The sequence below is a fragment of the Glycine soja genome, chromosome 7 (genome assembly GCF_004193775.1).
Source record: "Glycine soja cultivar W05 chromosome 7, ASM419377v2, whole genome shotgun sequence".
Lineage (NCBI taxonomy): Eukaryota > Viridiplantae > Streptophyta > Magnoliopsida > Fabales > Fabaceae > Glycine > Glycine soja.
The window spans coordinates 14,464,844-14,536,932 of NC_041008.1; the positions used below are offsets into that span (position 1 = coordinate 14,464,844).

The following is a 72,089-nucleotide window of genomic DNA, read 5'->3' on the forward strand; positions in this document are numbered from 1 at the left end:
ACTTATGCAATGTTCTTCTTAAGGTGGTCTCTAAGGTTATAGTGAATAGAGTAGGGCCTTTCTTGGACAATATTATTGGGTCCCTTCAAAGTAGTTTTATCCCAGGCAGGAGTACAAGTGTTAGTGCTATTATAGCCTAGGAGATTGTTCACCATCTTTACAAGAAGAAAGGTAAACTTGGCCACTTTGTTTTCAAAATTGATTTCGAGAAGACTTATGATATGGTTCATTGGAGATTCTTAGAGCTTACTCCATATGATTTTGGCTTCAAAACGTGAAAGCGAACACCATGGCTACAAACTTTAGATTATGTGTACGACAAATTCTTTCATGAGTCGTGAGTTGTCAAGAAAACATAGGCCGCTACTTGGCCTCTTGCATAAGCATTCCTCTAAACTGAAAGCCTACTCTAGGTACTTCACTACCCCAACATGGACCTGCTCTTCTAAGATAACACTGGTGACTAACTTCTCTATGAACTTAGGGTTTACTTCGTACAGGGATCTCACCGGAAGCTTAAACTTACTTGAGTCATCTCTAACAAGGGTTAAGGTTAATTCAAGGAATCCTAGAATAACTTCCTAGTTCGACCACTAATTAATGGTGTCTCATCTTAATCTTAGGTTTCCTCTCATCTCATAACAACTTTTGCCTGATAAGGATTTATATTTATCTCTCACCTAGACGTAGCATACTCTAAGGGTCATCCTCATCTAACTTAAATTCATAACAAAATGCTTAACACGAAAGGTGATTCCCAAGGGTCTATAACAACCTTAAGATACTTCACATACTCCAACCTAACTCGAAACACACTAAAGCGTCAATAATCGAAATCACTACAAGAGCTAACTCAGGGTAGGGAGATACTGTCCATGCATCCCATGAACACACAATCCATGCATCCCATGAACACACAGGGGCATCAATCATATCAATACATGATCATGTACACATAGAGACCACGATGAGCCCTAGGTAGTCCTTGGAGCATCCTCAGACTTTGCTTGGGTCAAAAGGTAAAGAGAAGTAAAATCTATCTCACTAATCATACAACTATCATCAGTAATCCTTTAGGTCATCTACCTTGCGCAAGAACACATTCTTGAATCCCTCTATGTTCAACAAAACACTGCCATACTAACGATATTACATTCTCTTAAGGTTTCACATTAAGCATTCTAACTACTTCTTGTAACTTTCCTAACTACTCTATACTCTTAAACAACTATATACCAAACATCTCCTAGGAACTACGATTACAGGTTTCTATAAGTACTACACCTACAAGATTCTTAATCTCACACTTAGGTGGTAAACTAAGCACATGCTTAAGGAACACAAGTACGACGCTCACTAAGGTTGACTTCCATCTATGGTTAACCAGGATCATGCATACTCGGGTGTTTCCTCTCAAAACACCTTACTGCAATTCGCAAGGGCAAAAGTCTCTATTTGTATCGAAAATAGAAACATGACAGATTATCAAGCAGTTTAACAAGGCATGATCAGAAGATTATCAACCCATAACAAGATTAATAGCCGATTGACTAGGAGACAATAATTTTAAATCCAAAATGATCATTTATTCAGAATCAACAACAAATATTCCAAACAAATTCTAAAAACAAAACATGAACACAGTGTACACACATATGAAGACGTCAACAATCGCTTGATTGTGACAAAAACATCAATAATCCAACTATTTGGAATATGCTCATAACACAGAATGAATTATACTCGAGCTTGCAAGCGTAATCGAGTTACTTGACTTCAACATGCAACACAAGGAAATGGGTTATAGTAGAATTGGAAGGTGTGGTCAAAATAGTATTCCTTATGAAATATATCTTGATACATGTCATCAAACTATAAGGCATTATCAATCAATATCAAGTCTACTTGTATCACCTAACAGCTTGCCATAATGTCCAACTGCACTTCACAAATTATAGAGATGGCTAGTCTCATAACCCATAATTCAATAATGGATTTATGGTATAAAGACATTAAGGATGCAACACACATCACAAGCATCATTCAATCTCATTTAATCATGCAAAGGAAAATACAAATACTAATTCAAGCATGCTCAACAAAACCACTCATAAGTAATCACACAGAGCGCACACCAGAATATGGTAAGCACATAACACACTGGCCGAAAGGTTTGACCTGCTCTGATACCACTAAATGTGACACCCTCTACCCCACACATATATGTACTAATAATAAAAGGAATAAGAAATCAGAATTAATTAAAAATTTTTAGAACACATTTAAATAAAAGCATTTCAAAAGGATAAAAGGTTCACATTCATTTTTCTAACATCATAATATAACTTGCCCAATAAATAATAAAATCATCTCTGCTCAAAACAAGGCCATTGAAGACTTCATGCAATTAATATAGAAACCTATGCCCTAATGTCACACCCTATCAGAGCATTGTGTTTCGACGTCCTTTAGCACAAGGTTCCTTAAAACATTTCACCTAGTCATCTGCTACCACGAACACAAAGTTTGAGATAATCACAGATCCAAACACAAACAACATACGAGGAGTGAGTTATCACATTCCTAACTAATAGAGAGAAACAAGACAACATGTAGATATACATATCATATAAATGAAATACTACTTACTTAAACATAGCTCACGTCATTCCACCACTTTGTCACATAACATCACATCAAAACAGTACATGTCTCATTCATTTTCACATCATTCATGAACTCAAGGATCAAGACACAATATTACTAAATCAATCGATATCGATCAATATACAAGCGTTATGCAATAGATACACAAAGACTCAATCCTATATGCAATGTGGTATCATGTCAGTGAATAACCTCGTCAGGCACCTAGGAGTACTTGACAAGACAAACCATGCACTAGTAAGTCAGGTCACTCTCACTAGGTAAAATTATAGGGAGACCAGTCAGGGTCACATTGTTTTGCGAGAATGCTCCAACCATGTGGGATGGGCACAGACTTAAAGGAGCACTCAAACTGGGTGTATTTACCCCCAAGGCCTAGACTCTGAAGAGCCCGTCAGGGCCTCTCCCTCCTGATTCAAGTCCAACCCAAAAAACATTTTAGCACACAGACTCTATCTATGAACTGTACAAAACACACGACTCCTCAATTGTTCTCAAAATAATTTTATCTCATCGCGCTTGTGATTAAACTCGTCAGGTTCCCACAATGGTTCCATCACAATACTCATCGCGTATTAACTCGTCACCCTTAAAGGGTCTTATAGTCGTGTGATTGTATGATTCATAGCTCACAACTCAATGCACACAAAATCTCAATGCACATATATATTACAAGTCAATACATACTCAATTTATCACATACACTCGGTCTCAATTACAATGGTATAATCCCAAATAAGCATGTTATCACACCTCATGAATCATATATATTTTACCTATGAACTATGCAATACACACAACTACTCAATTATTTTCAAAATCATTTTAACTCGTTGCGCCTCAAAGTGATTCAACTCGTTGGGTTCCCACAATGGAACCCATCAAAATACTCATCGTGCAAAAACTTGTCGCCTTTAAAGGGTCTTACAATTGTGTGATTGCACAGTTCATAACTCACAACTTAATACATACATCTCAATACACATGTATCTCACCATTCATCACAGGTTCAATTTGTCACTTACTCACAATTTGAATTACCATTTCATAATATCAATATAAAAATTTATACAAAATTCTTCTCACAACATGGGAAGTAAAACCCCTCAAACAATTCCACACAATGATATTGAAATCAATGAATCAAAATCATAGGTGAAAAACACGAAAATCACAGGTTTTGAGTCTCTGCGGGAAAAGGAAAAGCTCAGTGTGAGGGATATTTCTTCCACCAAAGACATTATCTTTAAAATCCCAATGGTGGGTCTGTGCAAAAATAAGTTCCAAACCTCGGATTCAAATCCCAACGGTTAACGAGTCTGGGATCGTTATTTTATTGAGACAGGTTTTTAGTGTATGCAGGAAAAGAGAGGGCTTTGGGAGGGGGAGAAGGGAAAACAAAATTGAAAGGAAGAGAAAGTGTAGAGATGTATCGTCAGTCCAAAAACTGGCCTAATATGTCTCTATTTATAGTTAGGATACTCTCAGCCTATTATTTACTCTATTTATTTATTTTTTTATAAAAAAGAACTCTATTTTATTTCCTATCAAATGAATAAATAAAATATCTTTTTTTTTTCTTTCAAACCATTATAATTAAATAATAAATCTATTTCTCCTTATTTATTTAATTATAAAAACCTCATCATTTTTCTAAAACTTTATTTATTTTTAAATAAAAATCCTTTCTATTTTATTTTACGAAAAATGGGTTGTTACACAAACTAGTGATTGAATGGTGCCAAAATGGTGCTTCCATTGCAGGGGGGTTTGTCCTAGTGAGAATTTGTTTGGTTGGGTCAAAAAGTGACAAAATGGAGTATATAGCTCCAAATGAGTTGTGGATTGGTGTGAGAATGGAAGAAGGCCATTTCTTGATGCTAGGCCATAATACTAAGTGTTTTATAGTTATTAAGCTAATTATATTATTTAAATGACTATGGTATTAATGAAAAACAAAGATTTATCTTTATATGGATTAACTTACTTACATGATACTTATCATCATATTAATTTAATATGATGATAAGTAAGTATCATGTGAGTGTGAATTGATGTTGGAATATTTTGATTAGTCTATGACTTTTCTTTTTATTGTTAAGAACATTATATTATAATGACGTTGAGATGATTATATTTTCAAGTGTGGTGAATATACTATTGATAGGATGATGATTTTGATGATGTGTGTGATATGATTTTGGTATTGGAAAGGATTTTGTTGAATGTGGCGTTGAGAACTTAATGAAATATGGATAAGTTTATGATGATTTGTGAATTGAAATGGAATATCGATGATAATGGATGTCTTGTATAAGAACCACCCCTATATGTGGAAATGAGTTAGTTATATCCTTTGGGAAGATTTTGTTGTTGAAAATGGTATACTTAGAAGGGTATGTTTCACACTAGAAGCTCCCCTTCACTAAGGTGACCCATGGGTCTCACCTAGTGGGGTATCTCCCTAAGTACCACCCCTATGTTTTGACTTTGAATGACATGTCAGAGTGACATAAACTATTTCCCAAGTGGTTTAGCTGACTTGTTTGGTGCATAAGGAATTCATTGTTGTTGTTGTTGTTGTTGTTGTTATCTTTGGTACAAGTGTGTGCATAAAAATGTATTGTTGTCATTGGTACACAATGGGCACACAATTGGTGCACACAAATGATTGTTGTTGTTAGTGTAGTGCACAATTGGTGCACAATCATATTAGTAGGCATGTAAGTTAATGGTGCTTGGTGGACTCTCAACCTAGTGTTGGGGGTTTCGTAATGGTTAACGCTGAATGAGCCTATAAAATAGATAAGTGGGTGAATCCCTATAAATGTAAGGTCTTGTAAACCTACAGAGGTAAGTCATTGTCACACTTGTCTATATTCGATAAAATCACACTTCTCCCATAGGATCAACCAAAGAGATACCCTGAATGGTCAATGAGGAGACTTGTTAGGGGATGAGGCTCATGGGGACTAGTCATATTGTGTTGATACTCCATGGAGTAGAGTCGGTCTTGATGTTTGAGTTGGATGGGGCCTAGTTCGCTGTTGGTGTATGTCGTTTGTGATGATCATGGCGTAGTTGGCTACTGGTGTATGTCAGTTGTAATGATGGTAGGTCTTCCTCTTGGAGATGGATAATTCTTTATGAAGCATCATAGTTAGACGCATTTGGAAGCAAAGAATATGTTTTCTTTTGTGTTTTTTTATAGTAATTCATATATGTATAGTGGGACCAACTTAGGGTTTTATGCATTACCTTGAAAAGAGATATAAACACATGTTTGCATATGAATGGTCTATCTTGGGGTTTTGTTTTATAACTGCTAATTTTAGATCTTTGAAAAATTTGTTAGCATTTTCATATATACACAAATTCAAGTGCTTTCCAGTTAAATAAGAAATAGAATTTTGGATTTTGTTAGATATGTAATGAAGGCCGGTTGTTACCAGAAGAATGACTTCTCTTATATTACTGATCGTTTGAAAAATAAACTGTCAGGGTGGAAGATGAATCTTCTGAGTAGGGTGGGCAAAACTACCCTTGCTACTCTGTCCTCAACTCGATACTAGTGTACCTCATGCACAATTTATGGCTTCCTATTGGGGTTTGTGATGACATTGATAGAATCACCAAAACTTTTGTTTGGGGATGCCTTTATAATCACTGGGTTAATTGGAATATAATAACTCAACATAGAAATAGAGGTGGCCTTGGGATGAGTACAATGAAGGAGATGAATGTTTCCATTCTAGGCAAACAAGTTTGGTCTTTTCTTCATGATCCTAAAAAACTTTGGGTGGAATTGCTGGCTAACAAGTAATTGAAAGGAAGGTCCATCTTCCATTACAATTTTTAATATGGTTCCTTCTACTGTTGGGCTTATATTGCTACAATAGTTGCTATCATCCAACCTGGTTTTAGAATTTATATTGGTGAAGGTTCCTCATCGGTGTGGTTTGATAGATGGTGCTCTAATGGTCCTCTTTGTAAGCTAGTGGATGAATTGCATATTTTTTATGTCAATCTCCATCTTTGTGGTGTCTTTACAAATGGAATGTGGCAATGAAACCTCATCTTCACAAATATAACTCCAACTATCAAAGCCCTTATCAACAATGTTTTTCTTAACAATAATAGCCAAGACCTAATCATTTGGGATGCCTTGATGGATGGCGTTTATTCCTCTAAATCTGCTTATAGATGGATCAGTCGAGCTTGTTTTGCCCATAACAACTTGTTGGATGTTGGCTCCTAAGTGTGGCAATTGTTGGATAAGTGGCCTCAATTACTTAAGAGAGGGGGTGAATTAAGTTTCAAAATTTTTCCCACTAACAAACTTTAACCCCCTTTTGAAGATAGGCTCGGAATGCAAAAGAAGAAGAAGCAACAATATATTTAACAATATTCTTTAAACGTACAAGACAAAATTGATTGCAACAAAATAAATAAGATAAGGGAAGAGAGAATTGCAAACTCGATTTATACTGGTTCGGCCACTTCCCGTGCCTACGTCCAGTCCTCAAGCAACCCACTTGAGATTTTCACTATCTCTGTAAATCCTTTAAAAACATTGAACACACCTTGGGATCCTCACCCATGTGTTCAAGATTTTCCAAGAGACAACCCGTCTCTTGATTACAATTCTCACAATCCAAGAGACAATCAGTCTCTTGATTACAACTGACTTTCTGAGATGTATAGAAAGATTTCTCTCCTTTAGAGTGGATGATACAAATTGAAGTTCCTAGAGGAACTTCTCTCTTTTAGAGATGATAATACAATTTGAAGTTCCTGGATGAATTCTCAATAGATTTGCAAGTGTTTGCTCAAGAGTTGTTGAGAGAGCATTTGACAATTAAGTTCTCTTAGAATATCTCTCTCTTGCTTTTCGAAATCAGACACACATATATATAGGCCCTTCGTGCCTTTTCATAATGGTTTGAAGAGATGTGTCTTTTCAAAAAGATTTTTTTGAAATTCTTTACTGATAATCGATTATAAGTTTCTGGTAATCGGTTACACAGTTATATTTTGAAGGGTCATGTCTTTTTAAAATGTTTTCTGAAGTGCCTTTGCTGGTAATCAATTACAAACATCTGGTAATCGATTACATGATTCAAAATTCAAATTCAAATCCCTTTTTAAAAGTTGTTTTTCAAAATTGTCTTCTAGTAATCGATTACACTGCCTGGTAATCGATTACTAGAGCCTTGGGTGTTGGAAACAATATGTTTTGAGGTAAAAGCTTGATAAACCAATGAGATTGTTTGAGGCCTTATCTTTTCTTGATCTTGTTTGCTTGACCTTGAATTAATCTTGAAGCAATGCTTATTTGAATTTTTGTTGAAGCAACCTTGTATTAATCTTGAAGCAATGATTAACCTTTGAATGTTTGTTGAAGCAACCTTGTTTGATTCTACTTTGACATCATCAAAACCTGCATGATTCACATTCTCCCCCTTTTTGATGATGACAATCATTATCAAGCAAATTCTTTTTAACATCATCAAAACTTGCATGATTCACATTCTCCCCCTTTTTGATGATGACAACCATTTGTAGGTTAGGAGTAAAAAGAATATCTATTTGGGTTGTTTACTCTCCCTTGATTTTGCAATGATTGCTTATATAAAACAGTTGAAGATTTCATAGATTTCATATATAAAAAGTTGTCTCATAAAGAATAGATAATTTCCCTTACTATCTTATCTTTTATCAATCTCTCCCCCTTTGTCAACATCAAAAACAAATTATGAGTAGAGAGGAGAAAAATATTCAGCAATTTATAATGAATTAATAGAGTAGAGAATGTCATACTGTTCAAATATCATTTCATGACCTAAAAGAAAATGTTACCTCTTGTTGGAATATATGAGAATCAACTGATACAAAAAGGCCTTTTTCACATAATTGGTAAATACTTAATAAACTATGTTTAAGATCATCAATAAGTAAAACATTTTCTGTGGAGGTAGAGGGATTCATACCTATTTTTTCAAATCCAACAATTTTACCTTTGTTGTTGTCTCCATAGATCACAGGTTCACTATTTTGGGAAAAAATATGAATAAACTTTGATGTATCTCCCGCTATGTGTTTGGAGCAACCGCTATCAATATGCTAACTTTGCTTCAAGGAGTCCACATTCATATAATCTTATTTTGATTTTGGTACCCAAATTTTCTTGGGTCCTTGAATGTTAGTTTTGGGTAAGGATCCTTTTGGAACCATACCATTTTTCCAATGCTACTACCATTCTTTCTAATATAACATGTTGATGCGCTATGATCTTTCTTACCACACAGTAAAAGCATGTTAACAAAGTAGAACTAGTAACAAGAGTAAATTTGGCAATAACAATTTTTAAATCTTCAAATTTCAAATTTCAAATTTCAATTTCAAAATTTCCTTTTCTAAACTTGAAATAGTTTTCTTAGAATATGAAAATAATTTGGCAAGTTTAACTAATTCTTTATGCAAATCATTGAATGCATCTTGGAGTTCATCAAAAGAAATAAATAAGTCATAGTTAGAAGACATTACCTTTTCTTCGCTTTCATAGTCTTTGGCCATGAGACCCAGATTAATGACTTCATTTTCTGAATCACTTGAAGAATTCATGTCATTATCTTCCCAAATGATGTATGCTTTCTTTTCTTTGAAATTTCTCTTGTCAAATTTTTCCATTCTTCTTTTAAAAACAGGACAATCGAATCTCAAGTTCTCAGGTTGATCGCATTCATAGCATTTTGGGGCTAAGGAGGAATTTTCTCCTTTCTTCTTTGGATTGATATTTGATATCCTTTGATTTCCTTTGTTTCTAAGAAATTTATTGAATCTCTTCACAAAAAATATGAAATCATGATCTTCTTCTATTTCATTCAAGTACTCTTTGTCACTTTCTTCTTGAATAGAAGATGATGAGGCTCTAAGTGTAATTCCTTTATTCTTTTTGTCATTCTCTTCATGTTGATGGAGTCTCATAAGTTCTATTTCATGTTCCTGAATCTTTCCAAAAAGAGTTGCAAGTGACATGTTAGTAAGATCTCTTGATTTTGCAATTGTTGTTACTTTTTGGTTGTCATTGCTTGCTTAAACATCTCAACACTTTGTTAATGAGATCTTCATTAGAAAATATTTTTCCCAATGATGCTAGATGATTAACTATATGTGTAAATCTCTTTTGCATATCTTGTATGGTCTCATTTTGATTCATTCTAAACAGTTCATATTCATGTGTGAGAGTGTTTATTCTATATCTCTTGACATCAGTTGTGCCTTCATGGATTACTAGTAATGTATCTCACATTTCTTTTGCATTTTTACAATTTGAGACTCTAAAATACTCATTCATGTCCAATGCAGAAGTAATTATACTCTTGGCTTTTAAATTATATTGAACATTTCTTCTTTCGTCATCATCCCATTCTTCTCCAGGTTTTTCCATAGTTGCATTTCTCACTATCATTGTAAGAATAAAGGAACCAATTTCAATGGTCTCCCATATATTTAAATCTATGGCTTCTATAAAGATCTGCATTCGGGTTTTCCAATAGTGATAACCCTCGCCATTGAAAACAAGAGGCCTATTAATAAAATTTTCCTCAGGAAATCGAAAGTTAGATGAAGCCATAATTATTCTTGAAGTTTTTAAACTTTAAACAAGAATCCTGCTCTAATACCACTTGTTGGACAAGTGGCCTCAATAACTTAAGAGAGGGGGTGAATTAAGTTTCAAAATTTTTCCCACTAACAAACTTTAACCCCCTTTTGAAGATAGGCTCAGAATGCAGAAGAAGAAGAAACAACAATCAATTTAATAATATCTTTTAAACGTGCAAGACAAAATTGATTGCAATAAAATAAATAAGATAAAGAAAGAGAGAATTACAAACTTGATTTATACTGATTCGGCCACTTCCCATGCCTACATTCAATCCTCAAGCAACTCACTTGAGATTTTCACTATCTCTATAAATCCTTTACAGATTTTGAACACACCTTGGGATCCTCACCCTTGTGTTCAAGATTCTCCAAGAAACAATCCGTCTCTTAATTACAATTCTCACAATCCAAGAGACAACCAATCTATTGATTACAACTAACTTTTTGAGATGAACAAAAAGATTTCTCTCTTTTAGAGTGGATGATACGAATTGAAGTTCTTAGATGAATTTCTCTCTTTTAGAGATGATAATACAATTTGAAGTTCCTGGATGAATTCTCAATAGATTTGCAAGTGTTTGCCCAAGAGTTGTTGAGAAAGCATTTGACAATTAAGTTCTCTTAGAATATCTCTCTCTTGCTTTTCGAAGTCAGACACACATATATATAGGTCCTTGATGCCTTCTCAAAATGGTTTGAAGAGATGTGTCTTTTCAAAAAGTTTTTTCTGAAATTCTTTACTGGTAATCGATTACACAGTTATATTTTGAAGGGTCATGTCTTTTCAAACTATTTTCTGAAGTGCCGTTGCTAGTAATCGATTACAAACATCTGGTAATCGATTACAGTATTCAAAATTCAAATTCAAAACCCTTTTTAAAAGCTTGTTTTCAAAATTATCTTCTGGTAATCAATTACATTGTCTGGTAATTGATTACTAGAGCCTTGGATGTTGGAAACAATATGTTTTGAGGCAAAAGCTTGATGAACCAATGAGATTGTTTAAGGTCTTATCTTTTTCTTGATCTTGTTTATTTGACCTTGAATTAACCTTGAAGCAATGCTTATTTGAATGCTTGTTGAAGCAACCTTGTATTAATCTCGAAGCAATACTTAACCTTTGAATGTTTGTTGAAGCAACCTTGTTTGATTCTACTTTGACATCATCAAAACCTGCATGATTCACAGCAACTACCTCTTGTGAAAAATGTTAAACACTTTTTGTGGCTCACTAGCCATAATAGCCACCCTACTAACCAGTTTTTGTGTTGTAGGTTTGTTTATTTTGATGACTCATTTCACAAATGTGTAGTTGGAGTTGAATCAATCTTCCATTTGCTTCGTGATTATGCTAAATCAAGAGCCATTAAGTAACTCGCTTAACTCTTCCTTCCTCATGGACGAATTCTTGTCTCTACAAGCATGTAACTGGATAGTCAGACACTCTCTTTGCTGCAACAACTTGGATCATTTGGAAGTCTAGGAACATGAAGATCTTCCGTAACACCGTGTAGCATCACTAATTCATCATCTCTCAAATTCAGAATCTTGTTTGTGAAAATCAATTCTTGCTTGGCAAGACAGTTTCTCCTCATCATTAACGACTTGCATGTCGGTTTCCTCCTAAACCTTCTATCATTAAAATTAATACTGATGATAGTTGTTTTGGGAACCTAGAGATTTCAGGCTTTGGCGGATCATTCGTAATCATCATGGCAATTGGATTCAAGGTTTCTTAGGTTGCTATGGTTTTATGTCTAATATCATTGGAGAGCTTATTGTAATTCACCAAAGTCTCTATATTGCCAAGTCTAATGGCTTTCAATTCATTGTATGCGAATCAGACTCAACCTTCGCATTTCATCTTTTCCAGGAAGATGTTCCTTTCGCTCTCTTCTCGCACCCTTCGTTGTCAATATCAAAAGCTTAATTACTTCTCAGTGGTCCATCTCCTTTAGCCATACATTGAGAAAAGGAAACAAGGTCGCAAATTGGCTTACCAAGGTGGGAGCCTCTTAATCATATGCAATCATATTAGCTAGTTTATTTTGTCTTCGTCTTTTTATTCCCAATGATATTTTTTTTTTTATAATTTCAATACTTATTATAGTACAATCAATGTGTACATATCTAATGTATTTATGTGAGGAATTAAATGGTGAAATTCATTATTGAAACATATAATAACTAAATATAGGAAATTACTCTCCAAATGTAGGTTATTTTTAGGCTAATGAATTATTGAAGAGCTTAAAAAATTTCGATTAACATAATATCAAGAAAGTAAGTATTAATTTAATTTTAGTGTTTTTTTAGCTCAAAAGAAATAACTAGATTAAAATTAAAATCTTCAAAATGAATATAATTTGGCAATTAGTTTTTTAAAATCGACAAAAAATAGAATATATTATGATAGGTACCAGGGATATCGAGACCAAATAATAAGGGTACATTTAAAAGTAATCTACCAAGTTAGATTGTATTTATGTCATATTGATGTGATAAATATATGCTAATCCTGATATGCTCACCTTTTTACCCCTAATACAATTGCAATACCAAATAGGAATCAAATCAAGACCATTTTTTTTGTCAGCAAAAGTACTTTTATATAACCAAAAAGGGTACAGGAGATACCCATTTACATATTACATGTCAAATGTTCCCTAGAAACAATGACCCCTCTAATGGTTATATCATATTTAGAAAACTACATGAAAATAATAAATAACCATTATGCCCAATAAAAACAATTGTGATCCCAATAACTAATGCTTAATTAAAACATAATAACTTCTTTCCCTAAATGTTAGCAAAACTTCACAACGACTTCATCAATAACGCATTAATTCTTTGACTCACCCAGTTAGACATTAATTATCGCCGGTTGTCATTGGTTCGCCCTGTTTTTCTACTCCCATGCATTAAATATCCACCATTTACATGCACTACATGCCAAAACAAAAAGGAGATTCGCATTTTCTTCCCTTCCTTATCTCTTATATCGGCCATGGAACCTCATAAGAATCTTAACTAAATGCCATTATCCTGCAAAACACACAAAAGGACTCGATATCCACTGATTGAATGAATATTCGAACAAAGTCCCATACCCTTTTAGCCAAGTCCAGCAGTGAAACAATACATCTTGTATGACCTCCTCTGTAGGTGTAACCTTGCTCTGAAAAATTCTTTTATTTCTATTCCTCCACATAACATACACAATTGAGCATCACAAATACTTCTATCTTTCATTTGCTAGTGTCTTACCCATAATCAAAAAATGTTGTGAGAAGTGTTCCTTTATATTTTTTGGTAACACAGACTGATAATTCATTCCTCCAGTAACAAAGTTCCACACTCTCACAGCCTCTTTACATGAGAGAAGAATATGATTTGTTGTTTCATCTCCTTCTCTACACAAAAGGCACGAATAATTTCAATTTTGTACCTGTATATTTCTTTTCCTCATATTTTGTCCTGTTGGAAGTTTATTTGACATTTCTCTCCATAAGAATATACTTACTTTTGGTGGCAATTTAATCTTCCACATTTGTACATGTGTATCTGATAGAATATATGATAAGATATTCTATCAATATTCTTAGCCTAACTAATCAATTTGTATTTGATAGAATATATTATCAGAATATAAGATAAGATATTCTATCATTATTCTTAGTTTATCTTTAAACTTGTAATCATTTATATAAGCTAATGATGCTTAACGAAAGGGGAGAGAAAAATATTCTTTCCCTCATCCCTTGAGTTAGTTTTTGGGGTTGAGTTAGGTCTCTCACATTATACACTCTAAGATGGTATCAGAGCTAGTTCTGATCCTGGGACCACGCTTCCGCTAGCCCTCGCTTTGTGGTGACAAGCACCCACCATTTGTTGTTCACGCATCAAACTCAATAAGTGCTTGGCGTGAGGGGGTGTGTTGAAAATAATCCAAGTCTCACATCGGCTAAAAGTAATCTCACATTAGAATATATAAGTAAGAGACATAACTCAACACCAAAAGCTAGCTCAAGGGATAAGGGAAAGAATATGTTTCTCCCCCCTTTCGTTAAGCATCATTAGCTTATATAAAGGATATCAGTATCCTCCAGCAACCACTTCCATGAGTCTCCCTCCCCTACGTTTAAAACTGCATATACGCCACTCAAATTCCCACCCTCCCATGTTTGCAACGATATAAATTTTTTTATTAGAGTTTAGAAACAACCTAGGAAAAGATATTCCCAATGGTTGATCCCCAACCCAATTATCAAACCAAAACTTTGTCTTTTCACCATCTCCCACCTTCCACTCAATAAACTTCTCAAACCATCTTGACTCACTTTTCGCACCACTCACCTCTCTTAGGTCCCTCCACCACATAGATGAAGATGAAAGACACTCCTCACATAAAAGACCTTTCCACCCTCCATATTTTGATTTCGACACTTCACTCCACAGCAAACCCTTGAAAAAATTCACACCTCCATTTTGCTAGTAAGGTCTCATTAAACAAACAAGAACACATTTTTAACACCCAACCCATCACACTCCTTTGCCTTACAAATATTATCCCAACTATCTCAAGCTACTTTTCTCTTATCTTTCGCTCCCCCCCATAAAAATTTTCTTTGAAGGCTAATAATCTTTTTTCCCACTATATTTGGTAATTTAAAAAAGAATAAAGGAAAGGAGGAATAAATAGAGTTTATGAGGCACACTCTTTCTGCTAAAGATAAAACTTTATTTTTCCAAAGGGACAACTTTTGTGAGAATTTATCTACCATTGGTTTCCAAGAGGACTTTAACCTAGGGTTTGTTCTTATATGAATTTTTAAAAGTTTGCAATTTAGAAATTTTGCATACCTTTCCACCACCTTTCCCCAACACCAATTGCCCTAAAGTTGCTCTTGAAAATATTAACTTTTAGACCAAAGATAAGTTCGAAGCACCTTAAGATACTTTTAATGACCACCACATTATCGAACGTCGATTCTCCTAAATAAATGGTGTCATCTGCATATTGGAGAAGATTTACTTGCATCTCATTATCCCCTACCTTGTTGCTTTGATAGAGATTCTTCTTAACTGCTTCCCTCATCATACCACATAACCCTTCCGCCATAATACTGAAAAGAAAAGGGGTCAATGGATCTCCTTTCCTCAATCCCTTTTATACCAAGAACTCATTTGTAGGGCTACCATTCACTAAAACCGACACACTACTACTAACCAAGCACCCTTTAATCCACCAATCCACTTGTCTTGGAAGCCTAATCTTTGTAAGATGTACAGAAGAAATTCCCAATTTCCCGAATCATACGCTTTTCGTAGTCCACCTTCAACACCAAACACTTTTTCTTTTTCTTTTTAGCTTCCTCAATCACCTCATTTACCACAAGTGCACTATGCAATAAGTGTCTTCCTCCAAAAAATTCACTTTGCCTTTGATCCATGACACCACCCAACACCTTTTTAAGCATAGTTGAAAGTATTTTAGCCAATATCTTGTACATGCAACCAACCAATGATATTGGCCTAAAATCTCCCAAGTTGATTGGCCACTCAAACTTTGGAATAATGGAAATAAATGATGCATTGCTTCCCCTAGGCAAGATTCCATGCTCATGATACTCCACTAAAAATCTCATCACATCATCCTTTAACAAGCTTCAAAAGGCTTTAATAAAATTGAAATTAAAGCCTTCCGAACCCGGGCTCTTAGTACTTCCACACTCCTAAACTGCCTCCTTAACTTCCCCTTCCTCAAATTTAGCCAAGAGAAAAACATTGTCTTCAAGAGAGATAAATTTGAAATGGACACCATCTAGCTTTGGTCTACAACCCCCTTGTTCTTTGAATCTAGTTTCAAAAAACTACTTCACTTCCTCCTTTACACAATGTGGCTCTTCCACCCCCCCCTCCACCCTCAAGCCTCTCAACATATTTTTCTTCCTTCTCCAATGACCACATGAATTAAAATATTTTGAATTTCTATCACCTTCCACGACCCACCTTGCTCTAACTTTTTGTCTAGCTAGAGATTCATTATGCCTCACAATCTTCCAAAGCTCCTCTTGTAGTGATAACTTTCTATTTCTTTCCTCCTCACCAAGCTCCCCATGATTTACCTTTCTTTCTAGCTCATTCATCTCTCTTCCCGCCTCTTTTTCCTTCCTATCCAAGAGACCAAAGTGCTCCAAATTCCACTCCTTTAGTCTTTTTTTCAACCCTTTCAATTTTTCTTTCAACACATAAGCCCCTCATCCATCCACCCTCAATTGTGACCAAGGTTCTTTCACATATTGCTTGAAGTTACTATCCAAAAGCCAAAAGTCAAGGACTCTAAAAGGTTTAGGTCCCCAATCAACACAATGATTCTTGATGACAAATGGACAGTGGTCCGAGATGTTTCTATCAAAAATACATTGTATAGAATTCGGCCATAAGTTTAACCAGTCCCTTGTTACCATAACTTTATCAATTTGGCTTCTTGCTTTTCCATTAGGCCAAAACCATGTGAATCTTCTACCTGTCATAGGTTGAAATCCCTCATATCCCCACTACCTCTGTCAATACTACCTACACCTTCCTTCTCTAAACCACATTTGACACTATTAAAGTCACCAAGCAAGCATCATTCCTTTATAACACATGTTTCTTTTAACCCTCTTAAGTTCGCCCCCAAAGGCTCTATTTTGCTTCCTTATCACAAGGTGCATACACGTTTACCACAACCACCCCCTTTTCATTTTCCTTCCACACACCTACCAAACAAATGAAATTTCTTCCAACAAATTGTTTTGTAATGAGAACACATTCGTGTCCCAAATGCACAAAAGCCCTTTTGATGCACCCAATGTTGGTGATGCCACCATTTCCATGCCTCCATCTCCCCACAATGACATACAAAGACTTTTATCTATAACTTCTTTTTGTCTTTTGGATACATAAGAGTTGTATATCTTCTTTTTGTACCAATCTCCTCACATACTTCCCCTTCACAGCACCCCCCAATCTCATAACATTATATGATAACATCTTCACCAGCAACCATTCCACAAACCCTCAATTGCCTCATTTTTAATCTTCACCAACCCTTGTTGATCCCTTACTTCCATTTTTTTTATCTCATCTTCCATTTGTCCCTCCTCTCCTTTGAAAGTGACTTCGCATAACCTTCCTACTTTCGATAAATTTGTTTCATTTTTAGAACCATTCTTGCACCACACAAATCTATAACAATTAAGAATAACATTGTTACTTACATCGTTATGTAGGACCCATTCAATCGAAGTTAATTCCTTCATACTTGGTTTGTTTCGGCCATATAGCCTCCCACTATAGAGCCATATCCTCCGGAATATTCTTGAATAATTGAAGCTCTTATTATTTTTCCATGCACCACTCTTTCGCTTTTTGCACTATTCTCTTTATAACTTCCTGAGCCTAATGTGTTTCCTCTCCTAAGTAGCATGAATCTGTTGTTTCCATATGTTTCAATCCGTTGTTGTGCAGAACACTCTTACTCTTCCTTGTTAATGTTTATCCCATCATCATACATTTTTTTCTTCCATTTACTTTTTTTTTTGTTTTTAGGATAAGGACCATTGTGACAAGGAAGGCTCGTTGCATACTCCTCATTGCCAACTTGTGTCTTTTAGGCTGAATTGTTATCAAGTGATGGGCCTAAATGATTTTCTCTAATTTTCTAATCTCTTCAACCCGCATTTTCACCTCTTAGTTGACCTTCCACACTCACCACGTGCTTCTCCCCCTTTTGCGTGTCTACTTTTTCTTCCTTTGCCACAAGTTTCCCTTTTGCATAATTTGTGCTTTCAATGTCTCTTTCCTCCTCTGAAGATATCTCCTCCTTGTCCTTTAGTGAATCACCTTTACACAATTATCCCTTTGACTTCCACGGAAAACAAATACTTGTTGGTCTTTGTCCAATGGGTCGACGTTAGAAGCCCCCACAGATCCTTATTTGCTTCATTCATGGCACCCTACCAAGGAATCACTGGCAATTACTCCTTCTCCCCCGAAAACATCACCTCTTCACCATCATACTCTAATGTAAATGATTCAACTTCCATCCACATCTCACTACACTTTGATTCTTCCCTTTCACGACCCTATTCCCATCTCCAACAATTGCACCTATTTGCTTGTTGTCTAGTCTCCTATACCAATCTTACATTACATATTAACCCCTTGCTATGTCCAATTTCTCTTTGTTTGCAATGATTTTATACATAGAAATGAACATCCCAAAGTCGCTTACCATCTTCGAAAATCATTCTTCATTTCACGCTTGCAAAGGAATTCCAGAGCATTGAATCCAAGCCAACCGATTTCCTGAGTATACTTCATTATTCCACTTGTACACACTGTGGAAAATAGACATTAGTCCATCTTCCTCATTCTTCATCTCTTTCACCAGGCTTTCCTCTGAGACCCCTCCCATAGGCACTATATCATCCACCACATGTTTAAGTTTAATGTTCCCTACTACATTTGATATGAAGACATCTTGTAGCTTCTCGAACATTGTTAAATCCCAAAGTCTTCCAATCCAACACTTCTCCAACCATTCAAAATTTGTCTCTGTTACAATAATAGATTTCCTTTTCTAGTTATCATTTTGTCAAAGTGGTTGTTTCTTGGCTTAAATTACCATCTCCTAGCACCCACACTTCCAGTCCCGATCATCACTTGCGCAAATGTTTCTTGCCCTTTTCTATTTTGTATCTATTTTCGAATTTCCTATGGCTCACACCTTTCCCCTTGCCCACCATTTTCTATGAGAATTTGTTCTTTTCCACCCTCTTGTCCTCCACCTTGTTGTCTTTGTGAACCAATTTGATGCAATCCTACCCCCCAAGGGCATTGGATAGAAGACTCTAAGAAGATTGAGCCAAATTGAGATGCAGGAGAAGGCCATAGGATTCTCATGAACCTTAGGGTATATTTTGAGCTCATGGGCTAAGTATGAGTCCACTTTTCTTTGTAAATATTATAATAGGTTTTCCTTCTTTTGGGCCTTGTATTTTGGCCTATGAATTAGGGCACCTTACCCTACAAGTTAAGGGTATCCTAGTAGTATAGGATTTTAGCCTTGTATTTCAGGGCATTTTGAGTAGTTTTTGTAGTAGGGAATTTTTTGTATTTTTATGTATTTTGATATGGGGTGAGCTTAGCTATTGGAGGGGTGTGAGTTGCCCCCCTCTAGCTTCTCAAGGAAGCTTTCTTCCTTGCTTCCCAAGGAAGCTACCTTCCTTGCTTCTCAAGGAAGCTTCCCATTGTATTTTCATGTATTTTGGCATGGAGGTAAGCTTAGCTATTGGAGAGGTGCGAGTAGCCCCCCTCTAGCTTCTCAAGGAAGCTACCTTCCTTGCTTCTGAAGGAAGCTTCCTATATGTTAGGTTACAAATAGAAACATGTGTAACAGTTGTCATAACTTTGATGAATGAGAAACTTGTGAGACACTTCAAAGTTCAACCTCTCTCCCTAATCTCTTTCAATTCCCACGCCCCCCCCCCCCCCCCCTCTCTCTCATTCTCTTCCTCCATTGAAGCTTCCTCTCTAACCTTCTTATCCAAAGCACTCTCTTGGTGGTGAAGCTTCTTCTTCCATGGCTTATTCTCTAGTGGATGGTACCTCCTCTCACCTCTTCTCTTTTATCTTCCACTGCAATTTCATGGCTAAAAATCACCATTGAATGACCTTATTGAAACTCAAAGATCCAACCTCCATAGAAGCTTCTCAAGCAAGCTTCCATCACAATTTTAGAAAACTTTGGTATGTTAACATTTATTTTATTACCATCGATCCTTATCCCATCCAGCTGTTTTTCCAATCCTCCCTCATTCTGAACCCCATGAAACCTTACAAACCCATACCTATTTCCCCATTTATCCCTTCTCTTTGGTAGGAGTATTTCCCACACTTTGAGAAGAAGTAAGTTGTAAGATTCACATGTCCATACCCATGTTTCCCCCTCCTCTCTTTCTCTTTCTCACTCTAGCCACTCTCATAATACGCTTATGAACTTCTTGGCAATGTAAGGAGGAAGAAATTCTTAACAATGATACTATGCAAGAAAAGCATTAAAATACTTGATTTTTTTCATTGACGGATTTGAAAGGTAAAGAGGAATGGAGCTGCATGATTTTTTTAAGCCAAAAATGACCATCAAGTTGTTGGTTTAAATCATGACCACTTAATTTGATCCCACTAAATCCCCTGCCAATATGTTAACAGACCTAAAAACCGAGCCATTAATGCGAACCAACAACAATTCCATAATTTTTGAACCAATAAAAAATGTACTCTCCAACATTAAGCATTCATTCATGTACTGACCACACCATGAAACAAATGTTTGCAAGCAGCACCAAAGCACACCATGAATCAAACTTGGCTTCCTAGGATACAATTCCCTGGAGATACTACTGACACGTTGCATTTAGTCTTTAATTAGGAAGCATTTTAATTAGGATTACTTATATTATTGGTTGTTTAGGTCATTGTTTCTGTTCATTTCACTGAATTTTATTCTTTTCGTTGAACCTGTTACACCGTGTGTGCTTTCATGTGTATATGAGCCATGTTGATTTGACCTTTAGTGCTAAATGGATCTTTTTTGTGCATAATGGACTTTCAAGATTAGACTTGGCCGTTAGGGACCTTTTTGGAAGGAAAAAAGAGTAATTTTGGGTTAGCGCCAATTGGCACGACATCCAAACCCCCTTATTCCACAACCAAGTTGTTGCCGCATTTGGCACGGGCATGTCAACTAGCTTGCATTTTTATTTTCATTTTTTTACAATTTTACGGTATTTGGGTCTAAACAGATTTGAGCCCATGTCTTTAAATAGCTAAGAAAAATTGTATAATGGTTTCGACTTTCAAACCTTGAGTACCGACGACTTAACAAAAGCTTTGGATTTTCTTGACTTTTCTCTTCTCTGATTGGTTTCTTTCTTCTTCTTTTTATGCTTTCTTTGGGATTACTCATGACCATGTGTGAGTAGTTCCTTTTGTTCTAGGATTACCCTTGATAATTGTTCGTGCTAATTTATTTTATTTGAGGTTCTCTTTGATTTTCGTCTTTTAATTCAATCTCTTATTGATTTATACATGCTAGACGCTCGATCACCATTTGGATGATATTAGATGCTTAGGGATGCATTGAGAGGTGAACTTAACGCGTTAGAACCATAAGAGAATAACTTAGGTTTTGATTCACGACAGTAGAATTAATCCTAGGTGGATAAAATGAATTAACAAGGAGTGTAAATGATTTAATTGAACATAACCACCACGATAGTAGGAGGTAAATTCAATTAGATACATTTCAATTTTTTGAAAGAGAATGAAAATCATCTTAGGTTAATTAGACATTAAAAGAAAATTAGGGAAGGACCTTGGATTGATACATTAATTGAACAAGAGTCTTGGTGTGAAACATCGGAATTTCTAAATTTTGAATTTAATCTTAATCAAATCTTTTTTTATTTTCTCTCTTTTCTTTACCTTTTTAATTATATATTATATAATTGTCATTTTAATCTTTTTCCCAAATTATTTAGTTTCTATTTTAATTGTGATAATTGCAAAGTCAAAACTCACTCCCTATGAGTTTGATATTTATTACTTAACGATAACTGTCAAAACTGTGTACTTGTGGTTTTTTCCTATTATGCGCCAAATTAGAAAGCAAGCCTTATGTTGGACCCTTGAGTTTCCAAAGTGCTTCATAACCTCCACTTGGTGTGATCCTACCCGCTCTTCATGTAGCGCTACATAATCATCTCTAACCGAAAAAGCACCCAGAACCTCCTCACCTACCACCAAGAGTCACTCACATCTATATGCACCAATATATCCCTCAAATCCTCTTGTAATTTTGCCACGTGACCACCTTCCCACTCAAACAAATCCCTTCTCCATCCAAAATCCCAACATCACACATCTTCCCTCCAAACCCCATATTTTTTTAGCTCATTTGCCGTGAGGAAATGAGATACAATCTTGGATTTTTTTCAACTCCCCTCACCTAACCAATTGTCAAGCCAAAGATGAGCTTGATCCTCCACACCTATCTTCCATTTACATCTAGATTGGCTACCACCTCCACAAGATAAAATCAAGTCCCTCCATCATATAGAAGTTTTATTTGGACAAGTTTGCCAAAAAGCAATTTAAAGGTAGTTTTAAGCTTTCCAATGTCAGCTGATTCTCCGATTAAAGCTGTTGATCTCTTGGCTGGGCCTTGCCTTGTGTTAAATCCCTTAACAAATTACACTCCTCTATGGTTATCTTTTGGATGTATTTTTATAAACTCATTATACTCCACAATCTAATCAAATGAACACGATCAATCAAAACAATTGCAATGGCTAAAAATTTTAATTTCTGGGAATCTATTTAAGTAGAAGAAAAGTAATTTGGTCAAACGGTACTCTTACACTAACTGAATCAAATTTCAATTAATGACACTGGTTAGAGGAAAAAGATCTAATAATTCAAAGAAAATATACACACTTAAAATACAGCTAATCTATTAGGAAACCATCCTCACTATTATACAAAAACTGATACAGTTGCCCAAAATATGGATCAGCAACTAGTTCAGCCATACATAATGATGTACAGCACTGTTTTACCATGTAGCAGACCCAAAGAGACATGTTCCCCAAGTTCTGCATAGAATTCTCCAAATTAAAGTTCTACAAATGTCCATTCCAACTTTCCAAAAGTTTGGTTTTGTTGGGGCAATTTAGGTACTACACTTTGTGCATGTATATATATTATATACACACATAAATACCTAATCAATGCACAACTCCATGCTCATTAGCTATGAATGTTTCCTTTCCCACTTCCCTTCACGTCTGCTGTCTCTGTCTCTACGTTCTCCAAGTTGCCTTGACTTGCTTCCTCTTGAACTATGCCTTTGAGAGCCATATCCACCAGGCTGGCCATCAAATGCTGATACTAGTTCTGGATCTCCGATGCTGCTGGTATCCCCTGAACCCTTGCTTCCATCGACATTTTCTTCATACATGCTGCCAGTGTCATCCTGTCGGTCACGTGACTGTAAGATAGTAGGCGGCTGTCCTGAGAACGTTCGAGATCCAGAAAGAACTATAGTTGGTGAGGGTGCCATTGATGAACTGGTGGAAGGAATTTCAGGCTGTAAGCTTCCACTGCCAGCTCTAGTGCTCCCTTCATTACCAGATCTTCCATTTTCTCTTTCACGGAATCTATCCCTAGGTCGACTACAAGATGAGAAACCCACAAAAGCCCCATGAAGCAAATAGAAAACCAAGGAAAAGAAGCACAAAATACATCTGTTCTTTCCAACAGAATAGAGAAAAAATAGTTTTGACTAGAACATTCATCGTGAGGATAAAGTTTCAAGGAACACTTGTAAGTAGGTAACTTATTCAATTTAACAGCTTACCTAGTGTGAGTGGAGGATGGAAAATCACGCCGAGATGGTCGAAGTCCTGATTCTGCTTGCTCTATTTCACGCTGAAGTTCTCTCTGCATATAAATGAAGAGGTATTATTATTTTAAAAGCCCTAGAGCAGAATAACACTTTCTTTGATTAAGGAAAAGGAATATATATATATATATATATATCATGAAAACAACCTCCTAGAGCAGAAAAGGCAAGGAGAAAATTTGGCATCAAGAATTCCTTCCATGGTGATTTGAAAGAGGGAGTTATGTAGAGCAACTACCTAGATTTACTGACTAGGAAGGGGTCTGCATTTGCCAGCAAAGTCGATAAATCTCTATATAGCTGAAGGTGGGTCTCCTTAAGCTTTGTTTTTCATCCTCAGCATCGTCAGTCAAACCTTGTATTAATATGTCCCACATTGCCTAGGAATGACTACAATACTTTTACAAGACTTGGGCAATCCTCCTCCCATATAAAAGTATTCTGGCCATACTGGTTAGCTGAGTCTTGGGTGTGGGGGCTGTGTTAATGTCCCATACTGGTTAGGAATATGGCCAGAATACTTTTTATAAGACTTGGACAATTATCTTCCCTTGTGCTAGCTTTTGGGAGTGAATTAAGCCAAGTTCATTTCTAATACCTAGCAACACTCAATGAAGTTCATCGTTCTATTTTGTAGCGATAATGTGATGTTTATTGGAAAGTATCCCTATCAGGAGAAGAGAAATGCTAGCAAACTGCTCTTTACTAGTTTATTATTGGGTGAATGTAATGTGGGCCTCACTGTAAATGGGGATTGGGAATAATCAAGCAACTCTACATATATCTTGAAATCACTCTGGAAAGACTAAGCACATTGAGATTTTCTGCCACTTTGTACAGGTGATCCAGTGGTTCAGCCCAGATAAACTGTTGTAGCATTTAAGTTCTAATGACTGATTAGGACAGGTTTACTAAATGGTCCTTGGCACAGTTATGTATGTAACTACATGCCAGCTTCAATGGTCTCTCTTGAATGGTGCTTGGCTAGTACTAGTAAATAGTAATACTACAATAATACTTAAACTAAATTAGTAGTTTAAATAGGTGTCAGAAATCAGTATCATTATTATAAGTTTATAACACATTTCACAATAAGAATTCCTGTTTTTTGAGTGTACCTGTGTTTGCCTCTCCTTCTCCATATCAAGATTGTGACGCAGTTCCTTTGTTTTAGCACGCTCTATTTCTAGCAATCTTTGTCTTTCCAGCTCTTTTTCCATTTCAGCTGTTCTCTCCCTGTTGAATAATTATAAAAATACTCAGCTTCCAGTACAATCAATTAAAACAATATATAACAAGCACCAAAAATCCTCAATAAAGAGCTAAAACCTATCAAGTTCTTGCAGAAGATCTGCCTCCCGTAAAGATGCTTCTTCCAAATGTTTTTGACGGGCATGTCTCATGAGTAGTTTCTTTTGCCTACGGGCTATGATATCTTCTTTAAGTTTGGACTTTTCTCTGATAACATAAGAACAAGTTTCAAACACTTAGCCACATCCCTCAACAGCATAAATTGTTAAGATATCAAAGAAGGTAGAAGACTGAAATAAAAGGTAAAATTTAACACACACACCACACACTGACCCGGCAGTAAACCAAGACTAAGCTGCCAATGATTATAATGTTTTGCTTTTTTACCTTTTTGATTGGCAAGGGGAGGGATAACAAGATATTTTAACTTAAGATAAGAAAGTGCCCAAACTTAAGATTCGGTGGCGTTGTTTACAAAAAAAAAAAAAAAAGACAAGGAAAATAAGAAATACAGTATCTCAAAGAGCTGCACAGTCAAATTGGATGATACTAATTTCGTAAAAAAAATTCATAAGCTTTAACATGGAGACAACTCTATCCCAGGGGGGATTTATAGAATGGTTCATACTTAAAGACATGCAAACCTGCAAACCCTCTGAATCAAACCATGCAAAAAGAGAACACTTCAAAGATAAAAGTCAAATTGAGTAAATCATGTCTTATCTACAGGGTTTCTACCATTAGCATTCTTTTCCAAGTGGATGTCTATCAATACTTGAAAGAGAGTTACAACCACTTACAAGGAACGAATGCACTCTCTGATTTGCTGAAGCCTTGAGACATCCTTTTTGTAGGCTGTAAAGTTCAAATTTATAAAACAAATTTGAAGCAGAGTGGACGGTTTCAGCAACAATAATAGTGAATAAGTTACTGCAAGACAGCAAAAACAAGTGTACAAAGACTTCTGTGTTACTTAGTTGCATGTGCTATACCAGAAAGTACTTACAAGGAAGACCTGGAATCTGATTCCAATCTTTGGAATCCTCCATTCGTCCTTGTAATGCATGTTCCTTCTGAATTATGTCTAGCTCCAACTCAGCCTCCTCAAGCTCCTAGAAAATACTCGACAGTATGTAACTAATCAGATAAGTTTCAAAATAACAAAAGCATTTGGTTAATAACCACACATACCATATCATCTTGGTCAATTTTCCTTGAGAATAAATCAAAGTATGAGTGAACTGCAGTTAAGTTGCCAAGGACCTGTTTCAAATTAACTATGTTAAAAATCATGACATAAAACAGTTGTAGAAAATTTGGCTACTATGACCAACCAGAATGCATAACAGCTGAAAATAGTATAAACGCATGATGTATTTGGATAATTTAGTATAAATAGATTGCAACACTTCTTTGCTTTATTGAAAATTTATATTTTTTTATATTTCCAACCAAAAGACATTCTTAACTACATGCACATGAGACTCTAACATGAATCTGAAGTTTTATACACAGTAGTGCAAATTTAATTGTGCTTGAAGTTTACAAATACAAAAGGTTCAAATCTGTTTAGTTGAGTTTTAACAAGCATAAAATTACAAATACAAGTAGGCAAATCTACATTATAGAAGGAATTTGTCTAAAAGTTGTGTGTTGTATGTTCATTGTTCACACGAGTCTTATTTATAATCATATATTAGGGTAAAACAGTACCAGTCATAAGTACATAAGAATAAAAAAATCAAATCCCTATTTTGTGGTAACTGCATCCATAATTTCGAGCAATAGCTATTTACATATTTAAGTATTTAACCAGTGTTAAATATGATATCTAACACGTCATAATCAACACAAAGAAACGTAATTTTGGCTTATTCACTTAGAGTACACAAACTTGGGTAGGACTGAAGATTATGTGTCAATAAATTTATCAGCAACCATACACTATTACAAGTTGCATGTATAAAATTATTTTGATTCAAACAAAATTTCGACTTTCATGAAAATTGAAAGGATGACATGGTTGTTTTAAGTATATTACATTATTACCTGGACAACAGATTGACGAGTATTAGAAAAGTCCGGGTCATACTGCTTTGAAGAATTCTGAGAAAGTACTTCTTTCAGGGCCTTATATATAAGCATAATTAGGAATTCATTATGAGATAAGAAAAAACAAAATACAAAAGTTATGCTTTGAACAGGAAAAGGATTAAATGTTTTTTGTCTAAACTGGCATGAATGACTAGTTTCATTATAAAAGATACCTCTTTGGCCTCATCTCCTTCATCCCTCAATCTACACAGGACTTGACAAGTCTTCTTTGCGAGGTCTCCAAGCTTGCCATCTAGAAAAGCAACAGATAACAAAATGTAATGTTAAAAGATGTATAACATAATCCGAAATTGTAAAATGCCCATTTCATACAAATATAGCAAGGATAAAGATTGATACCATGTTTTGTTGACCCTAAAGTTTCAACATTTTCCCATACTTTTTGAGGAATCAAAGAAATATCTTCAGCTGGTGAGTACAAGCAAGCATAAGCAATAAGTGCTAATGAAAGTTGCAGGATAGGACCCTCTTGTGATGGTTGTGCATTACACAAACAACAAATGCTATCAGCTGCCACAAGAAAAGATTGCAAGTGATGGTGCTCAGCAAACGGAATGTAATTTGACAGAAGTGCCATTGCATGAATCCTTATTTGTAATGACAAATCAGATGATGCCAGCACAACAACTTCATCCCAAGTACTAGAAACCAGACGAGAAAGAACATAATTAGGAATGGATAAAACTAACTTATTTCGAATGAAGTCAGTGCAAATTTTAGAATTCATCTCAGCTCTTTCTCCATTTGTACATTGACCAAGAAGTATTCCCAAATGCTTAACTGCTACAATACGTTGCTCCGGTTCAGCATGGGCTAGCAGAGTACAAAATAGATCTATCAGAGAAACCTCACTTTCTTGACTGTTATAGATGCCTCTAGAGATTAAAGAAGATAACCACTTATCAATCTGCAAACGCCAAGATATTCTTGGTGCACTGCAAGAAACATTCTTTATTGTGGAACATATTATGCCTACCACACCATCCAGGCAAAAACTATCGGGTACTCCAAGTAAACAATCAAGCATCAAGCAAGAAACTTCCCAGCAACTGCTTTCTTGAAGCATAACGATCAATTCACAAAGGCCTTGAAGACCAAATCTCCAATGAAGTGTGAATATGTCAGATGATTTAGTTGGTGAAGAATTTTGATCGTCATCTTCAGCTTTATGAAATTTTTGAGAAACTGATGTCAAACATTTTGAAAAAACAAAACATTCGGCAAATGCTATCGTTAGTTTTCTACTTATCTGATGATGAAGATTCCAACAGCGCTCAATAGCTGGATTAAGTTCTAAAATGAGACCCTCTATGTCCTTACAAAAGCCTTCTAAATCATCAGAAGGTAAATGACAATGACCAACATCAGAGTTGTTACTTTCTACATTATGAACATCATTCTCACATGAAGTGCAACAGACATCACTAAGAAACCATGGATTTGGTTTCAAGTTATCATCAGAAAGTCCAGCACCATTTGCATGAGGATAAGGAGGCAGCCGAAGAGGAATCACACCAAATTCTGTTAATGCATTCACTAATAGTAATTTGCAATTATCCATAACACATTGAAATGCACTGAGATAATCAAAGAAAGAAGTTGTTGGGGCAAAAGCAGCAAAGTTTGCCGGTTTCAATAAAGACTGCAAAAACTCCCTCCTATATCGGATGGATAAATCAGGAAAAATTGAAGCCAAAATAAAAATAGGCAGCGCTGTATTGTATTCTTTATCTTCAGAACTATGTTCAAACTCACTCTTTTGTTTCAGTTTCATGAAAAGAATGTTAAAGCACAACTCCTCAAAGTTAAGACAAGAATCACCATCCAATAGCTTTTCATCATGAGAGATCTTAGACAAAGAATAAGAAATGATAGGCTTCAACAAACGCAAAACTGAGTCAAGAAATGACACATCACAGTATGTAGAACTTGAGAGTGACACAAGCACTTGCACTAGTTTAGGAGTCTCAGGAACCATAGCTTCCATGTGTTCAACTATAATAGCTTCAAGTATGTAAAGGATTATTGCTCTGGCATTCTTTGCATTATAGCCTTTTAAATTATCACTTCCAATTGAAGATGCAAAAGAAAATGGCCACAAACACAACTCAGAAAACCAGCACAAAACATCAGGCACCAGAATCGAAGAAACAGATCTCAGCTGCAAACCAACAGCCTCTAAAATGGCTTCTCCAAAAGATTTGAATTGCCTTTTCATATTAGGAAAGAACTTCCAGAGTTCAGGATATATTGCACAAAAAGATCGTTCCTCATCACATTGATTACCTCGCTCAAATTCCCTCTTAGCAGAAGAACTGTGTTCAAGCCGTGAATCTTCAATTTTTACCTCTTCATACTTTTTATCGACAACACCATCAACAACAGCTAGGTCATCAGCAAAAATAGAAAGTAAATATGTCAGATGAGACAGATCAGATGCAAGGAAAATGCGGTCCTTCATATACTGTTTTGCATTACGAGATATTGCCATCCAACCAAGAAATCGAACCAAAGGGTATGAAGAACCAGAAAAATGAGAAATTCTCTGCATCCATGCTGAAGAAGGAATTAAATTTCCACAGAGGTAATTATTTTGGACATTAGTTCCAAAAGTTTGTTCTTCACCTGCACCACTTGCAGCAATTACCAATCTTTGTAGCAGTAACCAACGTCGCTCTACCCCATGCATTCTTTGTTTTGTCAAATGCAAACTACCTTCCTTCAGCTGGTGATGAAAAGATGCCAGCAACTTGTTCAAGTCTTCAGCATATTTTAAAATGATATCAATCACATGTTCTGGAGGACAATATAACTTGGTGCCTGTGTGTAAAATGTACACAAGACTCTGTAGGAGAATTTCATGCATTGAGATTTGGTCTCCCTGCAACCGTTTGATCAAAAATTTACACAGCAGGGCTTGGTTTTGTCGAACCAAGGTTAGAGCATCTGCATATTGTACATCAAGGGGAGATAGCTTTATAACCTGTTCATCAAAACCTTCAGCAGAATAAGCCTCATCTTCCCCATTAGATACTTGTAAATGATATTTCCTGTCCAATTCTGCAGCCTCAAGTAGCATTTGAAAAACAAGTTTATCTCGTTTTCTTTCTATATGTGCAATAGTTTCTAAATTAGGTTTATTCTTTCCAGAAGCCCTTTTTACCTTAACTTTATCATGAGACTGCACCGCTTTAAATTCATTAACATTCAAGAGGTCCGTCAGTTTTGAAGAGGCTCCAATAGACAACATAAAATAAGGATTTACATAACATTCTGCTGCTAACAGCAGAGCATCAATTGCAGCATCATGGCTTTCAACAGAGACATCATTATGAGAATGCAAATCTAAAGCCAGGCGTCTAAACTCAGAAGCACGAAGTTCACAATCATTGTAGTTTAATAGTTGAAAATAATCTGCCTGCAGGTTGAAGTATTCAAAACCAAGGCCAGCATCCAAGATACTAGTAGGAAAATGATGGCTGGCATGTTTCTCAGCCACATGTTTGGGTTCCAAGCTCATATCCCCAATGTTAGAAACAGAGCTATTTTGATTAGGAATATTAGAGAAATCTGTCAATGTCATACTCTGCAGTTCTGGTGGGGCAAAAAGTAGATTACGATCTTCAACAAAATCAGATTTTCCTGCTGTTTCTGAAACATCTGTTTTTCCAATAGACTCATCTTGACCATTTGACTTGGAAAAATCACCTCCACCACTAATGCCAGAGGAAAGAGGTGAAATAGATGCAGTTTCATGATCGGTTGGTCTTAAAACTGACTTGCAGAGGTCAACATCAGGTGGCAATAACATGTGTGGTTCCAATATTGAGAGAAGCACGCTGCAGATAAAAAGAAAATGTGCAAAACAAAAGATATCCGTTTAGTTTCTAACAATTTTTTATTATTGTCAGTAAATTAGGAAAGTTTATATTTTGGTGTTAATTTCAGATTTTCATGGGAAATCAGAATTCCCAGAATTAAGGGGAAAATAAATCGGGAATAATTCAATCCCTGATATTATGTATTTTTAGGTTAGGCCTTTATTATTCCGTTTCTATTTATTTGCAGTAAATCATTGACGTTTGAGAATGAATGAATATGAGAATAAAATTCTCTTTTGTCCTTCCTCCTCCATATTCTACAATTATTAAACTAGATACACCATGGTAAGGACAAAAAACTTGTAATGTTAGTTCAGTCATCATGAAACATTAACTATAATAGTCACATAGAGATCCAAATGTATTTTATTTTGGCATTGAAGATTTAAACTAAATTATGATTAGTTTTCTATGTAGTTGATAATAAGTTGAAAGAGAAGAAACTGTTTTATTCAATCTAATCATAAAAGATAAAAGATAAAATAGCTATCTTTTTGTTTTATTTTTTATATAAAAGATAAACTACAGGATAAATTGAAAGATAAACTTTTCTATCCTAAATAACTGTATTTACAACAATACAATATACAATACAATAAAGCAAGACACAAGACAGTGATGCAATACCTAGGAGCCACAGATCCATGCCTCCATTCTGATTCCAAACAAGGCAGCACAGCTGGCTTTCGTACAGCAGTATGGATGATATTTAGAGCAATTGTGCAATTATGTTCCTGCTTTTCTGGAAACAAAGAAGCTAAATCTCCAAAAGCAATTTTGCTTTTTGATACAGCAATGGCAGGATCAAGAAAAGGTTCCAGCATCTCCACAAGAAAGAGGATTTTGTGTTTGACTTCCTGGAAAAGGCATATTAAATAGTATTAACATTATTTGGCTCTTCTTTTTTTGTTTTAGGGGAAATGAAAAGCAACATCTTCACAGATAAAGAGCTCAATCATTTCATCACCAGCAAATTATAAGGATACAATGTAGAGATAATGAAATAAAAAAGATAGGATTTATTTACCAACGAGATGTTTATCCTCCTTACACAACTCTCAAGTTATTTTATTAAAAATTACATATAAACACCTTATTATGTACAATCCACTAAATGGCTGCTTTGGTTAAAGAATCATAGACATTTGGAGAATTGGAGTTATATTATATAATGAAATATACATCCGAGTATCAGATATAATTCCCCTACATCCTTATTACCCTTCAACAGTTTAAATGTCTAAGCGCTGTTTACAGTGAAGGAATGGAATGACATTCTGCTATATTGGAAAAATATTTGGATTAACACTCCAATATGAATTCTATTCCCCACCAAGCTCACTTTTCCAAAAAAGGTAGGACTGAGATTCCCTGCATTTGTGAAATACTATCCAAATTTTTTTTTTAATAATGTCTAGTTTATAAAATGATAGATTATGAAATATTTACAGTCTCCTTCCAACTCATTTCCCCAGTCAATTCCAAAGGTAATGATTCATCTCCTTGAGATGGGAGAAAACAAAGGAGGCCGCTTTCACAGATTTAGGTTTACATAGGTAGAACCCACAATGACATAGGTCCGTGCAAGGTATACAAAGAAAGTTCCAGAAGTTAACTAACTACAGGCAGGTAGGTAGTTAGTCTAGTACTAGTCAAACTCTTTAATTGGGTGAAGCTCTTAAAAATTCAGGGACATTTTATTGTACTGTTTTCCATTTGAGTATGTCTGCTAAGTTCTAATAAAGAATCAGAGTTGTTCTTGCTGTTATTATATTTTCTGATTCCAGTTTATCAACAGGTATCATATCTCGATCCAGGAGCATGTGGGTATCACAGAAGTAAATGAATACAAACGGAGGGCCATGGGTGGTTAACAGTGTGAACACCTAATTTTGTCCAAATACTAAGTGGATAGAAAAATATAATAATAAATAACAAATTAACATTATATCTAGTATCAAAGAAATTATTACTAGGGATTATTCCTTAGTTAATATTTTCTAAATTTTTTTGCTCATTTCCACATATACTAAAGATTATTTCTTAATTTTCATATTTTCTAATATATTCCTCATTTGCTTAGGATTATTTCTTATTTCCTTTTTTCCTAATATTTTGCAACTCATTTATTCATTTACCTACAATTATTTTGTGAATTGTTTCCTCATTTACTTATGATTATTTCTCAGTATTCTCCTCATTTACTTAGAAGTATTTTGTTACTTGTTTCCTCTTTTACTTAGGTTATTTCTTAGTTATAGTATTAATATTTGATAGGGGCAGGGGTTTTCAAGAAAAAAGGGAAGATAAAGTAAACTACAGAGAAGGACGTATCAAGAAAATTTCATTGCGCTTCTTCATAAACATAGTACATTAATTTGGCACTGAAACTTTGCATCTCTTAGCTCAGGCACAATGTATCAATATGAAGAGAAGAAAGGAGAGGAAAAGGCAATAATTCTTAGTCTCATTTGGAGCAAGTTAAGTACCTTATATTTTCCAAGTATGTCATCCATATGCCCAGATAAAGCTAGCACAATATATTTCAAGGCAGCACGAGCACGAACAAGTGAATTGTGAGCATCCTGACAAACACAACAGTTTCTTAACTTGAAGCCATAACAAGAAGCTTAGTATAACAGAATATAAGAAACTAGAAATTGATGGAAGTATTGAACCACCTTTCTACATTGCAACCTAAATCGTTCAACAAATGAGCAGTGCAAAAGGTCGTGCTAATAGCCAGATGTAGTATGAAATATGAATGTATAATGCATGAGAGTGTGCATAAAGATAGCGATCCACACATTTTAATTATTATCAGAAAATAAACATTGTGTTCCAATAAGCTAGCTGATCAGAAATAATGATCATTGTTTGTGAAATACATGAAGTAAGCAAGAATGACTAACATACATGGATTATGCCCAAAAGATCCTCCAAAAGCTCCAGAGCAAGATCGACCTGTGCAAAAAAGAGGCCCATAGATGAGGAGGAATCAAATAATATTTGAATAGAAGTGTACAACTTGACACAAGTCCATTTATTTCAATCTGCCTTCTACATCGATTTGGATATAAAAAGAAAAATTGAAGTAACTGCATAACTAGCTACTTGTTAAATCAAAACCTATATTTACATTAGTGTTAAAAAAAACAAGAAAAAGAAAAACTACTTTACTAATCGTAACTTCCTACTTTAATTGTTGTTTTAAATAAAAGAAGAAATTCATTAACACAGAGCATGAAGTTACAAGGAACTTGGAGAATATGGGACACTCAATGATAAAGGGAAAAGAAACAACAAAGATAAAGTATAAATATTAGAAATGCAAAGTTACTCAATCCTTTGGGTCTCGGCAAATATGTTTTATTTTTTTTTATCAGCAAAGGTAAGATTACATTATATACTAATAATAATAGCAGTACAAGGGGTACTGTTGTATATACAAACCAGCACCAAAATATGCAGAACTATGGTGCACCCTTACATACATAGTGCACTTTAAAAAACAACTAGAAACCAAACAGTTAATCTTATAAAAAAAAATATCTACTAAGCACCTCCCCTTCCCTCCCACCTCCCCACAAATAAAAAGAAAACGAAAAATAGAATATGAACATTCAAATCTCACAGTTGTACCAAAACCATATATATAGTAGCTCAGACCCTAGATTAAAACAGTCCTATAAAAAAAAACAATCTTCCAATTTCTTGCAACACCATTAAAGCTGGTTAGAAAAAAATGGTTCAATAATCTATAACACTCACATTAACCAAAATGGCTGAACAAAGTATTTCATAAAGAAAAATTAGCAGTAAAATGTCAGAACAGATATGCTGATCATAAGCATGAACCAGAGCATGAAATTTAAACACAATGAGGACAGACCAAATCAATACCAGGTTTTGGTAATATAATAATGATGATGAAGATAAAAATAACTGATAGGGACAAAAAATATTGCAGAAGATATCTCAAAAAACAAAGAATCAGGTTCTAGCATACCTTCGCAATCACTTGAGTCATGCACGGTGCCAGCACACCAGAACACAGATCAATCAGTACACATGCAGCCCTAGCCTATACAAAAAGTTAAGGTCAAGTCAGCTGCTGATCCAGAAGAGAGTAAATTTTTTAGCAAATTGCATTAATACCCTTTAAATTTTTCCGAATTACACACAATACACCTCCTTGTTTAATGTTTACAACAACCTTCCTTATAGGGGGTGCCAATGTAATGTTGTCAAACATTAAGGGGGTTTAGTGTAATATATAAGGTGTCAGTGTAATGTTTTCAAACATTAAGAAGAGTTAGTGTAGGAATAGAAAAAAACAGAGCTGATGTGAGCTGTATAATTTTATTTTGTCAATTATTTACTTTTTAAGCAGAAGGAAACAGGGCTATACATGAAAAAAATAAATAAATAAGATTCTAGCTTAAAATTAAGAAATAGTTGGTTGACTAACATGAGATGGTGAGTATGAAGACAGATAACCAGCACAAGCATGAACAAGCGAACGATATGCGGCTGATGTTGCTGTAGCAACAATCTGCACATAATACACACAATCATGAGAACTAAGTTTAAGATGCTACAAAGAACACAACAAAAGCATCTAGCCAGTTGGGTCTCTATAATTGCCTTTGGAATATAACCTGAGATAAAGCCTGTTGTACAATAGGTTGCTTCCACTGAGAGAAAGTGTCGTCAACAACATCAAAAGAATTGCTCACCCATGGGCGTAGGGCTACAAAAATTCCAACAAAGCAGAAGCCAAACATTGAATAAAGCAGTTCTATAAAAGAAGTTGTAATAAGTATGACAAAGTTATTAATAAAGAAAACTGAAGATGCTAAAATTAGTTCCAACCACAAATAAAATTTCTCCTTAAATAATATTTTAATTAAACAGTTACAGGAAAATGATCAAATTCTCTTATAGGTAATACCGTATATCAATAAAATAATAACATGAGTGGAACAGATCCACACATTTCCATACTTCAATTTCCAAAATCGCGCATAGGCTAAAAATAAAGGAACTAAAAGTGTAATTAAACCAAACTAGTATTTGCTTCTGTTAGGAAAGAGGATTGAGGTCAACCACAAGCTGAACCAAGACCTCTATAAGTGTATAGGAGGAGGGAAAGAGTCTAAAAACAGAATACTGCTAATTCTGTTAGACCTTTCAGTTAGAACTGTTAGACAGTTATTTCTGTTAGAGAAAGTTGGGCTGAGAAGTATAAAGGGATCCTTGCTAGGACAAGGAGGGGTTATCGAGTTGTATCCATAGTGGAACAGGGATATTCCCTTGTGTGAAAGGAGGATTGCTCCTTTGTGTTTTCCCTATCGTTTCAATAAAACAGATTCATCTTTTCTGTTTTAATTGTGCTATTTCCCTTTTCTTTCTTCCTAAACTGAAGATTCCTATCAGCTTCCGTCAAATAGGGGAAAAAAGGTCACAGCAAGATTTCCATCAATCTATTACTAAAACCAAGCACAATTTATTAGTAACACTTAACCTGGCAGCAGAGCTTGTACAAGTGGCAGTGCAGCCCAAAAATCTGAAGATCTCTCTGCCAACTTGCTGCAAAGAACAGGCTGTAAATTGCAGTGTGTTAAACAATGTACATACTGCAAATTTTGACAATATAATTGACACCAAGGAATTATATATCATGTTATTGAAAGGAACCTGTGATGCACAAGAATAAAGAACATGTAAGGTTCCTTCTTCCACAGCCCCAATATCTAATATATTAAGATAGCTGCAATCGCACTGCTCATATGGCATCTGGAACTCCTCACCCAACAGGTTTGAATAATCAACTAAAGTGAAAGAACTAGACAGTTCCGAATTTGATTTATCTTCCAAAGGAGATGTTACTTCATCTTGAGGTTTTGATACATCTTGCTCAGTATCTGGATTTATTAGCTTCTGCATAATTCTAGATGCCTGAAATAAAGGCGAACATATACCAGAAGAACACATTAGCAGCAATGGATTGAGCACATATACAAAAAGCAAACGATAGATATTTCCATTTTTGGTCAAAAATAAAAGAGTATTTTAACTAGATTATAGATCCATGTACTGCACGGTAAACTTTTTATTTTTTTCATTTTAATCATTTAAATTTTACTTATTACAATGTTAATTAAGTTAATATTATTCAAATTATACAGTTTTTAGTTTTTATGATATTAACTGTTCGAAATTTATTATTATGATAATGATATAATTAATAATTGAATACTACTAATCAAGTTGATATTATTCATATTATTATGTATTAAAAAATAGTTAAAAGTATTATGTAAAAAAAATTTATTATGTATTATATATCAAATTAATCTTTAAGTGAATCTTTGGATGAATCAATTTATATTTTAGTCTCAAAATAGTTACAAGTATTAAATCACTTTAAGGTGTATAAAAAATTATATTATGCTTTTATGTTTGATGTAAGAAAAAAGAAATAACATAATAAAATATTTTATGTAGGTAATAATAATAAAAATTGATTGCCGTAAAAAAATGATTTTATTTTATAACAATATAGGATCATGTGATATTATTTTAGTATTATCAGTATTTTTTTATCGTTGTAGTAGTATGATATTATAAAACTTTGATGGTAAAAATATAATATACAATATTATAACAGTAAAAATTGAAACAAATAAAGTAGGGGAAAGTGTGTGAGAGTACTGCAGTCGAAATTCACACATTTAATTATAATACATAATATAGATTCTATATTTTAATAAATAAATTTTATAATTTTTTAAAAAAATAAATCATTTATTTAATCTCCTAAATGTTTATATAACATCACTATTTTATTTTGAAAAATTATGGTATAAAAAAATTAAAAAAGTAAAAAATAATTATTTTTGTTTTTTAAAGTTATTTAGAGACTTATTTGACATTATTTTTTAATTATTTTAATATTATTATTGAGTGTAGATATTTTATAATATCTATACACACACATACATATGTGTATGTGTGTGTGTGTGTGTGAGAAAGATGAAAGGAAATGTAGACAGGGTGTCATTATTATAGATAATAAAAAAAAATAGAATGTTTGTGGCGAGGGTTATAAATTATGTTTGATCAGATTTTATTACATATCTATAGATAAACAACTAAATGGATGAGAGATAAATACCATTCTACATACAGAGCCCAGATCAGAATCTTTATATGCCTTTCTCAGAAGCACAAAAATTGCATCTGCCCTAAAAACTATGGCACGGTATGCAGATAAAATTAAAGGTGATGCACTTCGTGATCTCCTTGGCTGCATCAAAAAGAAAAAAAGGTTCGTGGACAGAGGGGTCATACATGTGGAATGACCATCACTTAATAAAAAATACAGGAAGAGTAAGTACTATAATTCTATAAAGCATGTACAAGAGACAGAATATGGATTGCATTTCAGAAACTAAAATGGCCAAAGTTAAAAAAAAAAAAAATTAAAATTGTTTGTCAAGTATCAACTAAGAAAAAATCACCCTTAACAATACATTGCCCCTCCTCAAATATACTGTAAGAAGTCACTTAATGTCATACTTAACATGATTAAGCATGGAAGCATTGACTTTAATTGGATGATTTTGGATATGTAAGCACTGATGAGCACTGACAGTTAATTATAAAATTCCAGTTTTGATATAAATAGACAGCGCTTTATGAAGGCACTTTTGGACCTTTGGAGACCTAAAGGGGGATGACTTCTAGGATTAATTGGACCTTTGGAGACCTATAAGGAAATTACTTATAGGGTTAATTGGAGCTAGGAAGGAGAGGATTCTCTCAATTGAGCACAGAAACAGACAAACTTATTGTGTAAAAATCAAAGAATGGAAAACCACGTCATAGCACATGCACAAATAATAATCACACCATCAGTAAGCACAGATAATAAACCATAGGGGAATGTACCTCAAAGTTAGAGGAAACAGTTAGGGTTGGTGACAGTTGACTACTTTTGGAGACATCAAGGTCAGTGATATTGCCTGGAGGTTTTGAAGTTGTCCTGTAATTAAACAAATTATTTGTGCTAGAGAAATTATGAACAACAAAACAGACTATGCATGCACACACACACAAAGAAAATAAGATGTGTACTTAAAGGGCTTCAGGTGCCTTATACATATTGGGTCTAGCAATGGAATCCATACCAATTTCTGACCAAGAACCAATAAATTAGTTTCCAAAACAAACACAATAACCATGCAAATCCTATTACACTAGGCTACATGAATCAATTAACAGCATTGAATTCTATCAAAAACCATATTATCAAAAAACCATTACAATTATAACCCCTTTCAAAGGTTCCCCCTAAAACTTTCAGTGGCCTTGTTCTTCCCATTTGAATTTAAGTACCAGACTATCTTCCTTTCAATCCTCTTGTCCCACTGGCCTTTTTGGGTCGTCTTCTCGAGTGACCAAACCACTACTACAAAACAAGTCTCTGCTTTCCCGTCAATTGATGCTAGTTCAACTTCCTCCCAAACACATTCATTCTTAAACTTATATTTTCTATTATGTTTTTCATCCACCTTAATTTTTGCATCTCTGCTACATGGTTTTTAGCTCTTTCAGAAATTTGCAGCCCAAAATCAAATAACTTACTTTCAAACTAAAAACTAATCAAATTTACAATGCATGACAAGAAGCAGAATACATAGCTTATGTATCTCTACAATATGAGGGCATGCAATTTGAAATCTATAAGAATATCACAATCCTTCAGTTTATTTTACTGAAAATCTTTGTTTGGAATTGAGCTTTTTCTTATTGAAAAAAATATTAGAGAATACAATTTCCAATAGAAAAATAATTGTCTAGTGAAAATATAAAAGGCAAACTAACCTTTCATTCACCACATGAAGAATAGGATAAAGAGGACCAGCAAGCATGGCAAGAAATCGAAGGTTAGATTCAGGACTGTCGGGAAAGCTGGAAAGGTCTGTCTGCAGTTTTACATACAATGCTGAATGGCCTAAACAAAAATATGGAAAAACAGAACAGAAAAAATAGGAATTATAAACAACGTCATGAAAGTAAGAAATGCTTGGGGTTTACCTCTAGTTGTGGAAGAAATACAAGCAACCGACTTGTCATGTCTTGCAACAACTGTAAACTATGAAACATCAGAAAGGAGAGAATAATAATAGAATAAATAAACTGCATAAATGGCAGCAAAAATATGTAATTCACCTGGAGATGAATATCATGAGGATCCTGTTTGTGAGATAAAATATTAGGCAGCAAGTAATTTACAACCGGTTGAAATTCAGGTTCAAGACCAGCCACAGAAACTCCTATTAGCTGCAACAGACAGGTGGCAAAAACATGCTTAGTAACAGCAGGTGAGAACCAAATGAACCTTTTTTCATAAAAGTTGTGTTAAAACAGAAAGAGAGAAGAGTACAAAAAGATGAAGGATACGAAGTAGATACAAAAAATAACACAAACAAAGAAACAGTAGTTCTTAAAAACCAATCAATATAGAAGAGCTGTGATTGTGAGGGAACAAAAAGTTGAAAAATTTGTCAAGATGTGTTTTATGAGAACTGAGAAGGCTTTTGGTATACACTGTTTCTATTTGTTGAACAGGATAGATTACAAGACATTTTCAAGAAAATGCTCATGGGATTTTAGGTGGGTGTCAATGGAATATCTTTGGAGGGGTTTGAAGTGCAGCTTTGCTGATAGATTAGCTTCAACACAGTCCTCTTCTCAGTTTATATTCTTCAGGTGCTGGCTTTGTCTTGTATATTTTCCTCCCTCTCCCCCCATCAAAATACACAAAATTATTGAAAAAAGTGGACATCTAGCATCCACTCACTTATCAAAAGCTTAATGCTGCTAAAAAATATAAGCATCCTTCTATCTCATTAACCAAATGTCCTAAAGTAAATGAGGACAAAATATCCAACAATTCTATAGGATGTAAATCTAGATTTCAGAACAATAACAAATGAAGAAGAGCAGAAATGGTAAAGCTATTATAGTATACCTGAACAAAGAAAATGGCAATGGGATTTCCACGCAAACAAGATATCCTCACATATCGGCATGGGGTGTAATTTGTAGGGTAGATCATGTCACGTCTAGGTGCTTCACAACGTGGGCGAACTTTCTGAAATGTCTCTGGCTTGGGAGGCAAATAAGAATAAATAAAGCACAGACCACAGCGTTATTCATCTTGGAAAATACATGATTATAAGAAAAAATAAGCCATATCTAAATGCAGAGGAATAACTAATCAAAATATAGCATCATTGTCAAAACAAGGAATTGAAGGAGCAGAGTTTAATATTAATAGTGCATCTTTATCAAAAAGCTGAAGAGAAACAACTCCACATTCTGTTGAAAATAAAATGGTGTCCACATGAAGTGACACTCGACCATTTTACCTTCAACTTCTTTACAAACAAGTTTGTTGGACAGAATTCTTGCCAACATTATTGTTCCCAATCAATTAATTTATCAATTTCATTAAATCAGCACAACTTAATTATATCATGATTCAAGAATGACCTTGTCGAGAAAGATTTCAAGAAGCGTGCATCCTGTTGACAACATCCTTGGTAAAACAACAGGAGCCTATAGCACAAGTCTTCAAAAAATCCCTAATATAGGACAATGATCAGACTTCCTATGTTCTCATAAGATTGCAAATACCAAAGATTCAACCCAAAAAAAAACAAAAAAAAATATTAAAGAAATAGTCATTTTTTTGGTCTACTATTTCTAGCCCAGACCAATTTTGCTTCTGAAAGATGTAATGTCAAACAATCAAAACCAGTCGTTCCAATAAAAGCTTAAACTCAATAGAATTTGTAGTTGGTGTCTATGGTAGTATGAAGCCCAAATACTCCAAAATTTGAAAAGTATTGGTGTCATACTCATGTCAAATACCAATACTCCTTGGATACTTCTAGATACGTATCTGAAAAGTATTCAATTTTTTTCTCTGATTTTTTTTTTCTGCAAAAATAATATTCTATTAATTGAGTACCAGTGGTACTAGAATTACAAACTACATTCCAGATTAGACCCAATACATAAAGGTTGGGACCAAAATCTGGTATAATATCATTTTACATAATTTGCTCTAATAGTCTATCCTCCTCTATTGAGAAATGCTGCTCTGATGTTTGAGGACCAGTAGTTAAAATGCATGTTGAAATCCTTCTCCAAATTTGTGAGCCACGTCCATAATAAGAAGACTGCATTGTCTAAGATTATGTTAGCATCAAATGACCCATTTGAGAATATAATATTGTTTCTTTGCTGCCAAATGCTCCATGTCAATGCCAACCACCACCACTTCCATCTGCTAGACCTCACTCCCCCTACCATTCCATGTATGTGTTGGATAAAGTGTTGCCTTGGGTGGTTTGGGAAGACACCCGACAAACCCATCCAAGACAATGACTCCCACCATACTGAAATTATCTTACCACACTGAAAGAAAAGGTGGCCTGCACTTTCCTCCTCACCTCCGCAAAAAGGGCATGTTAACTCTCCAACCTGAATCTGTCTCCTGTTCAAGTTTACCCTGGTTGGTAATCGGTCCCTAATTAACCGCCATGCAAATATAACAAATTTTGATGGCAGCTTGAGTTTCCACAGCTCCTCAAATGCTCCATCCTGCTGCTGTTCCGATAATTCCTCCCACAGCACTAAATAAGCAGATTTCACCGTATATTGCCCACTCGGGTCTGCCTTCCACTCCCATTGATCTCCTTTGTGAGCCTGTATTGTACTTTGTGTAACATCCGACAAAAATGAAACCGCCATCTCTATTTCATTATCAAACAATGGTCTTCTCCACCTAAAATCTCATTCCCACCCAGCTTCTTTGAAGGCCCCCATGTGTTGTATACATTGATGTTGCTGATTAGAAATACTATACAACCTAGGGTATTTTGTGAGAAGCGTGTCCTCTCCCCCCAACCACCTATCCTCCCAAAATTTAAACTTGTCCCCGCAGCCCACCTTCCATGAAATCACAGAATTCATTATCTCCCTAGTCTGCGGATGATTGAACAAAAGCTTTAGATCCCTCCACCATACAGATTCACCCTTCCCTCTAGTTACCTCATCTAAACCCCTCCAACCTTCATATTTTGACTCCAATACTCTAGTCCACAGCTCCCCCTGGCTATGAAATAAACTCCATTTCCACTTACCCAGCAGCGAGAGGTTAAAAGAGTTAATGTCTTTTATTCCGAGCCCCCCAACTTCCTTGGGCAAGCATACAGTATCCCACTTAACCCAAGCTATTTTGACTTGATCTTGGTCACCACCCCATAAAAATCTTCTCTGAATCCTCACTAGCTTGTCCTGCACCTTCTTAGGGACCCTGAAAAAAGAGAAAAAATAAATCGGAATGGACGTTAGCACTGACTTTATGAAAGTCACTCTCCCCCCAAATGACAAGTGTCTTTGCTTCCATTTTGCTAACTTTCGCTCACACTTAGTTATAATAGGGTCCCACGTGTGGCAATATCTCGGATTTGTTCCAATAGGAACACCAAGGTACGTGAAAGGGAACGACAACAGCCTACAATTGAGGTAACCAGCTACAACATTTCTCCACTCATCCGACACCCCAAAAGCTCCCAACCCGCTTTTAGCGAAGTTGATTTTGAGGCCCGATACAAGTTCAAAAATCCTCATCATTGTTTTGATAGCCCTAATATTTTCCATTGATGCCTCTCCGAAGAAGATTGTGTCATCAGCATATTGTAGCAAGCTAATTTCCACCTTATCTTTACCACATAAAAACCCCTTATACAACCCCTTCTCTAACGCTTGTGATATGATGCCACTAAGTGCCTCTGCCACAATATTAAAAAGGAGAGGTGATAATGGATCACCTTGTCTGAGCCCTTTTTGAGGTACGAGACGGGCTTCCATTCACCAGAACTGAAATTGATGCTGATGTTAAACACCCCTCCACCCACTGAATCCATTTGTCACAAAATCCCATTCTTTTTAACATGTAAAATAGGAATTCCCAGGAGACAGAGTCATATGCCTTCTCGTAATCCACTTTGAACACGAAGCATGATTTATGACACCTTTTGGCTTCGTCAACGACCTCATTTGCAATCATCACACTATGTAGCATGTATCTACCTTCTATGAATGCTGATTGCCTTTCATGTATGATGAAAGGCATGGCCTTCTTCAACCTGTTCGCCAGTATCTTCGCCACTATCTTGTATGTGCAACCTATCAATGAGATAGGTTTGTATTCATTCAACAATTGTGGATCCGCTACTTTGGGAATGAGTGCTAGGAAGGATGCATTCGAGCCCTTTGGGAAGATTCCATTAACATAGAATTCATCTAAGAAGCGCATGACATCAGGCTTGATTATATTCCAGAATTGCTTTATGAATTTGAAAGTTAGACCATCTGGCCCCGGACTCTTCTCACTCCCACAGTCCCACACCGCCCTTCTTATCTCCTCTTCTTGAAAACAGCTCACTAGAGTTTGATTTTGCTGATTGTCAATGGTCTTGAAAGCAACCCCATCTAATGTTGGTCTGTCCTTCTCATTTTCTTTGAAGTGTTGCTCAAAGAACACCTTAACTGCCTCTTTGACTGTCGTCGGGTCGTCCGTCCATGCCCCATCAACCATCAACCCTTTCAGGCAATTATTTCTTCTAGTAGCATTGATCATCAGGTGAAAGTATCTAGAATTACAATCACCTTCTTTAATTCATCTGGATCTCGCCTTCTGCCTTAGTAATGACTCATGTGATTGAGCCGCCATCCATAAATCCTCCTGAAGCTGCTTCCTGATCATCATCTCCTGCTGGGATAATTGTCTATCAGCTGTGTCCGCTTCCATCTTATTCAACTCTTCTTGAATCTTGGTATATTTCTTAAAAGTATCCCCAAATTGTTCTCTATTCCACACCTTGAGTCTGTTCTATGATACTTCTTGGATGCTCCCAAATATGTATCCAAAAAGCATCCGATCTTTTTTTATTTGATTTTTAATTGTTTTTTCTAGGATATGGCTTGGATACTTCCGGATACATATCCAAATAGTACCTGAAAAGCTTGCCTTAAAGCTTCTTGTGAAGCCATGTTCTTTCATGTTGTGAGAGGAATTAGAGTACATATCCCTTTATTCATTCATTAAAGAAAAACAAAATGGATCGAAACAATATTTAGTTTATGTGCATTCAAACCTTCAACTTTTATCTAGGAAAGGTGAAGGGTATAATTGTATTAAAAAGGAGACAAGGTTATGGGGCATTAGTGGAGATATACATGATCCATTAGATGATGGTACTAGACTTCTTGAATTGGCAAAGTTGTCTCTTGATGAACCAAACTTAGAAGTTATGCTTTTTCTAGATGACGTAATGACATATAATCAATGTCTCTTTCTTTACCATTATTCGGCATCAATATAAAATATTTTATCAATTTTTGTTAACTTATCTAGGCTGTATCATATCCTAAATTTCAAATACCAATTTTTTGTTGTACCTACTGGTTAATTTGTTTGGTCATTGGATTATATATTGGCATTTGTTCAAAAACAATCAAACCTAAAAAAATGCTTGCTACATGCACGCATACCATATACTAACTTTCCTTAATAAAACATTGACTAGCCAAAAAAAATGGACCCTAAAGGATTTGACAGTTGACACACACACAAGCTTAATAAAAACACGTGAGAAAAAAAACATGAATTGCCAATGATAATTGCTTGACAACTTTCAGCCACTAACCTTGTAACGTAAGCCAACCACAATTTCCCACTCAAGCACAGACTTGTTATAAATTCGTATATGGGACAACAGGCAAGGCTCCTGCGATAAAGAAATAACTATCATTTAATTACACAAGAAGACACAAACACCACAAACTTGCAACAAAATCCCGTTTCACATCAATCCTATCCACACTACACACCACGCAACCCTCTTCCTTTTCATTTTCAAATCTCAACATCACTACTCTGCAAAATCAGCCAAAATCCTTAAACTCCAATAGTTATAGCTGAAAAGCAAGGTTTTAAACACCAGTCCACAAACATGACTTCAGCCGAAGCATCAAGGTTTTTGTGGTGTACACAACCCCAGTTGTTACCACATTGGTCACATTGGTCCGTAACCCCCCCCTCCCCCCCCCCCCCCCCACAAAATCAGAGAATGCAACAAAACCGGGACCTCTGCAACCACAATTTAAAACCTATCTCAAACCTCACCCCCCCCCCCCCCCCCCACCCCAAAAAAAAAAAACAAAAACTGAGAAACTCAATTCCGAATATTCAATTCATCTTCAACTAAACTATTATTACTCCCAGCTGAAACAGAGTCCAAGTGCAAAACCCAAGTTCTAGTTTCATTCATTCATACATCTTCAAAATAAATAAATAAAGTTCTTCATCTTGAACCAGCCCTAGAGTTCAAAATCCAACCGAAGGAAACAAACAATCATTCACTGTATATCAAGAGAGTACAGCATTATAAAAACGAATCAGTGTAAGGAAAAAAATAATAATAAGTATAAAGAAATGAGAATTGAAAGTGCAAAACCCAAGTTCCAGTTTCACTATTTTATTATTCATCAAATTAAAAAAAAAGTAAATAAAATAAAGGTGTTCATCTTTAACCAGCCCTAGAGTTGAAAAACCAACCGAAGAACGAAACAAACAATCATTCCCCGTTTATTAAGAGATTATTACAGCATTATAATTACAACAAGAAGATGCATGAGAATGAAAATTGAAGAAAATGTTTGGGACTGACATCGAGTTCTAGAAGAATCCACTCCTTGGTGTTTGTGGCGGTGGACCAGTGAGTGCGGAGGTCGGTGTCGAGAACGTGAAGCGCCTTCTGCGACGGCGATTCTCTCGACATCGCTTTCACCTTGAAAGGAAGAGCCTTCACGCGCGGCTCCAACTCCACCTCCATTCTCGAGATTCAATTCTATTCAAAAATCACAATTCGCAAACACGAACACTTCTTTGGGGTGGGTTCGGGTTTTATTTATAGTTTTACGCATTCGTTTCGTTGCACTGTGTGTCACTCACAACAAAGACAGCAACACTAGAAGAAGAAAAAGAAGAATAGAAGAAAAACCCCTTTCGGTTTTCACTGCCGCTTCACTCCCAAACCAAGGCTTTAAATAATTTTGGAAGTGACCGGGACTCCAGGAGTCCAGGACAATTTTGATTTGTTTGTTTATTTATTTTTCTTCTTTTACTTTTTGTACTTTAGAGATTCTCTAGTCTACTTACCAAAAATCAATGTCGTGTGTTTAAACTTTTAAGGGTTTTTTTTTTGTTTTTTTACAGAACGTGTGTGTGTTTAAGGTTGTTTGATTGCTTCTCATGGTTCGTTTTTTAACCAAAGTATAATATAATTAAGGTTTTTCTTTATTTTTTTACTTTTTTGTGAGGAGGAGATAACTTTTACAAATTTTTATTTTGATATTATAGTTTGACTATGTGATTAATTATTGAGATTGAATCACATTTGTAAGTCTAATAAGTTTTAGTTTTAAGAAATAGTTATAAAGTTTAATTTTTATCTATGGTAAAAAAATTACTAAAAAAAATTATTCTGTAAACTATAAATTATTTTAAGTGTGAATTTTAAGAGTTATAAAAAATTGTTTGAGTTGAATTGGTTTTAAAAAAAAATAATAACTCAATCACATTTGGGTTGATTCGAATTAGGTCACCTAATAAAATAATATAAAAAAATAAAAATAAAAAATAAAAAAATTATAATAAATGAAATAAAAGTAATAAATAATATAAAAAGTTAGAATATAGAATTAAACAACATAAATAATTTAAAAAATAAAATGAGTTTATATTGGTTCAGATTTTCATGTTCAAATATGACACTTAAATTGATGTCATCTAGTTTATAATTTTAGAATCCAAACCAAATCAATAATCAAAATCAATCTAAATTCATTCTTCAGGTTGATTTGGTTTGATTTGATCGAATTATATTAATATCCAAAATTTAAGAGCACTAAAAATAATCTTAAATTAAATAATAGGATTTATTATTTTTTTAAATCCTCTAAACTCTTTAGGATTTTTTTTAGTTCTGGACATTTTTCACTAATTTTAGTCCATTAATAAAAGTATGCACAAAAAAAAAGTTAAAAGCCTAAAAGTAAAAGATGAGGAAAAAAAGTCAAAGGATGTTGACCATTCAAAAAATAGAAACTATAAATAGATATCTTAAAAAGTTTAGGTCACGTTTTAGATTATTTCTCATTTTTAGTTTTAAATTTTTAAAAATCAAAATCAGTTGAGTTTCGATTTATTCTTTGTTTTTAGTTTTTAAAAATATATTACAAATTGAAGATAAATAAAATAGGTCAACTATTTTATCTTATCTTACTCTAGTATGAAATAATGGCGGTGGCAAAAGTAGCAGGATGGGAGTGGCGGCGCGGGTAGTGGTGGTGGTGTCGATGACAATGATGACGGTGATGGGGTCAAATAATGGTGGCGATGATGGTGGCGATGGTGGTGGTGGTGGAATGATGATAGTGACGCTAGTAGTGGTGGAATGGTAATGACTAGGTTTTAAAACTCAAACCGACCTGGCTAGTCGAATCGGTTCGATCGTGACCCAGAGGTCAAGGTGGGTCGAGTTGCTTATCAAATCAACCATGCATTGAGCCTAATGTAACCCAGTATGACCTGTTCGGGTTTGCAGTTAAACTAGAGACCCACTAACCCGGGTTAGGTCATCCTAAGGGAGGAAACGCGCTAGATCATGTGGGTCAATTAAGGTTGGGTATAAAGTTTCAAATATTTTTAATAAAGATTGGGTCATGCAGGTTAATTAGTCACTCATTGGTTTGACTAGTGACCCAATACCCACACCAGGCCAATCATCGATTTAATTTTTAAAACTATGGGTGGTGGTATGGTGGAGGAGGTGGCAATAACAGGTGTGGTGGTGGTGGTTGTGAAGGAATAAAAAGATATAGTAAAGCTTAAATAATATTTCTCTAGTGTCTCTTTTGGAAACAAAGCTTTCATTTTCTCAAAATAAATTAATTCAAATACACACTAATTATTTTTTATCAGTATTCAAAATCATATTTAATATATGAGGTTCAATAAGGATGAGGGGTTTTGTTTTCTTTGTTCTTTAATGCAATCAACATCAGACAAACCATTAGATATAAAGACTTCAAGAAAGGAAATATCCTTTTAAGATAAAGTTTTGTGTAATAAATAGGTTCCTTGTGTGATGGGAAAAAGTGGATTTGATAGCACAAAATCTTGTACAAGTGGAACATGAAAATGGTAATAAACTTTTTCTAAAAGTTTGTCTTGATGGAATTTTTTTCAAGAAATTGTGAAGTGCATGGCTAAACACAAGCTATGAATGCTTTAGTTGTCACACTGTTAAGGAAATATGGGTTACAACATTATAAGGGATTGGTTGTAGAAAATATGGCTTATGAGTGGTGATTTGGACATTATGGATGCGAAAAATGATTTCTTCATGTGAAATTTGATTTGTCAATAAATAAAGAAGGAACGACTTTTGAGGTTCTCTAGATGTTATTTGATCATTTCCTAGCGATCACAAATTTGAGTCCAAACTCTATTTTCCTGAAACGAGGGCGAAATAAACATTGTCTAGATTCATTTTCTTGGGATGAACATTTTTTTATTGATCATAGCATTAGTCGTTGGAAGCCGAACAAAGTTAATAAAATCACTCTTAAGGTAGAACGAGAGAAAGTTGCGAGAGTATGTTTTGAAATTGATCTCAACTAACTAGTGGTTAGAAAAAGTATGGCTAAATGGGCATTGATGCAATGTGGAGTATGAGGGTTTGCATGCAATTTATGCATTGTATGGTTGCTATGCTCGTTTAGATAGAAATTGTCACACCCACCCTTAAGCATGACCAATGGAGTAGCAACCATTGGCTACTTCCATAAATGATGCTAATTAAGGTAATAGTGCAATTAATGAGGAGAGAATCATGAAGTAAATTTAAAGCATGCAAACAAGAAAAATGTGGAGGGAGATATCCACCATGATTCAAAATTTGACAATATATAATGAAAAGTAGGACATCAAATATATTTGGAGCTTAAAAATTTGTTTCATTCAATATTTTCTATTTTTGAGTCCTTAACACATGTCAATTTATTTATTTTCAAGATATGTGTGACCACATGCATCAATTTATGTTAACAAGAAATAAAATGACTAAATCTTGAGAGTTGTCACATTCTCCCTTGCTCTAAACTTTAGTCTCATTTGTGTGAATAATTTGATATAAATAGTAAAAACAATACATAAGTTACTAAGGACAAATTTGTTTGATCAAGTGTGTTTAAAACCTTTAACATTGGCACCAGATCTTGTAAACTTTTAAATATATTTTAATTCCTTTCTATCATGGATGCATAACATGAACTGAGGAATGTCACTTCATCTATTGTTCAAAAGGATCGAATTTCATTTCCATCGATTTAAAACTTTTATTAGTACAAAATGCATATACTTTGGACAAATTAATATATGTTGGTGTCAATACTATAAAAACCATATTATTGGGGGTACAAGAGTTTCAATAAAACCACTATATGCACAAGATTCACATGGTTAGTAGAATGAACATTCTTTCTTATTCTTATTCATATATATTCACCACACTTTTATCATAATATAAATATATATCACAATTCTCAATCAAATCATAATAAAGATGTCTTATTGTATTTTCTCTTTTTTGTATAGCAAAAATCTACCCATGTAGATTTGTAAAGTGTCATGCAAGATTCTCAACTCATCAGAATGTCTAGTTACTCATAGAAGATATTCATGTTTTAGTTAGATCTTGTAAGAGTTTTTTTATCTCTAATATGAATTTAAAATTTATATTCATCCTCCCTTATGGTTCTTTTCTTCCCTCTTTTCACCCTATATGGATGTTGTTATTATTATAAGAAATAAGAATGACATTGTTTAAAACTATATGAAACTTTACTATATAAGAAATAAGAAACTCAAGTTACTTATATAAGTGATTTCTAATTTCTTTTCATTTTGGCAAAATTTTGCCAAGGTCTACTAGTCATTGCTATTTGTGTTGGGCTTTACACATGACAAAGAATCTATAAGATTCACATGTAATCCATTTCCATCTTACCTTTATGATACATAAATTGTGCCGATTCTTTGACAATTACTATTAGAGGTGTTTTTTTTTTTTTGCTGGAAACTTAAATTTCTTTAAAACTTTTAACATGCTATAATATTTCTTCAAACATTAATAATTGCACCACTCTACATGAATGCTTTGTTGTTCAATGTCTGCTTGGTGTTTGCCTATATTTCTCAAGTAGCATCTAAATTCCTTTGAATTACCACTTTAATATTATTTTTTTTGTTTAGGACAAATACTATATACAATCACACATCCAAATCAATGAATATAAAGATTGAGTGATCTTGGTGAGTACATTAGATTGTTTAGTTAATCTTGGAAATTCTCTGATGCCTTGTCATAGAATGGGCTTTAGGCATAAAATAAAATGGCTAAAAGATTATATAGAATGAAATTAAATATGTATTTAATAAATTATATTTTTTATTTTAATTGTATTAAAATAATATGGTTTTAGCAAAAAATATTAAAATAATATGGTGTTGACACTTGGATAATATATGTTGATTGACATCACTTAAGATTACATAAGTGCATTAATCTTTACATTTTATCATCAACAATAAGTGTGAAAGTTTATATTACTCTATTTATAGCTCTTAGATGATAGATTTAAGGAGTAGTGTAAAGTAGTTAGCTTGTGCCTATCAAATGGTGCTTTCATATGACTTATAATTCTCTCCCCCAAACCATTAACTGCCATCGACTACAACCAGTAATCATATTTCAAACACCCATTATTATTATCCAGCATATTCCATAAACCTTTGTAAATATACCTTGCTTATCCTTGAAAACACCCTCAAACATTTTTTCCTTTCACATCCTCCTCCACAACTGTCACCACAGTCTCCATTTAATGCTCATTGGAACCATTTCCTCCCACAATAGCAACCTCCATCATCCACCTAACAATAAGATTTGTTGTCATTCCCCTGTGCCTCACCACTACCAAGTATAATATACCCATGCCTTCTCACACTCTCGCAAACCTCTCCTTCACTAAACATAGATTTGCAATAATCGTTCATAATGTTTATCGAACGTGGGTCACGACAGGACAACGATAAAAAAAAAGATAGAGAGTTTTACAAAAAGGAAATTAGGGAATGGTTTATGATTTCAGAAAAAGAATTCGAGAGTCGTTTATGCACGGGGAAGGTGCTAACACCCCACACATCCTATCATGAAGACATTAGCCTTTAATCAAGCGCGCTAAAAAATAAAGTGACTTTTTAATTATTTATCTTCCCTAGAGAGCACAATTTATATTTTTTATATATTATTTATAGAAAAAGAAAGAATTTTTTTATTTTTAGAAAAGAAAGGATTTTTTGTTTTTAGTTTTTTAAATCGACAAGGGTTTGCCCTTGCTCCTACGTATCTCTCAGTGCAATAAGGAAATCAGACTTACATAGTTCTTTGCGTAAAAAACAACTTATGTGTTGGGTTGATTTTATATTTTTTGAAAGATTTATTTTAATTGAGTGAAAAAGAGTCGTTCAAGCGTTGGACCTTGAAACAACATTGAATTTTAAGAAAAAGCGGAGAGAATCGCTTTAGGCATTGGACCTTGAGGCGATCTCGACTATTGTGTAATTTTCGTTGAGGAAAAAGAGAATTGAATGATCATTTATTTGAGTATTTTTATCTTTTTTAGAAAAGATTTTGATTTGTGGTAAACTTTGTTAAGTAAAGCAAGTCAGAGACCCAACATGAAATTCACAAAATTTACTCACACGTTATTGAAACATTACCAAGAAAGTCAGAGACTTAGCATGAAGTGCACAGAATGTAAGCTCAAATACTAATGCAACATTGCAACAATAAATGAATAATTGACATAATGTTAGATGACTAATTAAATGGACGAGATGTGAACAAATAAATCGAATGAGAATGAAAAAAGATAGAATAGAAGTGAGGAGTACGCTTAGTAATTAAGGGTGCATGATTGAAACGTGGAGGAAAATAAATAAGTAATGAAAAATTTACGACACGTGATTAATTAAACTAACTAATTAATTAATGATAATAAAAAGACAATCAAATTGAAGAATTAAATAAATAATAGAAACAAATAAAAAAACTACATAAAATAAACAGTTGTTTATTGATTTACTTATTTATTATTATTATTATTGGGTTAAAGTCAAAGGGTTGACTTTAACTTAGTAAACACTGACGGAGTGCTAACATGGTGGGCCTGGTCATCAGCCTAGGTGGCCAGGTTCATACATAGGGGAAGGGGTATAACTAGAAGTATATATTTTATTTCATACTTAACATAAATGTAGTGGGCCGAAAGTGAAAGGGGGTGTAGCGTAAAAATTAGGTGTAAATAGTAGTATTTATTTATTTCAAACTTTCCAAAAACATATTGGGCCCAAAATGAAATGGGGTGTATGTGAAGAAAAGTTGGTGTAACTAGTAGTATTTATTTTATTTCAGACTTTTCAAAAACAAGTTAGACCCAAAATGAAAGAGAATGTATGTGTAAAAAAAAGGAGGTGTAAATAAAGTATTTATTTTATTTGAAAAAGGGTGTATGTAGTTGTTATTTGTAGTATTATTTTATCAGACTTTTTGAAAACGGGCTAGGCCCAAATGAATGAGGGTGTATGTGTAAAAAGGGGTATTAATAGAAAACTAGGATCGCCGCTCCTGCCCATTTGAATTTGTTTTTTTATTCATTTTATTATTGGACTAGGGTTGGAACTGGATTAGAGCAACCCGACCCAACTTGCAAGTAAGGAGAAGGGTTGGAAAACCCTAGGTTTAGAAGCAACCACACGACACGAGGCAAGGGAGGCACTACCATGGAGGGTGGTGCGGGTCCTAACACCACTAGACGCAGGGCCTAGCGAAACGAGGCCGCCGCAATGAGAGCTAGTTCGACGGTGGCGACAGTGTAGGGGACAAAGCTAATAAATAAAAAAATGAAAATGTAATGAAAGAGGAAGATGATGATGAAACACTTGAATAACAAACAACGAAATGAAATATTGAGCAAGAAGGCAACAACAACAACCTATACAACCCTCGCCGGCGGCCAAGGTGCCCACCAACGAGAGAAATGAACAACACGAGCAGATAAAAAAAGGAGAGAAAGAGAAGCGAGAGAGAATAACAGAGAAAAGGAAGAACGAAGGAGAGTGGAGGAATGAGGGGTTACTTGGAGACCCCTCTCCCTTCACCGACGGTGATGCCAAATGGTGCGAGGTGGTTGGTTCCTTTTGCCTCCTCAAGATTCGTGCCTCTCTCTTCTGTGGTTAATGCACAGACCTTCCCATTTTCCCTTTTTATTACTCCCTATTTTTGTTTTCTTTAACTTAATGGGCTCTCAAAGAGATCCCATTAGGTCCCTTTGGACTCCTCTTGTTTTTTTCCCTTCATTTTATTATTGTTCTTCCTTTTTTTTGTTTTCTTATTGTTATTATTTTTTTTAAAAATGTGTCCAGACGAAATTAGGGTCTAACAACGTATCACCCACCTAATTCTCCCAAAATATACACCATTTCATCCCCAATAAATTTCATTTCCTTAATTGACAACCAATACTCGTACAACCTCAACTACAACCTTTCCGCAATCCCTAATTTTGTTTCATTCATACCCATCACTATCTTGCCATAATACCATCATTGGTCTTCCAAACACTTCAAATCATCCACACACCATAAAAAAACTCAAAGTCGTGTCACTCACCTTGTCCCTACTTTTGCCAAGCTCATTTGAACAATCAATTTTTCTACAAACCCCAACTACACTTCATTTCCCCACAACCCATTACATACCTCGCTTCTTTTCTCATCAAGCAATTGCCACCCGTTAAAGCATTTTAGATGATGTGCCAACAAGGTCACTAGTGATTGAAAAGACTTTGACGACAACAAAGAAGGTTTTGACGGAGATGAAGCTGATGGAAGAGAAGATCTTGAAGGATAACATTTAAGCTATGATGATGTCAAAGAATAATTTCTCAATGGACAACATTAGGATCATGAATGATTTGCTCAACGACCCCTTCAAGAAGATTCTACAAGTAGCCCAGCAATCCAACAACACACCTTTGTAGTTAAATTATAATTTGAATGTTATAAAGTCTCTTTTGTAAGAAAGAACAAGAAGAAAAATTTGAATGCCACAAGGTTGTGGGAAGAAGGAATTATTGAAGGTAAATATTAGCTTTACCTTCAAGTATATACTAGAGCTCTTATAATATTGTTTGTATGAATTTTTCAATTAATTTTCTAGAGTAATTGAACAATAATGAAAACTAGTGTAACAATTATATCACTCATCATTTTAGTGGTGTTATTGCACTAGTCCTGCTAAAAGCATCATTATGCTTGTAGATTTAGTTTTCTTATTTTCAATCCAATTATATGAAATTAGTATTTTAATGATGTAAATATTTAAATTTAACTTGTCAATATATCATGAGAAATTTTTTTTTATCAATTTTCTTTATAAGTGGTTAGATAACTTCAAGTTTGACAAAATGTACATGGTCCTACCTTTGCATTACGAGGTATGTGGCAAATCATATATTTCATCTTTGCAACATAATCATATTTCATAAATTAAATAGTTCATATATTATAACATGTCATGATCTTTGTTTAATGAAAGAAGAAAATATATGAAATCAATAATGAAATACTCAATCTAAAGAATATTAATTTTGTCACAAAAAATAAAAATAAACTTAAATGATTTTGATCTACGAAACTTTTTTCCCATTGAATCTTGAGGGAAAAGATTGGAACCATCGACCTTGCAATTTTAAAAGATCCTGAAGTGCTAGGATCTTATTTACCAAAATGGGAAAGGGTATAAATGTAAAAAAAGGAAAAGGAAAAAAGGAGTAAAAAAATTAAAAATTTTCATCAAATCAAATGAACATCCATATATAGAAACAAAAGTTGGTTCTATATGAAATTCCTTAAAGCTTGATTGCAAGTTGGCAACTAACTTACAGTGCCCCAAGCATATTCTTAAATTTCATAAACTTTTCTTAAAAGACATAAATACTTTGAAGGCACGAAACTTTGTCTCCTTAGTTGGATTACCATGCTAGCAATGCCAAGAAGGCTAGATGCTCAGCATGCTCTATCCAACGTCTCATTATCAGGCTTGTCAACACTATTGTACTACCTAATGATATCGATAGGACTTTAAATGCTATCTCTTTATTTATTTTTTACCTTATTCCCAATAAGTCCTAAGCATTCTACTTTGGTTACATCCTTAACAATAATCAATTTACCGTTAATTGGTAAACCGGTTATGTAAAATACATCTCCTAGCCAAAATATATCTCTCTGTCACCTACTTGGAAGGTACTTTTTTTTCATATCATACAATTTAGCTAGGACCAACAACTAGCTTCTATGATGTGCTTTGTATCTCTCGTTCGAATTCAAGACATGTGCAAAGCCTAACCTAGTCAATGCCTCCTTAATGTTTGTGCTTACATTGATGCTGTAACAAAATTCTTAATCCTTCTCAAGGTATGATTTTTTGGTTGTCACCCATAATTCAAACCTAAAAATAAAAAAATATAAATGTTTTTCATTCAAATTTTAAGCTAAAACTAGAAATAAAATGATTTTTCATTTGCATCTAAGTTCAGTTTGACAATTTTAAATCATATAATTGAAAGCCTCAAAATCACAATAATAACATAGCAAACACTAAAGGTAGAATTAGTACTATTGATAAAACTAATAGCATCTTGGGAATCACTCTGAATACAAAGATAAATTCGAGTAATTATATATATATATATATGGGCGGCTAATATCTACCCTAGTTGGTGTGTATTAACAAGCTTCACCAAAATTTTAGGACAAAAATATTCCATTAAATATTTTCTGTTTTAAAAAATAAAAAAGGTATTTCTCTCACCTCTCTCTTAAGTAGCATTTAGAATTTCTCTCACCTCTCTCATGTTTTTATGAGAATGCCATGCAAGAGATGCTCGTTTGCTATTTTGTCTAAAACCGATAACATCTTGGGATCACTTTGAATACAGAGATAAACTTGAGTAGTTGTATCAAATTATATACATACAGGGGACTGCTAATATCCACCCTAGTTGGTGTGTATTAGCAAGCTCCACCAAAATTTTAGGACAAAAATATCCAATTATGTCTTCTTTCCATTAAATTTTTTAAAGCTTGTAATAGTAATTATAGCAATTGAATATTTTCTATTTTAAAAAATAGAAAAGAAACATTTCTCTCACATCTCTTAAGTAGCATTCAAGATTTCTATCACCTCTCATGTTTGTATGAGAATGCTATGCAAGGGATTCTTCTTTGCTATTTTGTCTGAAACACAAAGGAAAGAGAAAATAAAAAACTGCCCATACAAACTTAGAAGAATGAAGGAGCAAACATAGAAGTACGAATAAGAACATAGAAAAAGAAACAAGAATTGGCTTTGACAATACTACGTAAGAGTAATTAGAAAATAGGGCACCACCTGAACATGCTAGATTGGAGAACACAACAAAACAACAAAATGGTCACTTATGAAGAAAATCTGCTTATAACTTTTTTGTCAAATGGGAGCATTATCACCATATGTAGCAACTCATGTTAAGTGAGTGAGTTCTAAAACATATATACGTAAGAGAGGTGAGAGAAATATATATATTTTTTATATAAAAAGAGGAAATATTTAATTACTATAATTACTATAATGGGCATTAAATAAATAATAGAAGGAAGAGATGATTGGAAAATTTTCACAAATTTTTGTAGAGCTTGCTCATACACACTAACTAGGATGGATATTAGCAAGCACACACAACAATAGATAACAAACCAATAACAAAAACTAATTCGAATGTAAGAGGAATGTTTGGGAATCACTTTGAATATAGAGATAAACTCTAGTAATTGTATCAAATTATATAAAAAGAAGAAAAAGCAATACATATGATGTGCCCTTATTTTCTCCTATTTCTTAACCCTTTTTGCACCATTTTAAATACTGATTAGTCTTAATTGTCAAATTTATTAGGCAATTTTATTATTTGGACCCATTCAGCTAATTTGATGTTTTTAATCTAATTTCAGGAATTAATGAAGCATTGAGCTTGAATCTAGAATTGGGCTTGGGCTTGAAGAGGGCAGACTAATTTATTCTACAAAATTAGATCTTATCTTATCTTATCTAGATATTATTTAGATTTGATCTCATCTAGATATTATTTCATCTAGATCTTATCTTATCTTATCTTATCTTATCTTATCTTATCTATATTTGATTTGATTTTACTTATGGGCTTGGATTTAAAATAGATTTGTAAGCTTTGGGGCTGGAAAAACTATATAACAGCACCAAGGTTCTAGTTTAGCTCTCTTTCTCTCCTCTCTCTCTTTATATCCACAATTAAAAATACAGATATTATAAATGATAATATTCATATATATATATATATAAATTTTAAAACAGAATTAAAAAAAATTGTTAATAAACCAACATTCTGGAAGAACTTCTTCAACATCCTCATTCCGGAACTACTTCCTCATGTAGTTAAAAGTTATTCCGGAAATAGCTTTTTACTGTTCATCTTCTCTAAACAACTACCCAGAAAATGCAAAAAAAAACCGATAAATGCGTACCTCTGACGAAATAGGAACTGCAACAACTAAAACAACTTCAAATACGGAACATCCGCTTCACGGGACCACCAAATCTTCAAATACGGAACAACTACTTCACGGGACTACCAGAAAAACTTTTTACGGAAAAGGATAGCAATAGCAAGAAGACGGGGATGAAGGTGAAATGAAAGTGTGTAAAACGAAAAAGCAGCGCAGTAACTTTAAAGAAAACAACCAAGGGCAAAATCGTCATTACATATACATTAAATATTATTTTATTTTTAGTTATTATTATAAAATGAAATTTATTTTTACTTCGCGTTGTTATAAAATTATAATTATTTTTTTATTATATATTAAGTTTTGTAATACAAATTAAATGTTATCATAATAAATATTTTATATTTTTTTTATAAAATATACGAATTAATTAATTTTTATGATTTAAATTATACTAAATTGTCACACAAATTATTATTTACATTTACATGCGCGTAAAGAAGGAATTACAAATATTAGTCATAATTATGTTCACTAATTATTTATGTATAATAATATTATTTATTTTATAACGTAATTTATTTATTAAAATCAAATAATTAGAAAAATATAGCATTTAAAAGAAAAGCAAACAAAATAACTTCCGGAAGAACCTTCTTCCGAAAGAAGAAGGTGGGATACGTTTCGGAAGAAGGGTCTTCCGGAAGACTACCTTCTTCTTCCGGAAACAGCCTTCGCAGAAGGGCAAAATTGCCCATTCACTGTTTGCTGGGTGCACGTAGCAACTCCCTTTCCCGGATGATCATTTATATATATTGTATAGTATTTCTGATTCTCTTTCTACTCCCTGGTTTGCTAACATTGTCAATTATTTAGTTGCTTTTGTTTTTCCTCCCTTAGCATCTAAGGCCCAAAAAGATAAAATTAAAAGTGATGCTAAGCATTTTATTTGGGATGACCCCTACTTGTGGAAATTGTGTAGTGATCAGGTCATTAGACGATGCATTCCAGATCATGAGACTGACTCAGTCCTGCAGTTCTGTCATTCTTCCGCACTGGGAGGTCATCTGGGTGTTCAAAGGACAGCCCGCAAAGTGCTTGACTGTGGCTTTTATTGGCCCACCATCTTTAAAGATGCGTGGAAGATTTATAGCACTTGTGAGCAGTGTCAGAGAGCAGGAAGTGCACTTACGTGGCGGCAACAAATGCCTCAGCAACCTATGTTATTCTGTGAGGTGTTTGATGTCTGGGGTATAGATTTCATGGGCCCTTTTCCTGTATCTTTTGGCTATGTTTACATCTATGTTGTTAATAGCGGCCGTCGCGGCCGCTATCGTGGCGACGCGGTGCGGCACCCCACCGCGACGAAGGCAGGAGAAGCGGGGTGGTTCAGAGTAGCGGCCGCTAAAGCGGCGGCGCGGGGCGGGTTCTGGACGCAAAATTTCGCGCGCGTTTGTGACGGCCGAAAATGCCCTCACTTAATGCGAGAAAGTGAGGGTATTTTTGGCTTTTTTTTTTGTATTACCTGGCCAAGGTCTCGCTCCCTCCCCGATCTGTTGTTTGGCTGGCTTGAGAAATCCTAGTCTCCATTGAAGCTGCGACTGCAACCTCGACCTGCGACTCCGACGACTCCGTCCGGTGACTCTGCACCCGGCGAAGCTACAACCCGACGAGTCATTGTCCCGCGACTGCGCTGCGCCACCACCCCTTGCTTGAGGTGAGGAAGACAACGAAAAGGATTTTTTTGGTCTTACCTTGTTGTTGGGTCTTGGCCTTTTGGGTGTCTGCGCTGTGATTTTTTGTGTGATTGTGATTTTTATTTTATATGAATTTAATTCATTTTTTTGTGAAGCATGAAGTAGTTATTAACTTATTATCCACCACCTGTCATGTGACTGCCACATATGCTAGATTCTAGAATTCTCGTAGCAACTAGCAAAGTGTTGAATCAACAATAAAAAATTGAGGAACAGTCTCAGCCATAGTTGTTATCCACCTGTTGATGCATGTGTGCAAAAAATGAAAGCCAAAGAATTTAAAAAGAGTTGACTGTAGTTGTGAATAGTTTGTGTCAATTAATTTTTACCTTGTTACTTACTAATTAATTTTTACCTTGTTACTTACTAATTTTTGGCTTTGGCTGTAACTGTGAATGGTTTGTGTCAATTAGTTCACAAATTTTTTGTTGTTCAAGTAAGAACTCTAGCATTAGGGAGTGACACTATTTATTTACATAATAGAGTGCAGAATTTTAGTCGATAAAAGACATGTTAAACTTTGAGAAAAATATGGAACAAAAATCAGTTCATTTAATTTTTTATGTAATTTTTTATTTGGTTGCAGTGCTTTAGTCTCCTTACTGTGCATTAGACTTTAGTCTACTGGAATGTTGAATTCAGAGGGGTCTTCGTTGTTCAAGCCTATCGGTGATAGGGTAGATGCCTTTTGGAAATGGAACAGTTTAAAGGATAAAAATAACAGGAAGAGTGTAACCTGTGATTTTTGTCACAAAACGACTACGAGAGGAATTTCTAGAGCAAAAAGACATCAACTTCAAATAAAAGGAGATGTGGGTTCTTGTAAAAAAGTACCGGAGGATGTTAAATTAGAAATGATTGCTGCTTATGAGAAGAAAATAGCTGAAACTGCAGCATACATGGAGGCAATGCAAGAAGAAGACGAGGAAGAGGAAGATGGGATCCTAGAGATTGCACGACTTAAAAGTGGAAAAAAGCGTCCAACAACATCAAATGAAGCCTCCTTAACTGCTTCCAATAAGAGGATCACAACTAAAAAAGGCCCCATTGATTTTTTGTTCTCCAAAGCACCTGAAGAAAGTATCAAATTAGGAAAAACCATGAGACAATCAAGTGTAAATGAAACTTATAACAAGGCTGCAAGAGACAGGGCAGTTTAGTACATTGCTCATTTCTTTTTTAGGAATGGAATACCATTCAATGTTGCTAAATCAAAAAGTTTCAAGTTGATGATTGAGGCGATTGGAACCTATGGTCCTCATTTAAAGCCTCCAAGCTATCATGAATTGAGAGTTCCACTCCTTAAAAAAGAGTTGGAATACACGAAGGGCTTATTGAGGGGTCATGAGGAGGAGCGAATCAAATATGGGTGTTCAATTATGTCAGATGGTTGGACGGATAGGAAGAATAGAATTTTGATTAACTTTTTGGTAAATTGTTCGTTGGGAACACAATTTGTGAGGAGTGTGGATGCTTCTGAATACATGAAGACTGGTCAGAAGATCTTTGAGCTTTTGGATAGCTTTGTTGAGGAGATTGGAGAAAAGAATGTTATTCAAGTGGTGACGGACAATGGAAGTAATTATGTGTTGGCGGGTGAGAATTCAATCATACTTAATTAAGTTTTTTTTTGTAGTTATAACTTTTAATTGTTACACTACTCATACAAGTTTATTGATTTTGGTCTTTTTAGGTAAAATTTTACAAGTCACGAGACCAAAAATATTTTGGACTCCATGTGCTGCACATTGTCTTGACTTGATGCTAGAAGATATTGGAAAGATCCCAAAAGTAAAAAGGGTTATACAGAGAGGCATCAGGCTTGTAGGCTACATTTACAACCATACATTGGCTTTGAACACCATGAGGAAATTCACACAAAAAACTGAATTAGTGAGACATGGAGTTACAAGATTTGCTACCACTTTCTTAACTTTGCAAAGATTGCATAAGCAAAAGGCCAATCTTAGAAGGATGTTTACTTCAGATGAATGGTTGAAGTCTAAGGCAGCTAAAGAGCCCAAGGGGAAGCAAGCAACAGATGTTGTTCTTATGCCATCATTTTGGAATGATGTTGTTTATGCTTTAAAGGCAATGGGGCCTCTTGTAAGTGTGTTGAGGTTGGTGGATAATGAAAAAAAACCTGCAATAGGTTTCATTTATGAAGCAAAGGATAGGGCCAAAGAAGCAATTCAAAGAGCTTTCAATAACAATGAAGGGAAGTATAAAGATATCCTTGCAATCATTGATAAAAGATGGGATTGCCAACTTCACCACCCTTTGCATTCAACGGGTTATTATCTAAATCCAAAGTTCTTTTACACTGATCCAAACATTGACAGTGATAATGAAGTGGTGGATGGCCTCTACAAATGTATTGATAAGCTTAGTGAAGATGATGATTTTGTAGTTGAAGTTCACAAACAATTGCTAGTGTATAAAAGGGCTGGGGAGAGGTTTGGTATGACTGCAGCAACGAAAGCAAGGACTGAAATATCTCCTGGTAAGTGGAAAAATTCACTTATAAATTTGAATGATTAATTAATAATATGTGTAAATGCTAATGCATATGAATTGCATTTTACAGCTGAGTGGTGGAAATTGTATGGAGGAAAAACACCATACTTGCAAACCATTGCTATTAAAGTTCTAAGTTTGACTTGTAGCTCATCAGGATGTGAGCGTAATTGGAGTACCTTTGAGCATGTAAGTAACTAACATTCATGTTTTTTTTTAAATTATGAAACTTTAGAAGCTGAAATTGAAACTAAGTAACTAACATTCATGTTTTTTAAATTATTATAGATTCACTCAAAGAAGACAAGTAGGCTCGAGCACCAAAAGCTTCAAGATTTGGTTTATGTTAAGTATAATCAAGCTCTTCTAGATCGCTTTGAGTGTCATGATGTGATTGATCCTATTGCTTTAAATGATATTGATGATAGCAATGAGTGGTTATTGGGAGAATTGGAAGGAGATGAAGCTGGTAATGATTTGGTTTTTGATGATGATGATTTGAATTGGTTAGATGTTGCTGAGGCAACTGGGGCTGGTGAACCTTTACAAAATACAAGGAGTCAAACACATATAAGCAAGGCAGCAGCTGTACTTGCACCTACAAATGAAAAAGGAAAAAAGGTGGTGGAAGTGGAAGAAGAGAATGAAGATGAGGGGGAAGAAGAGTACAATTCTAATGCTAGTGAGAGTGATGGATTTCAACAACATAATGATTTGGATCTTGAAGAGGATGAAGATTCTGATTAGTAATTTAGTATTAAGAAACTTCCATTTGTCTATTTGAATTTTAATGTCTACTTGTCTATTATTATAATTACTTTAGGCTTTATGTTAGAAGGACTAAGGCTTCCTTTATTTGCTTGACTTTCTACTAACTTTTGTTTAAGTAACTATGTATTAAGTTATCTTTCTGTTTTTGAACTTATATACATACATATTATTAATTATTTAACATATATAAAAAGACTTTACAATAGCGGTCATCCCGCTATCTGCTATCCTGCTATCCCAATTTTGGGGTCGACCGCTCCGCTCCGCTACACCGGTCTTGACAACTATGGTTTACATTCTCCATGCATTTGATTATGTTTCAAAATGGGTGGAAGCCAAGCCCACTAGAACTAATGATGCTAAGGTTATTGTAGATTTTGTCATATCTAATCTGTTTTGCAGGTTTGGAGTACCTAAAGCAATCGTTAGTGATCAAGGAACCCATTTTTGCAACAAATCAATGCATGCCTTGCTTAAAAAGTATGGGGTTGTCCATAAGGTATCCACACCATACCACCCCCAAACCAATGGACAGGTAGAAATTTCTAACAGGGAGATCAAGAGAATTTTAGAGAAGATTGTGCAACCAAGCAGGAAAGATTGGAGTACCAGGCTAGATGATGCTCTTTGGGCATATAGGACTGCCTACAAAGCACTCATAGGAATGTCTCCTTATCGGGTTGTCTTTGGAAAGGCATGTCATCTTCCAGTGGAGATTGAGCACAAAGCATACTGGGCAGTGAAGACCTGCAACTTCTCTATGGATCAAGCTGGTGAGGAAAGAAAGTTGCAACTGAGTGAGTTAGATGAGATCTGCCTAGAAGCCTATGAGAATGCCAAGTTCTATAAAGAAAAGACCAAGAAGTTCTATGATAGCATGATAATTAAGAAGGACTTCATGGTTGGGCAAAAAGTGTTATTGTATAATTCTAAGCTTGGACTCATGAGTGGTAAGTTGAGGTCTAAGTGGATTGGTCCTTTTGTTGTTACTAATGTTTTTCCTTATGGTACAGTTGAGATCAAAAGCGACTCCACAAACAAGAGCTTCAAGGTCAATGGACACCGACTTAAGCCATTCCTCACAAACCCTTCTTTAGTGGACGTAGTGGTGGAAGAGATTTCCTTACTCCACCCTACTCTTCCTCTACCATGATTTAGGGAGTTTTTCTTTCTTATCTCCTTCTTTACTTTTATTACATTTGTCCGATTCTATTTGATGGTTTAATTGCTTTTAATCTTTTAATTGTGCCACATTGAGGACAATGTGTTGTTTAAGTATAGGGGGGAGTGTGTTCTTTGGTTTTGGTTTTGTTAGTCGTGTTAAATTAGTTTAATTTTGTTAGTTTTGTTGGGTTCTAGTTTAATTTTGTTAGTTTTGTTGTGTTAAATTTGCATGTTTGTCTTTGAATTATAGGATATTTTCAAGTAATGGGTAATTGTTCTGAAAATAAAAGTCTCTTGACATTTTGTGACTTGAAATCCTTGTTTTTCCTTTACATGTCATGATAGTTTTGAAAGTGATAAGTTTACCTTTGTGAGAATTTGAGCCATCCATCATCATAATCTTTTGGTGTGTTTTGCCCCATTGATTACTTGCACAATAGCCTTGGTTTCATTCTTGTTGATGCTTCCTAATTCACATGCATATTTGGAAATGATTTAGGCAATTTCGTTCTTATAAGCTTCTAGCCAAATGGACTTACCTTGAATTAATTCCTTTGATAGCCCCTTTGAGCCTATTTTCCCCTTTCTTTGTTTTGAAGCTCATTACAAGCCTTAAGTGAAAAACCATGATATCACCTTACCCTTAAGGAATTTTGGAGTTTTCGAATTGTTTTGGGAATAAGTTGGGAATAAGTGTATGGGGGGGGGGGGGGAGGGGTATGTTTCATTGGAAGATATGATTTTTGGCCATGCTTAATGTTTTATTTTGGCCATGCTTGATGTATATACATATATATATTGCCTAGTTCTTTCTTTAATCTTCAATTTCGTACTGTTCAATAAAAAAAATGAAAAATGAAAAAAATCAGTTGCTACAAATTCTGCAATTTCGTACTCTTCAAAAAAAAAAAAAGAAGAAGAAAAGAAGTGAAGTTGAATAAATAAGGTCTTGATATGAGAACTTGATTTAGGAGCCTTGGTTGATTTTGTTGATATTAGAGGGTTTGGGTTTACTACTTGTACTTAATTTCCACTTATTCCCCATTGCTCCTCTATTCCTTTGGAATTTAGCTACTTATTCCATATTTTTCTTCCCTACCTTGTCCTTGGCCCCATTACAACCTTTAAAGACCTTTTGATCCTCATATGCATCTGTTGTCAAGTCGTTTGTCAATTTTAGAATTTTGCCAAGTCTATGTGGTGTTTGTTTTCATGGGTGCTTCGAGAGTAAACAGTAGCCTAGACACTTGAGAGATAGAGTGTATATTTTGTGAGGCTTAATTAGTTTTCATTATTGAGCTGATTAACTATTTTGCCATGATTGGGTTGCTTGGATGATTTTCACGAATGTCTTGACTCTTTGGATCTCTTCATGTTAGATGTTACCCATTCCTTGATGTTCATTGAGAAACATGTAAATGTTTTTGTTTGTCTCTCTTTGATATCCTTGGATTTTGTTCTTTATTTCATTTTGCCTAGGAGGGCAAAAGGCTAAGTATGGGGGGTTTTGATGTGCCATTATTTTCTCCTATTTCTTAACCCTTTTTGCATCATTTTAAATACTGATTAGTCTTAATTATCAAATTTATTAGGCAGTTTTATTATTTGGGCCCATTTAGCTAATTTGATGTTTTTAATCTAATTTCAGGAATTAATGAAGCATTGGGCTTGAATCTAGAATTGGGCTTGAGCTTGAATCCAGCATAGGGCTTGGACTTGAAGAGGGCAGACTAATTTATCCTACAAAATTAGATCTTATCTTTTCTTATCTAGATATTATTTAGATTTGATCTCATCTAGATATTATTTCATCTAGATCTTATCTTATCTTATCTAGATTTGATTTGATTTTACTTATGGGCTTGGATTTAAAACAGATTTGTAAGCTTTGGGGCTGAAAAAACTATATAACAACACCAAGGTTCTAGTTTAGCTCTCTCTCTCCTCTCTCTCTTCTATTTTTCGTTTTTAGTTTTAGTCTCTCTTCTCTTTCTCTTTTATTTTCATTTTTTACAATTCCAGTTCAGACTTTTAGTTTTATCAATAAAATTTCGTTCTCTATTTGATTAATGGAAGGCTAAGTCCACAACGTTGTTTTCTCTTGAGGATCAAGCACAGTTTTCTTTGAGGTTCTATTATTACTGTTAAATTCTGTTCAGTTTTTCCTCTTCACTAATTACTCTGAATTTGTTGCTATTAATTCATGCATGCTTAGTGCTTGATTAATTGTCTCTGCGCTTAATTTATGTTCATGCTAAATGATCGTTTATGAGTAATTGGTGTGTGTGATGCTTAATCACATAATGAATGCTTTATGTTAAATTTCACTTAGTAATTTAATTGAGGGTTGGATTAAGTGGTTGAATTGATAAAGGATAAATTCTCGCAACCTAGGATAAGAGACTTGCTTGTGAATCAAGGGGAAGCAACGTATTTTAATTCTAATATTTTTCTAATTCAATTTTACTCGCTATTTAATTTACAAAAGCAAACAACCCCCCAAATTTGTTACTATTTCTTACTATCTGTTATGAACATTTGGTTTATCATTGCTCGTTGGGAAACGACCTAGGATCACTTCCTAGTACTACATTTTAATGTTTATTTGATTCGGGTACGACCTTAATCAACATAATAAACTAATAAAAAAATACGATATGGCTTCATAAGTGTCTTTCTCTTTAAAAAATAAAGAAAAAGACCTAAAATAAAAGTGTTTTGTGGATTTAACTTTAATTGAAGATTAAATAAAATATCATTGAGTCTCCAACTAAAAAGATGAAATGATTAACAAAAGCATTGATCAAAACAAAAAATATAAATAGTGGCTCGAAGCCTTGAAGAAAAACATAGAACACATAAAAGAGAGAAGAAAGCATAAACTATAACAAAAGAATGATAACTCAAATGACTCAAAAGACAAGAATGAAGAAGAAAAAATAGAGAAAAATTGACCGGGATAATATGAGACGGTTATCCTTGTTTTTTGAAATGAAAGTAAGAAAATGAAAATAAGTATTGGATAGTTATTAAAAGAGAATAGTAAAAGTTTCAAAACTAGAAAAGTAAAAACTAAATAGATGATAATAAAAATAAAAATTGAAAATAAAATATACTTTGTAAAAATATTTTAAAGTTACTAAATAACAAATAATTTTTATTTCATATATTAATACAGAGTAAGAAGGAGATGAGTTTGATGTGCCATCATTTTCTTCTATTTTCTAAACCCTTTTTGCACCATTTTAATTACTGATTGGTCTTAATTGTCAATTAATTAGGCAGTTTTATTATTTGGGCCCATTTAGCTAATTTGATGTTTTTAATCTAATTTCAGGAATTAATGAAACATTGGGCTTAATCCGGATTTTGGTTGTGGACTTGAAGAGGGCAAATAAAGCAGCGCTTACCTTAGTTAATTTCTAATTAGGAAATTTCACAATTTTATTTTATGTTGTTCAGTGTTTATTTTGTTTTGGGCCAGAGTATTGTAATAGGGCCCAGTGACTTTGAGTGACTCTTTTTAAATAGCAGCCTTGGGATTTGTGCAAGGCATTCTGTCATGCTATTCATTATTCAGAGCTTTGGTTTTAGGGTTTTTACGTTTTCTGCTTTGATGCTACTGTTCACGTAATGCAATTTTACGTTTTCTACTTCTAATTACAATTTCGTTCTTGCTTCTTCTTCTACTCTCATTTACGTTTCTGTTTCATTTACATTTCTGTTCATTTACGTTTCTGCTTCATGTTTCATTTGCGTTTTCTGTTTGAATCCATGGAAGGCTAGATTTTCTGGTGTTGTTTCCTTTTGAGGACGAAGCCCAACTCTCTTTGAGGTTTCGCTTGTAATGTGGTTTCCTGGCAGTTTTCCCTTCACCAGTTATCCCAAATTCGTGAATATTAATCAGTGCACGCTTCGTGTTCGATTAATTGCCTCTGAGCCTAACTTGTGTTCATGCTTAATGGACGAAGGGCTAACTGGTGTATGTGGTGCCTAATCACGTATTGAAAACCCTAAGTTGATTTTCGCTTAGTAAATTGAAATAAGGTTGGATTAAGTGGTTGACTGTTAGGGACCAATTCTCCATAACCCAGGATAAGAGAATGGCTTCTGAATCAGAGGAAACAACCCGTTTTTAATATTAGTAGTTTAAAATTCCAGTTTACTTGTTCTGCTCTTTAATCACGAAACAAACAAACCCCCCCAATCGTTACTGTTACTGTGCAAGTATATTATGAACATTTGGTTTGTCATTGCTCGTTGGGAAACGACCTAGGATCACTTCCTAGTTACTGCATTTTCATGTTTATTTGATTCGGGTGCGACCTTGATCAAATAATTTTTATTTCATATATTAATACAGAGTAAGAAGGAGATGAGTTTGATGGGTTTTTTTATACCATGCTTCTAAATTTGATTTTTTTTTCAAATTGAAAATATTTTCATTAGCAAAAAACAAATAAATTACCAATATTTTTTTTATAATTTTATTTAATAAAATCCCATTTTGTTTGATAAAAATTTAGTTGTGCTAGTAATTTTAGTAATGAGTAATTCTTTTTTTAAATTTTTTTTCTTACTCTTTTAAGCAAATAAGAAAAAATATACATAACTTGACAACTGAATGAAAATTATACATGAAACTTCTAGTAAATTGCTCATTTAGAAGTCATTATTGAAATAACACTATATTTCTTGTTCATGGTCATATTGTATGGATGTTAAACTCCAACATATATTATACTACAAGGTCTAGATATGAAACTAGTTCCCGTATCCAATTTTGTAAAGGTTATTGCTAGAATATCTATATTCATCCATTTGAAGAGACATTCTACATAGGAAGTTGAATTGTAACTTGTTTTGTGTTTACTGTATTTTATGTGGTTGCATTTCAAAATTTTGGAGGAGAAGGAACTTAATTATGTTGATCAATATGGGGAGTAACAATCATGGCAATGTCGTGTAAAGTTGTGTCGTGGTTACTTGTTCTTTTTATCTCTTTCTTTTTGGTCTTCCCATACAGAAAATATTTTATAGCATGACTTGCAACTTGGCTTAGTTTTATGGAAGAAAATATTTTAATTTTTTTTTCATTTTCATCCGTCATATTTCTCAAGCTCAAAGAGAAATAACATGTCACAAAAGAGAAAATGTAATATGAATTTGTTAATCTTGATATACAAAATTCAAAACATGAAAATTGAAAAATCAAATTTTAAAAGTTTCATTGAAAGTTTTAAATGAAATCATAGAATTTAATTAAATGAATTTTTGTGAATTTTTGTGAGTTTTAAGTTATTTTAACTAAAAGTTAAACTATGTTATAAATTATAAATGTACAATTATACAATATATGTAAGAGAATAGTCAAATATTTATTGTAATTAATCATGATTAATCATTATTAATGTACAATGTATTGTTAGCATGTTGGAAGCTTTATGCATGTCTTAATGTTTAAAAAGTTTGGACTGTTTCACTTTCTTCCTTAATTTCATAAACATCATTTATAATTTCCAGATTATTTAACATATGAAATCTTTTTAGTTCAATTATAATTGAAAAATTGTAAAGTATCTTTTTCAAGAAAGGGCAAGAAAGAAGATTTGGATATTGCAAAGTTATGAAAAAAAGCAATTGCTTATGGTAAACAACAACTTTACTTTTAAGTATCTACTAGAGTTTTATAGTATCATTTTTAAGAGTTTTCAAGTTGGTTTTTTAAACTAATTAAACATTAACGAAAATAAGTAGAACAATTATATCACTCATCATTTTAATGGTTGTTGTTGCATTGATCTTGTTAAAAGCATCATCATGCTTATGGATTTAGTTTTTTAATTTCCAATTCAATATTGTCAAATTAGTATTTTAATAATGCTAATATGTAATCATAACTTGTCAATTTATATCATGAATAAGAAAAAAGATTTTATCATTTTCTTTATAACTAGTTAGAAAGTTAAAATTTAATAAGATTTGGATGATGTCCTACCTTTGCATTGTGAGGGATGTGGTTTATCAAATATTTCATATTTACAACATAATCATATTACATGGGTGAAATAGTTTTTATATATATTATAACTTACATGATCTTTGATTAATGAAAGAAGAAAGTATGTGAAATCAATAATCAAACACCTAAACTATTCCCAGGTCACGATCATATTGTGTGAATGTTAAACTCCACCATATATTGTACCGTACAATCTAAATGCAAAGCAATTCTTGGATTTTTTAAATCATTTTTTGTATGTTTCCCAAACAATTTACAAAAGTGAGTTGGTTAGCAATATATTTACTTGTCATGGATTTTATTTGCCATGTAGGATTTAGGAGGCTCCAACCAAAATGATGCCTCCTTGTCAATGCTTGTTTTTATCTAGGAGGTGTCACCATGTAGTGTGACACCACTTTAGGTGTAGTATCAAAACAAGAGGTGTCAGTCAGAGGGTCACCTTCTAGCATAAGTGTTTTCAAGGTAGTCAATGGTGATTTCCAACGTAATGAAAAAGAGGGTGCAATTTGATTGTACCTTCATGAGGTACTAAGGTGACACTAGGGTGGATGTTACCATTAGTGTATTTGAGACACCATCTAATGTTGTGCTTTGTCTATAAGATGCGGTGAAATGAGGAAAGTGTTGTCATTAAAGTTGCAAAGAGATTTTTTATGTTGAGCGTATTCTTGAGGTGCTTTGTTTGTGCTATTGAAGAGGTTTGTTTTTTGTGTTATTGAGGATGTTGATAACGATGTGGTGTGGTAGTGTTGTTGCTTTCATCTTACAATATAAGTCTTGTTATTTTTTTTTGTATATATTCTTCAATTTATTCAGTTATTTTTTTACAGGTGTTAGTCCCTTATAAAAAAAAATACAGTTGTATAAAGATTAAATTTAATAAAAATTTAATGAT

At 34.3% G+C, this 72,089-nt stretch overlaps 2 protein-coding genes across 7 annotated transcripts in view; one reads left to right on the top strand and one right to left on the bottom strand.

The window, feature by feature from the left end:
- Positions 1-22,842: 22,842 nt before the first annotated feature.
- Positions 22,843-47,308, bottom strand: LOC114418847. 6 transcript variants are annotated; one of them, XM_028384378.1, is made up of 26 exons: positions 46,917-47,297; positions 45,894-45,974; positions 41,141-41,278; positions 40,339-40,449; positions 40,204-40,254; positions 39,991-40,091; positions 39,055-39,148; positions 38,279-38,410; positions 36,799-37,059; positions 36,626-36,704; positions 35,760-35,851; positions 35,570-35,653; positions 35,108-35,182; positions 34,015-34,062; positions 33,588-33,683; positions 31,726-31,955; positions 27,557-31,056; positions 27,370-27,449; positions 27,152-27,208; positions 26,294-26,365; positions 26,109-26,214; positions 25,903-25,957; positions 25,181-25,309; positions 24,970-25,087; positions 23,807-23,889; positions 22,843-23,621 (listed from the first exon to the last, which is right to left on the bottom strand). In XM_028384378.1, the coding sequence occupies exons 1-26, from the start codon at positions 47,079-47,081 to the stop codon at positions 23,201-23,203; spliced, it is 6,459 nt and encodes a 2,152-aa protein (XP_028240179.1). In that variant the 5' UTR covers positions 47,082-47,297; the 3' UTR covers positions 22,843-23,200. The 6 variants fall into 6 exon arrangements, with proteins under 6 accessions (XP_028240179.1, XP_028240178.1, XP_028240180.1 ...); XM_028384377.1 differs by having other exon boundaries at positions 27,152-27,232; positions 46,917-47,296; XM_028384379.1 differs by lacking the exon at positions 46,917-47,297 and adding an exon at positions 41,665-41,756 and having other exon boundaries at positions 27,152-27,232; positions 45,894-45,956.
- Positions 47,309-61,897: 14,589 nt separating this feature from the next.
- LOC114420396 overlaps positions 61,898-72,089 on the top strand; it is an 11,438-nt gene continuing 1,246 nt past the window's right edge. The window contains exons 1-4 of the mRNA XM_028386304.1: positions 61,898-62,313; positions 62,411-63,220; positions 63,305-63,423; positions 63,523-63,822. Coding sequence (XP_028242105.1) covers positions 61,947-62,313; positions 62,411-63,220; positions 63,305-63,423; positions 63,523-63,822 — 1,596 coding nt within the window. The 5' untranslated portion in view covers positions 61,898-61,946. The remainder of the gene's footprint in view (positions 62,314-62,410; positions 63,221-63,304; positions 63,424-63,522; positions 63,823-72,089) is intronic.

Bases quoted from the DNA above. Each gene is read 5' to 3' on its own strand.
- LOC114418847 (XM_028384377.1), bottom strand. From the start codon at position 47,081: ATGGAGGTGGAGTTGGAGCCGCGCGTGAAGGCTCTTCCTTTCAAGGTG. The intron at 38,411-39,054 runs GTACATTCCCCT...TTTTTGATGCAG, and splicing joins CTGTTTCCTCTAACTTTGAG to CCAAGGAGATCACGAAGTGC. The intron at 31,956-33,587 runs GTACTTAACTTG...TGCCTTTTCCAG, and splicing joins ACATACTTGGAAAATATAAG to GAAGTCAAACACAAAATCCT.